This window comes from Euphorbia lathyris, chromosome 7 (genome assembly GCF_963576675.1).
Source record: "Euphorbia lathyris chromosome 7, ddEupLath1.1, whole genome shotgun sequence".
In the NCBI taxonomy this organism is placed as follows: Eukaryota; Viridiplantae; Streptophyta; class Magnoliopsida; order Malpighiales; family Euphorbiaceae; genus Euphorbia; species Euphorbia lathyris.
In genome coordinates, this window is record NC_088916.1 from 54,932,255 (window position 1) to 55,004,343 (window position 72,089).

Consider the following 72,089-nt stretch of genomic DNA (forward strand, 5'->3'; position numbering starts at 1 on the left):
TAAAGAATAACATAAATTAATCAACAAAAGATACCAAATATCACATTTGGTCCCTTAAGTCTTAACCTTCACGTATTCGTGACGAAAAAACTAACGATTCTTTATTACTATTCAAAACCATTTATATTCTAATTAAAATTAAATAGAGATAAATTATAAGAGATAAATTACAAAAAGAAAAAGAAAAAAATTCTGAATTTTAGACTTGATATTGTAAGAGTTAAATTCTAGATCCTAACCTTAAACTCTAATTTCCAAATTCCAAAGTTTAATTATAAATTCTAAATCTTGAAGCTCTCAATAAATCCTAAATTCTAAATTTCAAATCCTAAATTTTAACTTTTAAACCTCAAACTCTAATTCCATATTCAATTTTTAAATTCTAAATCTTAGTATATTTGTGGATCGAATGATTTTTTTTATTAGTTCTTGGTTAAAATAAATTATAAGTATGTTCTACTCTGTTATTTTCACTAATTGATCTGCTGCCTTCCTCCATCAAATAGAAAGGATTTATTTTGTATGAATTGAATGTTCATATTTATTTTATTTGTTTTTTTGGATCGAATGAGAACTGCATCATAAAGAAATGTTCTTGCCAAAATATATATTGGATAATCTCTGGCAGATATGCCAAATGTAATATCATAAATTGCCTATTCTATAATAGTGAAATTAATGTTGAAGCAAGAAAGAAGAAAAACTTAAAAGTATGTATGCAATGCATGAACACTTAAACTAAACAAATAAAATAATAATTCAATTCTATGTGACCCTCAATTTTGCACTTTCTTTTCAAAACCGGACTTAGAAGATTTTGAACTTTGCGCTGTAATAACATAAAAGCCTCTTATAAAAAGTAAATGATCTCAAAATGACCATTAACAATCTCAAAATCGGAAATCTAAGAATTAAAGTTGTTTAGAATCACATTTTCTAATGAAACCACATTTTTTATTTCTAAATCACCATTTTCGGGCTTTCTCTTTGTTACAGCAATAGTTAGATGTAGGTAGTTGTTGGCATTTAAGGAAGTAGTTGGGAATAAAGTAGTTGGGAATTAATTACTTAGTTTGTATATAAATACGTGTAATACTTTGAGTTAAATCATAAGAATATATTCTCTCAAATAACCTTGTGTGATAACATGGTGTCAGAGCCAAACAATTTGGCTTGGTAAATTTGTTCTCGGTTGCGTTTCTGAGAACGGGTTAACGGTGGCTAGGGTTGAAGGTCGAAACTTTCAACACCTCCGTTTATCTCACCGCCCCCTCCAACAGTCTCCCCTGCCGCCGATCTGTCGGGTCGTATATCTCTGGTCGCCTGAAACGCCGCGCGTTGGCCCCACGCGCCACCCCACTCGCCGGCGCGTGAGAGCGCATGCCTGTTTATTTCGGCGCCGTTTTTCTACTGCCAGTCTCGCCTCTGCATTTCCAGCCTGTCTGTCTGGTCGGTTTCCCCTGGTGATAATTCCGGTCAGCCTCCTTCTTTGTGGTAACTCCGGCTTGTGTTTGGTTTGACGCATATTTCTGATCTGGTTTGTTTCTTCAATTGAGGTTGACAATATTCTGATCCTCTTTGGTCTATTTTATCTTTATCTTGGTTTTTTGTTAAAATAACAGTAGTGCATTTACTGTTCATTGAAATTTTGTGTTAATTGTCATTTGCTTGGATTGACAATGGCTGAGGAAAATGATAAGAAAGTCATGACTGAAACTACTGTTGGTACCACTCGAATTACGGATAGAAAATTGACTGGAGTTAAGGATTACACTCAGTGGAAACGTACTATTACTCGGTACATTAATAGTGTTGATTTGGGGGATCATTTGAGTAATAATCCTCCACCTAAAGATGAGCAGGGAAGTAGAAAGAAATGGATGATGGTAGACTATAAGCTTTTTAATCTGATTCAGAATACTTTAGACTCCACTATTGATGATATTGTGACTCATTGTGATACTGTCAAAGAAATGTGGGAATACTTAGAGTCTATGTATGCTAGTAAACAAGACTTGACTCATATTCATAACTTGTTGTCTTCATATTATCGTCCTCAGAGAAAGGGTCGCACCTTTTTTCAGTATTATAATAAATGTAAGCAGATATGTGAGGAGAAGCGAACTCGATTTCCTATGACAACGGATGTTAAGAAGATGCAAGAGGATGATGATCGTATATTTGTTCTTGGATTTCTGGAGGGTCTTGGTCCTGAATTTGAGATAGCACGCAGCCAGATATTGACCAGTGGGACACTTCCCTCCTTCGCTAACCTCTATGGTCGACTTCTTCCCGTGTGTAAAGATATTGAAAAGACGTCTGATGTGGTGTCTCAAGAGACAATGGCTCTGGTGAGCAATGCGACGCATGGAGTTCAAAGTGGCCCTCAGAATTCCACTAGTCACCGTATCTCTCAAAACTCTCAGTTATGCCATCATTGCGGTAAAGAAGGACATATTAAGAAGAACTGTTGGAAGCTACATGGTCGGCCTCAGAAAAGTAACCATCGGAAGTTTGCTCACATTGTTGCTGGTGATGGTATCCTACCGTCCCCTCAATCTTCGTCTTCTACTCCTACTGTCACTATTTCTGTTGATAAATACGCTCGACTTCAGCAGCTGTCTCTTGATCATGGTGCATCCCAGTCTGCTACTACTGCTTTGGCTGATACATGTAATCGGGCTGCTTGTCTCTCCACCTCATCCCGCAGTTGGATTATTGATTCTGGTGCTACCGATCACATGACTGGTAACACAGGTATCCTTTCTTCTTTTGATACTAATGCTAATCTGCCATCCGTTACTTTAGCTAATGGAGCCACCGCTTCTGTAAATGGTCATGGAACAGCTCATCCTACCTCTAAAATCTCATTATCCTCTGTTTTATGTCTTTCTCAATTCCCTTTTAATCTGTTATCTGTTAGTCAACTCACCAAAACCCTTAATTGATGTGTTGTTTTCTTTCCAAATTATTGCCTTTTTCAGGATCTTGGGACGAAACAGAATATTGGTAGAGGGAAACTGGTGAATGGTTTGTATGTTCTTGACTCCACTGAAGCGGTGCCCAGACCAATTGCCTGTACTAGCTCCTCTCTGTTGCAACTTCATTATCAGTTTGGTCATCCATCTCTTCCTGTCTTGCAGAAAATGTGTCCGAGTCTTCCGAAGAACTCTACTTTGGAGTGTGAAGCATGTCAGTTTGCTAAGCATCATCGAGTCTCATATTCTCCTCGAATACATAAACGTGTTGAGTCTGTTTTTGATTTAGTTCACACTGATGTGTGGGGTCCTTGTCCTATTGTTTCTAAACTTGGTTATCGTTATTTTGTGACCTTTGTGGATGATTTTTCTCGAGTTACATGGCTTTATCCTTTGAAGTATCGTTCCGATTTATTTACTGTTTTTTGTACTTTTCATGCTGAGATTAAAACTCAATTTAACAAAAATATCTGTACTTTGAGAAGTGACAATGCCAAAGAATACTTATCTAGTACTTTTCAGTCGTACCTTTTACAGCATGGTATTATTCATCAAACGTCATGTGTTGTTACACCACAACAGAATGGTGTTGTTGAAAGAAAAAATCGCCATTTACTTGAAGTCACCCGGGCTATTATGTTCCAAATGCAAGTCCCAAAAGTTTTTTGGGCAGATGCTGTTTCCACTGCTTGTTACCTCATCAATCGTATGCCTTCCGTTGTTCTTCAGGGTCAGATTCCATACTCTATCCTGTTTCCTTCTCAATCTTTATTTTCTCTTACCCCTCGTATTTTTGGGTGTACTTGTTTTGTACACGATATTCGTCCTCAAGTCTCTAAACTTGACCCCAAATCTCTCAAATGCGTCTTTTTTGGATATTCTCGCAGTCAGAAAGGGTACCGTTGTTACTCTCCATCTTTGGGGTGCTATCTTGTTTCAGCCGATGTCACGTTCTTTGAGAATACACCTTTCTTCCATCCATCTTCCCCTTCACCCTCTTTTCCTGCTGATACAACTGATGATGATTTTTTGATCTATACTGTAAGTGAACAAGTTGTCCCTCGTCCTCCAATTCGTCACGTTTATTCTAGGCGTGTGCGGCATGCGGTTACGGCACCTGCTCCAGAACCAGACACCAATGATCCTCCACCATCATCTGTTTCGGCTCCAGATCCTCCACCTTCATCTGAACCCAGTCTTGATCTTCCTATTGCCCTTCGAAAAGGTACAAGGTCTTGCACTTACCCTATCTCCTCTTTTGTCTCTTATAATGCCTTATCACCCCCTTCCAAGTGTTTTGTAGCTACCTTAGATTCCATTGCAATTCCAAAATCCATTTCAGAGGCTATGGATCATCCTGATTGGCTAGAGGCAATGAAAGAAGAGCTGAAGGCACTTGAACAAAATCACACTTGGGACCTGGTGGACTTACCAAAAGATAGGAAGCAAATTGGTGCTCGGTGGATCTGGACTGTCAAGATGAATCCTGATGGTACTGTTGCTCGGATGAAGGCTCGCTTGGTTGCTAAAGGCTATGCTCAGACTTATGGTATTGATTATTTCGATACTTTCTCCCCTGTTGCCAAACTCACTTCTGTCCGTCTGTTCATTTCTTTAGCTGCCACTTACAATTGGGAGCTTCATCAACTGGACGTTAAAAATGCTTTCTTGCATGGTGACCTGAATGAAGAGGTTTATATGGAGCAACCTCCTGGCTTTGTTGCTCAGGGGGAGTCTGGGAACGTGTGCAGATTAAGGAAGTCTCTGTATGGTTTGAAGCAATCTCCCCGTGCATGGTTTGGTAAATTCAGTGCCGCTGTAATGGAATTCAGCCTACATAGAAGTGCATATGATCCCTCTATTTTCTACTTCAGTTCTAGTTCTGGATGCATTCTTCTGGTTGTGTATGTTGATGATATCATAATTACAGGAAGTGTTATTGCTCAGATTAAGAAGTTGAAGGAGTTCCTTGGTACTTGCTTCCAGACAAAGGATCTTGGTCCTTTGAAATACTTCTTGGGAATAGAAGTATCTCGCAGTAGGAAAGGAATTTGTTTAAATCAGAGAAAATATTGTTTAGATATGTTGAAAGATGCAGGTCTAATTGAGGGAAAGACTTGTGATGCTCCAATGGTGCCCAATGTGAAGTTGAAGTCCGATGATGGTGACTTACTCAAAGAACCTGAGAAATACAGGAGATTGGTTGGCAAACTAAATTATCTCACAATTACTCGTCCTGACATTTCATTTCCTGTAAGTGTGGTAAGTCAATTCATGTCCTCACCTAGGACAGCGCATTGGGATGTTGTTACTCATATCCTGAGGTATCTAAAGGGAGCTCCTGGACGAGGCTTGTTATATCAAAATCATGGACATCACATTGCAGAAGGCTTTACCGATGCAGACTATGCTGGAGATTTGTCAGACAGACACTCTACTACTGGATACTGTGTATTTGTTGGGGGAAATCTTGTTTCGTGGAAGAGTAAGAAACAAAGTGTAGTTTCTAGATCCAGTGCAGAATCTGAATACCGAGCTATGGCACAGGCTACGTGTGAACTTGTGTGGTTACGTCGTCTACTTGGAGAAATTGGGTTTGACCAGATAAAACCAATGAAGTTATATTGTGATAATAAAGCAGCTATCTATATTGCAAATAACTATGTGTTTAATGAAAGAACAAAGCATATAGAAGTTGACTGTCATTTTACTCGAGAGAAGTTGGAAGATGGTACAATCACAACTCCACATGTCAAAACCGGAAGTCAATTAGCAGATGTGTTCACCAAGGCTTTATCAGGAACTCGAGTCAATTATATTTGTAGCAAGCTGGGCATGATAAATATCTATGCTCCAGCTTGAGGGGGAGTGTTACAGCAATAGTTAGATGTAGGTAGTTGTTGGCATTTAAGGAAGTAGTTGGGAATAAAGTAGTTGAGAATTAATTACTTAGTTTGTATATAAATACTTGTAATACTTTGAGTTAAATCATAAGAATATATTCTCTCAAATAACCTTGTGTGATAACACTCTTTAAACACTCACTTTCTCTTTCCTAGTTAACAACACATAAATAACTTATATATTAGTTTAGAATCACATTTCCCTAAGCTCTATAATGGAGAGTTGCCTGTTATTAAAGTGGTAAAAGATTAAGGGATTTATATATTAGTTTAGTAGCTTTTATGTCCGATTTTGAAGTCATAAAAAAATAATTCAAACTTGAAGAGCCATGGGTATAAAAGCCCCTTATTTTTATTGACACATTACTATTGGTCGTTTAAAAAAAAGTATAGTTACTTTGTTTTAAATAAAGTAACCATGGAATAACCCTTACTTTTGATAGAATTGTATAATTTTCACTTAGCTGCATTTCATTTTTGTGCTATAATTTTTCATTATTGAAGCATGATATGAGTAATTGGAAATTGTATTATGTCCCCTTATTACTTTTTTTTTCAGAAAATGTTCCCTTTAATTTTCATGGTATTCTATTGAGTTTGTGATATTAGAAAATGCAAATCTTGATTATTTAAACTCCACTTGGATGTTTAAGTGTAAGTAAGGTCTTTTGTATTGTTCTTAATTTTAGTTGTGTGCAGGTTGTGAAAAGAGAAAAGGTTAATTTTTAATCAATGGAAGATACATGGGCAATTAAGTTTTTAAATTTCATAACTGGTGCAAATCAATTATTGTTTGAAGGATTAACACATGACAGTAACAGAAAATGGTGTTTCAATCAGTGTTTGGTCCCTGTAAGATGCCCATAAACGAAGTTCTTCTAAGTCATCCATTCCTTTTAATTCATCTTCAGTACTGCAGTTTCCTCTCTCAAGAAAATTCTTTCATTCATCTGCGTATTACATACTATATATGAAGTAAAAAGCATGCATCAATCATAACTTAGCATAGTAATTGTTAAGAAATAGAAACTAAACCTGGAAATATTTTTTGCAAGTAAAAGAGGACTGAAACACCATTTTCTGTTACCCGTTATTAAAACAGAAACTTAGACTAGGAGCTCACATGTTAATCCTTCAAACAATAATTGATTTGCACCAGTTATGAAATTTAAAAACTTAATTTCTCATGTATCTTCCACTGATTCAACACTAACTTTTTCTCTTTTCACAACTTGAACACAACTAAAACCGCGATAAGAACAATAGCAACGACCTTGCATTATGTATGCCCTTGTACACTTAAACATCCAAGTGGAACTTAAATCCTGAAGATTTTCATTTTCTATTATCACCAAACTCAATACAATACCATGAAAAGTTATAAGGAAATATAATACAATTTCCAATTATTTCGTATCATACTTCATTAAGGAAAATTGATATCACAAAAATGAAAAGCGGATAAGAGGAAATTATATAATTGGATAAAGGATAAAGCTTGTACAAGATTAATAGCCAAAAAGGAAAAATAATCGTTTCTTGAATTTTCAAAGGAATCATCCATCATGGCATTAGAAATTAAAATGTTCAAAAACGTACCTCTTGTTCTTTTCTCTTATGGCTATCAAGACCTGCTTATTTTTCTTTCCCTATGCAGGAGAACAAACTCCTTTTGTTTTTGACACCGTTCCTGCAGAAAGAGAATATTTAGTTTATAATTTCCTTAGAATCAAAGGTAACTACTTCATCTTAATGAAGTCAAATAATAAAGGCAAAGGAAATTGCTAATTCACCTGAATTCGTAAATCCAAATTCAAGAAACATGAAATATATTTAACAATTACACAATTCATTCAAACAGAATATGAATTACAAAATTAAAAGAAAATTGTTGCAGATTCATACCGTGTCAGTGACATCAGTGACATACAAGCCGCTCCTCTTCCTCTTCCTGTAGCAAAGATAGAAAGATGATTCAGGCGCCATATTCTTCTTCTGGGTACACCTCAATTTCAAATCACCCAAATCCTCAATTTCAGATTCAGTAATAGCACCAGGGAATTTCCTTATGAAAAGAATAGTAATTGACCTGGCATTGTTTTGAAAGAGAAAGGAAGGAGAAGACGAACAAATAGAAGGAATGGCGGAGGAGGAAAGACAGGACCTAGTTGCTGCAAAGGCAGCTTCAATAAAAGCCATTTCTTCCTCAGATATAATCTCGATCGGGATATCGGGCACGACACCACTACAAGAAAAAACGCTATCCCTGACAGCAAAATCCATTGGTGATAACCAAATTGTGTCAGTGATCATCACACGGAATTTGATGTGTTGGCGTTGACCTCATAGGTAAGCAGTTGAACAATTTTTTACCAACACAACTTATCACCGACACAATTTTCAATCGGTGTTTTATGTCGGAAATTCTGACTACCTTTAGTCTATGACTTCTGTCGGTGATGTATTTTTCGAAATATTTATTTAAATAATTCACAGACTGATATTGTGTCGAAATCACGAATTATTTTGGATAAATAATTTATTAGTCCCTACGTTTTTACCTAATAATACACTGTTTAGTACTCAACTTTTGTTCTATTTAATAGTTTAGTCCCTTAGAGAGGGACTAAACTCTTCAATGATTCAAATATGTGAAGGACTAAACTATTGAATAGACTAAAATTTAATGACTAAACAATGTATTATTAAAATACAAGGACTCAATAGTATGTTAGGTAAAAATGTAGGGACCAATAAATTATTTACCCTTTGGATTGAATGGAACTCTTTTATATGTATATATAAAATACAGAAACTAGGAAGTACATAGATATTAAAAGATATTCTAGTAAAGCAGCTGCTGGTTAAAGGCTAGTTAAATATTAACAATTTTGTCACACTCCTTCATTAACACATAGCATGTCCATAAAGTAAAGGCATACGCCATCATTATATGTGTCCAATATCTACAATCAATAGATTAACATGATTTCAACAAAGATGGTTTAATAAAGTCATGTAAAAATCACCAACAAAGAAATTCATGTGCATGTGAAAGCATGGAGAAGAAGTAACTAATACTTAAACTGAGAATTAAGAACCAGAAAAGGCTGCAACCAAAAAAAATATCTAAGCATCAATTGATATCTATTTTCACATTGAGTTCTAAAATATAGATATATGCAAGTCAATCTGCTTACCCAATATGGACAATCTAACTGAAAGGTCTTTCAAAGAATGGGCATGTGAATGATGAGAGTGGTCAGTGTCATGCTCATTGGAGTGCTCGCCACCTCGAAAGCATTTTTGACAACATATCTTCAGTTAACAACCAAATCAAAATAACATTTCGAAATGCTGCTGCATTTTAAATTACAGTTATGAACTGTTTGCTGAACCTTGCTTAAGAAAAATGTCAAATATATGCAATGTTATGTAATTTTCTTATTTGATCGGCCTTAAGCCCGAAAGACTATCAAGTTAGTCTCGGTTGCATCAGGACGGTCAAGGCTTAGTAAAAATCTCTTGTCAAGCCTGGGACATGAAAGTCCAGCTGTACAAACAAATCAGTGATCAAGTCTACCTTTAAGGGCTTCAACATAACTACAAATCCGAAAATAGCTGTTGGAAACAGCCTAATTAGGTGTGCTGCTATCTTTTCCCCTACTTCATTGATTATTGACAAGGATCTGGGAATTCATACTTGGGCTTTTGTTGTCACTGGCATCCAAAAAAGTCAATATATACACAATATATAGCTGTGTGAAAAGAGGGGCAATTGCCCTTCAATTTCAAGGCACTGGAGTTCATAAAACGCCCCAATGATGACCATGGAGGCATGAACAACTATATTAGGTTTTCTAATGTTACTAGAGTACGAATTGAGGTAAAAATTCAGGAAGCACTACTAAAAAAGAAATAACGGCAATTCATCAAAATCATACCAAAGGGGTGTGGTAATTGATGAAGAAAAACGTCCCCTAGCATAGCTCCAGCCTACGAATGGCCAAGAGAAACAAGATCAAAATGAATGAAACCATAAATCTCCACATATGAAAAGTCAATGGCATCCAAAAAAGTCAATATACATTGAGGATGTGCAAACATTGATAGTCATAAATGACACTTGGTGAAGAACTAAGCAGTTTCTGGTATTGACAGATGGAAATAACATAAGTAAGAAAATAGAAATAAGATTTAATACCTTTTTGGTATAATTAGATAACATCAATAAAGACATGGAGGCAGGCCAGCGTAGTTAAAATGTTGGTACAGTCAATTTGGTAGATAAAACTGGAATTGGACAAATCAGAAAACATAATTAAAATGGATTCCATCACTATACTATACAATAAGAAGATACTATACTATACATATACAATAAGAAGATCAGGAAAAAAAAAAAAGTTAATTTGTTTATACTGGACAGGGAAAGCATCACATACGCGAAGCAAACGTTCCTTCAATCAGGAATTTGTTTACATTCCAAAAATCAATTGCCTTTATTCATCCCCTTGCACACTTTAGATATCAATTTAATTTACATTTTAATTTACAATTATAGGTAAAACTAGGTAATTTGTTAATAGCCAATAAAGTTCAATCTACAAAAGCCCAAAAGTGCACAAAAAATGGTACAGAAACAGCATTTCCCTTACATTGTAATAGAAAATGAAGAGAAAATAACAGTTAACACAAGAATTTTCTTCTAATTCTTATTTACATTCATATACGACTCAAAGGCTAAACAGCTAAAAGCGCAACACAGAAACTATAAAGCTAGAGGGATTTAAATGATATATTTGCGTAAATTATATTCCTGACCGCTGAACTATAAGCTACTGATATTATTCTTGACATCAAATGGGTAGGCATATACCTTGTAAGACCATTTCCATCCTGAAAGATCTTTTATTCCTTCATTCAAACCTTTCAATGTAACAGGGCCAAGAAGTCCAGCATTCCATCTTTCAAAGTGGACACCAGCATTCTGATATCAACCCAAAACAGAACAGAAAACAAGTTCAGCAATCAAAGCTGAGAACTTTCTGCAAACAATGATAGTGGAAAAGCTATGTGTGGTAAACAACTAATGGGGAGACCAATTGCAACAGTCAAAAAAGAAATCAACTTAATTCATCCAGCGCCCTCCATTTGTGCATGTGTGTGCCTATATATGTATGTATAGAAAGAGAGAGAGAGAGACCTGTTCACCGGAAACAACTTGAACTGGGCCAATGTTTACCACACATACTTGCCCCTGTTCCTGAGATTTCAAAACTAGAATGAATCAATAGAGATTCAAACATACCTAGTTACAAAGCTTTGAACTACCTTTACTTGCAGTACCAGTTCATACTTAGTCTATGCAATAGCAATTCAACATCATATACCATTCCATAATTTGATTAAAAGAGAAACTCGTTAAATACTCGAGCAAAATTCCCAATCATAAAAAAAAAAAATAATAAAAAAAAAAATAACGCCACAACTATATGAAGAAAGGTTCAATCGTATATAATGAAAACCAAACCTTTTGAATCTGCTGCTATAGGAATCTGGTATCGAAGGAGTTATTGGTGTTGTGGTCGGCCTCCTTCGAGTTGCCAATCCTATTTACAGTATGGGTATTATTTACACAACCAGAGTTCTTTGAGGTCAGGCCGATGAAAGGGGGAGAGGACCAGAATAGAGAGAACAGTGCGTAGCAGAGGGTGGGGGAAAGGAGGAACAGGCATACCGACGCTGGTGTAATGGAAACCGACGTCCATGTTGGTGGAGGGAAGGAAGGAGGAGACCAAGATTGAGAGCAGAAGCTGGGCTCCAAAGTTGGATCGAGGAAGAGACAAAATTAGGGGTTAAAGGCTGAAAAAATATTAAAAGCCTTTTATATGGCAATTTACTTTTTCATTTTATTTCTTTTATTTTTAATCAATTAAGCTATTTTTAATAATAAGAGATAAAGTGTAAAAATACTCCAAAGGTTTACATATATGAACAAATTATTTCTAATGTTGGTAACCAATAGTAGTTTTACCTCTAATGTTGACCAAATTTGGTTATTCTGCAGCAATCGCATGAAAGTTGATTTTAAAAAACAGATTTCATATTTTTTGTAATTTAATAATAGAATTGGAGATTAATATTTTTAAATTTGGTGAAATATTTGATTTTTTATCCAACTCGTACAAAATACTGTATATTTTTTTTTAAGTTTTTCACGTTTAATTATATGTTTATGATTTGTTACTAATGAGTGATAAAATGACGCACATGTAAAGTGTAGATGACAAGATTCATGACCGAGAGAACAATTTGACGAATAATTTCTCCAATTGACCCAACTTGTCAACGTTAGGGTAAAATTGCTCTTCACTGCCAACGTTAAGGGTAAAATTGCACCATTTTAGATGTTAGAGGTAAAATTGCTCCTAGATGTAAACATTAGAGTTATTTTTGCACCTTATCCCTAATAATAATAAAATTCATAACCTTATCCCTAATAATAATAAAATTCATAATTAATTAATGTTAATTGAATAAAAAAATCTGTTAATATTTAATATTTTTTCTTCCAATTTTAATTGACATTAGTAATTACGAAAGTGCAAAAATATATTAAAGAAATATAAATTTGAAAAAAAAATGAACAAGCTAAATACATAAATTTTTAAAATTCATACTTATGGCACAATTTATGGCAATCTACTAGAGTGATTTCATCTATAGTCGATATATTTTTACCAAGGATTGGGAAATCTTGTAAATGAATTTCCTCAAGACGACTTCCTTGAGGAAAGGTAATAATGTGTGCCGCGACGGAGAACACTGAAATTTAGGGTTTAGGAAAAGTATAACGCCAACAATTTTGGGTTTATGGATTCTTTGTCTAACAAAAATTCCAATGCCAATATTAATTGGGTTTTTGGTTTGAATGACTAATTATGTTGGATTAGGCAGAAGTAGTTTAGAGGGCGAGCCTTGGCGCAACGGTAAACGTTGTGTGACCAAGAGGTCACGGGTTCAAGTCAGTTCATGCCTACCGAAGATCAGATTTGTTGATGTTTTAACCAAACCCTTATGTTCTCAGTAACTCCTTGCGGAGGGTTGGTAATGTTACACTTCTACTCAACATACCTTGTTATTAAGATAAATGTAACCTTATTTTAGTTATTGTTTTCTAGAACTCAAAGTCTATTAGGTTTCCTTTGTACATTCATATATATAAGGTTTTATCAATAACCCTCTCTCTTGTAAGGATTAATCATAATGTGATATACAGAAAACACAAATTAAGTCCAAAAATATGTAATTTTCTTACAGGTATAATTTATCATGTACATATTAGGTTGGTGTTCTAATTCTTGTCCAAATTTGCATTCATTTGTCAGAGTGGACCAAGTGAGCTGAAATGAGTCCATGCTTCCTGTTGTCAAAGGAGCATATAAACCTTACTAAGCTTTATGATTAGGAATGAATTATTAGGAGTGAATGAACATGATTATTACCTGTAGAATTTCAAAAACTTGTTCCGCAATGTACTTTTGATTTGAAGTAGCACCTTTTTGCTGCAGTTTATCTGGATGTAGACTAAGTAAGGCTTTCTGATATGATCTTTTCACTGCATTTCCTTCAATTATATCAACCAATGGAACAGGCTTCCACCCACTTTCAGACCAAAGAACCTGCATTGCATTACACGATTATGACACGATAACTTACTTTGACACCCCTAGTAAAAAGTAATTAACCCGGCCATCAAGCAGTTGGCTTACATATTGTAAAGTTGAGAGCAGAGAACGGATGTTTCCTTGCTTTCCCTGTGACCATTTTCTAACCTTAGCATCAATAGCCTGCAATATAACGTTTCGAATTAGCATTTCATCGACATTATCGATGAAAAGATAGGTACTTTCTTGTGTCAATTTCACATTACCCGGATTTCTTCTCGGCTATCGCCATCCTGTTGTAGTTCATCCTCATCTTGAGTTAATTCTTTAATCTGTCAATAAATCAAGTTTAAAATAGTGGTCAAAGAGTGAACAGAAAGCTTGCACCCCTCAAAACATTGAAAATAAAGTTTGATCATAAGTTTCTTTTTCCTAATTACTAGTCATACAATAGCTTGCTAATATTTCAATAAACATCACACTTTGTATTGATCTATCTTTGAAACATATCCTATATAAAATGGAAACATTTTCCATTTTGTAATAACTATTCTTTTTTACTCCAATGTTAGAATCTTCCATTTCAATAACATATTATCAGTTTGAGAATGCTTTAAGAAAAGAAATGGGACATTATATTCTTCTAATATCGACGTGATACCTGGATATTCTCGTGGAAAGAATCACGTAGATGTTCATCCCTTGCTTCTGAGCCCTTAGGAATTGATGCTGAAAATAACACCTCAAATGTGTCATGCTTTCATATCTTTGAACAGCAAATATTATCCTAAAACTAAGACACTTATACAGACGGAAAGACGCGATTTTGATGCGGTAACATAGTAAAGGAATCAAATTTGATGCAAGATTGCAAAAAGATCAATGTAATATATGATTATGATTCTTCACCAACTTTACTTCCAGCTATTAGAGTACACAAAAGAATGATTTGCCTCAACAATATCCAGCAATAAAAGACATATTCTGTTACTATAGATCCCATCATTCATTTAGTTATGCCTTATAGATAACCTGACTAAGATCCAAGCATACCTGCACTTGAAGCTGAGCTGTCTTTAAGTCCAGAAGAAGTACTCGTGGGCTTATAGCTGTCGGTCCTTACCTGAGAGCGGCGTTTCTCAGGCAGCTTAGGAAATGCATCTACCTGAACATTTGTAACATAGAATCATTACATAAATATTTCAGAAAACACAGCAAATAAGGAAGTATTTACTCATGCGCGACAAGATCGCATTACCATGATTGGAGTAGCCGGTGTACTGGTCTTCTGGACATCCTCATTTACTTTTGTCGTGGGAACACTTTCATCGTCCCGTGTCCTGAATTTGCCTCTCTCCCTCCATCTAGAGCTCAGACTTTGAGAAGTCTCATTAAATTTGGGCTGCTCTGAAGTTTCCTGATCAAACATCTTCACAAATTCTTTGATCTTTCCCTTAGCTCGAGGCTTTGCAGCACTATCTTGTGAAATCCTCGATGTTCCTTGGACATTTGCTTTATCCATTTCTACACTGTTCAATATAGTTCTTTCTTCATCTAGTTTGCTTACTTTTTCCCTAGCATCATTTACTGCTGCAGATTTTTTGGTGCTCTTCACACTACTTTCTTCTGATTCTTGCTTGGAAATTACCTTATCATTACCTGCACGAAAAAACACGTAATGCTCAATGGAAAAGCAACAACAGTGATCAAGAATTTGACTGCACTTCTTCATAACTATTACCTGACAACAGTGAACGTAGTGTTTTCGTCTGGCTCTTGGGAGCTTCTGCAGAAATTTGTCCCTTTTCTTCTTTATCTTTGACAATCTCTTGATGATTGCTTGGGATCTCAGACTCGGATTTATGAAGAATCGACTTCCTTTCAAACACTTTAATGTGATCAGGTTCAATCTTACAAGAATCAGCATCTGACGACACAGTAGCAGCGAATGTGCCAGAATCAATGTTAATATTGTGTGAAGTTCCTGTTGGAGATTCCTTAGCCATACCTTCACATGCTATCCGTCTAGAAGCACTTAAACTTCTTTCCAATTTAAACTTCTCCTTCATTTTTGAACTATACCCTCCTTTAAAAGATAGTGATAAGGGTACCCCTTTGCTTGCCCATTTGTAAATGGAAAAGTGAAACTGGTGGTTGACACTTGGAACTTGAGAATCAGTTGAATCCTTTTTCAAAATGCTGTCTTTGTTTATTTCTTCAGGTTTTGTTAAGCTTATTGATTCTTCCTGGGATGAAGAGGTATTGGAAGAAACATTATTTTTTGAGTCCTCCTGAACTTGGCTTGAAAATCTAGATAGAGGAGCTTGTGAAGTGAAACTATTTGAAATACTATCCTTATTTTTTAGATGGTTACGGATGTTGGATCCAGATGTTGGCATTTCTGCCCCATGAATCAGTTTGGCCGCAGGGAGACTGCACCAGTTCATACAAAGCCTTTAGGAATTGACAAAAGAGAATATATCTAAGCAATAAGTAAACAGTCTTGTGAGATTGAACTTCATTATGCAAAGAATCGGTGAACGGAGATCAATTTAAGAGTTTCCAATAATACCATGTAGATATTGTCGCTTTGTCCTATATTTAATTTATTATGATTTAAAGTTTTAAAACACATCTACTTGGAAATACACCTTACTAATATACCCCTGTAACTCCTAAATACGATGTGGGTTTCGAGAGTAAACAAATAGAAGCTGGTGGTCTTGTAACAATCCAGTTCTAAAGAGGTTGTGCCAGAGTGGAAGGCCTGACCAACGTGTACGATGTCTATATAGCATTGGACTACAGTTGGGTGAATCACAAAACTTATAGACTAGTGTAGTGCGTTGACAGACAAATAAGAGCAGAGTTGTCAATTTTTGATACAATACCTTTGATTTACAAACACAACCGTTTAACACGATTATGACACGACAATCCGTTTTAACAAGCTTAGATTTAAGCTATACGAAATTACAAAACAACGAAAAAGATATCAAATAATCCAATCGGGCATAACCTGTGAGATGAGTGATGAGCAAACCAAATACCTTAACTGTGCTGGTAGAGATGAACTGGCGAAAATTTCAGAAACTCTAGGTGGAAGAGGACGGGCAGGACTTGAAACTCTGGAGCCAGGATTGGAAGAAAATGGATCTCTATCAGTCTTCCTAGGTGATGAACTCAGAGATTCACTGCCTCCAAAAATATCACCAAAGAAGTCATTACTAGCATATCGCCTTCTGTTAACACTTTCCTCCCCAAAAACCGGCTTCTCACCTACACCAGACCACCTATGCCGACGTGAGATTATTTCGTCCTCACCTCTTAATGCATCGCCAAAGCTGCTTCTCATCTCCTGAGTAGAAGCCCGTCTTGGCGGACCACCAAACACATCGTTGAAATCAATATCTGGACTGTCTGGAGGAGAAATTGGATGCTCATTAACAGATCTTTGAGGGTCATAGCTCAAAAGAATGCTCTCTTTCTGAGAACAAGTGCCCATTTTGACAAAATACTCAATTCAAGACTAGTTTTCAAATACAAATTTGGCGGGGAATTTCTAGTTACTTGGAAACGGCAAAATAATTGCTCGGCATTGCTGCTTTGCTTGTTGAAGCATAATTTGCAGAAATTAAGGAATTTGAAGGGTCTTAGAGGAGACAGTACAAACAAGAGTGAAGAAGATTTTGGAAATGAAAAGACAGGGGACGAATGGGATCAAAGTTCGGTTTGGTCAAGTGGTAAAGAGAAGCCAAGAACTGTGGGGCTTGAGTTAAGGATAAGGTGAAAGAAAATTCCAAAAACAGCAGGAATCTTTGTCTCGATTAAGAATTCAGAAATTAATTTCTATTGGACACCATTAACTGAATTTTTGTGATAGACCTTCATTATTCTTGTTATAATCCTACACGTCCCATCAAGATATCTTGTTATGAACAAGATGTTAATTAATTGGAGTGGCTAGTAACATCTCAAGTTTCGCGAGTAATACAAACAAATTAATCGAGCTTTAAACTAACAAAAGACTCTAGCTTTAGAATCCGTTTGATTTAGTATTGAGAAACAATTGTTGATAGCTACTTCGTAAGGAAAATCAACTAACTTCTACCAACAACAACAAACAATTGTGCATACGAACAGTTGAACCAACCGGATTAAATTAATCATTGGCAAAAATTTCTATGATAAAAGCTTGGTAGAGATAGCTGGTACTGAATATACATAGATCACAAACAAGCCAATAAAATTAGAATGGAACTATTCAAAATACACAACAAGATCTCAAAGAATGAAAACAAGATGTCAAAACCTACCCGTATCATGTGCATTATAACAACAACTGAAAAGATAACAAATTTACCGCCAGAACCTAATTCTCCTGTAATTTTCTGTAGCTATGTTCCTACCAATCAGATCCATCAGGGAAAGCATCCAACGCGTCTTGCTTCCCATTAACGTAGAATTCGACAACTGCTTTCATTCTCGGAAGTTTATCCGGATGGTAATTTACATGAACAATTACAGGTTTCAGTTTCTTTAAATTAGCATCTTTCCTCACAGTCTTGAAAAGGACCTTGCTGTTCATAAACATGTAGAAATCCATAGTTCTCTTTGCAGCATGAAGCCCTTCATACCCAGGATGTGACGGGAAGAAGAGCTCCTCGTTGAAAACTGCTTGGTCCCACGAGTTTGGTTGTCGGGACAGACGATTGGCCACACGATCCAAAAGCTCAATAGCAGGAATTGTTGGCCTTAGATAGAAGAAACCGGAGTTGTAAACCCATATCCTCATTGTATGAGCATAACGAGCCCAACCCATGGCTGGTTCATCGAAAACATCGTTGAATCCATAAGCTGTCATATTGTTGTGACCATCCGTCATAGATTCAACATCTGAATCCCTATAAAGATGATCAAATGGGTTCTGTAAGTACACTATATCAATATCTGAAAGAAGAACACTGTATCCCAACTGCAAAAATTCCCTCAGAATACGGAACTTCAATCCAGACACTGCGTGATTGCCTCCTGTTCTTGCAACTGTATCAATGCCTTCATCGGGATCTCTCTTGTAAACAGGAACCTCATTCGATTTGCAGAAATCTACAATGTGGTCATCTAATGCTATAACCAGGTAATTGGGAATACCTACCTTCTTGATACTAGTGAACCAGACTTCCAACATGCTTTTCACATTTGAATTTGCAAGTGCAACTATAAGCTCTTTCCCAACAGCAATCTCCTCCAAGAGTTTCCCCAATCTCGGGTTCACAGACGGATCAGGAACAACAGTGGGGTTAGTTCTCAAACTCTTCACAGTACCAAAAGGCCCAGCTTTCTGCTGTTTACCTAGCACCAAAACCTGCTTCTGTGCATTATCTTTTCCTTGTTCAGCCAACTGCAACTTTTGATTCAGTTCCCTTGCTTGCTTCTTCAACTCAGAATTCTTCTCCGATAGTGCAATAATATCCGATTTAAGCATTTTAATTCTTTCTGCTGATTCACATGAAGATGAGCCAATCTAACAAATAAACAGTGGGAAACATTATAACAAATACAAAGAATCCTAATCTCCAACTTCAACAGACCATTGTAAAATTATTGACTCGCTCATACTGAAACTGAACCATAGCAAGCAGTTCAAAAGAATTTTCAATAATCTATAGCAGTTCTGAATTCCTCAAATCACCAGATGAATGCAAATTAAACAACTCAGATTAGCTAATTAAGGAGCACAAATAAAGAACTCCCTTTTCCTATTTCTGGGAGGTTTTAAGGAATACTAAATCAGTTGCAACACAAAGCAATTAAATTAAAACCTCAATTACATCACTCAAAAGAATCAAAATCAAATGCCTCAAATTCGCAAGTTCAACAACAAAAGAGTTCAATTAGACAGCACAAAAGCACGAATAGTCATAAAAGTGAGAGAGAGTGAAATATCTAACCTTAAGATTGGATTTTGCAATTCGAAGATTAGAGGCAGGGCGATCGGAGCTGAAGAAACCACGAGGATAAAGAAGAGCGCAGACGCAGCCAAGAAGAACACCGATGAAAATGGCTATCGCAATTCGAGATCCACGAGATGGTTGGCCTTTTTCTTTACGACCCAGAGTCGCCATGGCTACTCTTCTTTTCTTCTTATTTTTCCGTTATATAGCAGAGTGACAGACGAGAGTAAAATTTAGAAACTTTGTCCTTTGATAGCATCAATCAATGATCGATCGATCGATCGATCGATCTGTTTTGATCTTAAAATTAAATTATTTCCATAAACAGGAGTGGATATATCATAACCGTCCTTTTTCTGTATCCTATGGAGAGATTGAAGAGGAGTTTTTCTACGAAACCAAACATATGCTCGATAGTCTTCTTCGTGCATAGTAGTTGCTCTCTTTTTTAAGAAAATAAAAATGGAAAATCTTATAATATCACGTGCTTCGACTCGACTCGGTGTTTTTTACCAAATGTCAACTGTAACATTTCGGATTATCTGTCATACATTAAATGACGTCGGTATCAACGTATGCTTTTTACAAAGTGAATTACTATATCTAACCACTTATTCCTACCTCTAACTTTGGGAATAGACCGAGCTACCTTTTGCTCAAAAATTGAAAAAACACAAAACCTCTTAAAAATTCTATAGACTCTTCGATCAAATCCGGACTAGTTTTTGAACCAAAACATAGATCGTGACAGAGGCCGTAAAGGGAAAGCGAAAATGGTAAGATTTACGGTTTTTTATTTAAAGCTTCGAATTGATATCTGTGGGCGATTTTAAAAAAAAGCCGGAATCACAGTCGAGCGTATGAACATCACGCCCGATCGGCGGTTCCGGTGTATGAACATCACGTCCGACCAGTGGTGCGGGCGTGACAGCCAAACGCCCAAACCGTGATGTTCATACGCCCGACCTATGGTTTGGGCGTGATGTTCATACACCCGATGGGTTTTTAATTTTTTTTAAAAAAAAAAGTATAATTACATTTTCATTAAATTGTTAAATGTTTAGTATAATTTGATTATAATTTATATGTTAAATTTTTAGATTAATTTAATTTTTGTAGACAGAGCGGCCTACTATCGGAGGGAAATCCATCTCGTCATCTACTCGTCGTCTAGATATGGACAATGAGGAGGATACACCACGGCATACGAGACTGCGTGGTATTGATATATCTGGTCGTAGGCTGAGAGGGGCTGCGACGGAGCAGGTACGGAGGGGTTCGATTGTGGATCAGCCCGATATTCGTGGATCAAAGGGGGCGACAGATTATGATGACCGAGAACCTGATAGCGATTCTGTGGAGGACTACTTGGAGGTGGTAGCCCAGGTACTGCGACAGTCTGCAGCTGGTGGTGATGGCGAGGGTGAGGATGTCGATGAGCAGCCGACCCAGCGCAGAGGTGGTTGCTTTGCGAGTACATGTATTTTTAATTTGAGGCCTAGTATTATAAATTGTAGTATAGTATAATATTTTAGTATATTTTTAGTATAATTTTATAGTTTTAGTATAATTTTAGTATAATTTTATAATTTTAGTATAATTTTAGTATAATTTTATATTTCAGGGACCAGCAAACGTCCCAAAGCTAGTGAGGACCAGAGTTGGATTGTTAGTAGACCGGTGGATGGTGGCCCCATTGATGGTTCCGTGATTCCTAGTTTTCTAGGACATGTTGCCTCACGGATGCTGGGAGGAGAGCTTCGGTCGTTTCTGACATGCTACAACAGAGCATCAGCATGTCAGAATTTGGGGGTGTGGTTTTCTGGTTCGTCACACGATGTAAGAATAATTTAGTTTGTCAACATTTATTTTAATTTGTATTTTTAACTATAAACCTAAAAAACATTCAGTACAGCCGAATGATATGATCGAGAAGACTGGGTTGTCTCACCTTCCATCCACCATGTTTAGGAACCTCGACACTCCGCTGTTAACTGCGTTCGTGGAGCGGTGGCAGCCCGATATGAACTCCTTCCACATGCCGTTCGGAGAGATGACTATTCTACTGCACGATTTATGGCAGATTCTGTGTATCTCGATCGACGGTGCGATGGTGTTCGAGTCTCCCAGCACTGAGCGGCTGCATGCCATGTGCATGATGATGTTCGGGGTGAATCTGGATGACCTGCTGTCGCCGACCCGACATTACTGGAGTGGTGGAGGTGTATTTGTCGATGCTGTACACAGACTTACCAGCGATGGTAGGGATGACGCGACTCGGGCCACGGCGTGGATGTGGCTTATGCTCGGATCCACTTTGTTTGTTGACAAGAGTGGCGATAGGATTAGGCCGGCCCATCTTGCTAAGGTTCACGGCGGTGTAAGAGGGGCGGCTGGACTTTCATGGGGTCTGCTACACTTGCCACGTTATATCGGCAGTTGGGGATAGTGAGTAGAGGAGACTGTTCTGGTATATGCAGATGTTTGACCCTACTATAGGCGTGGATATACGAGTATTTTCCGGTGTTCCAGTCGCATAGACTGCCTCACAGGATCCCAGCTGACCGTCCCCGTGCATGCAGATGGAAGGTCGGGGTACCAGGCAAGACGACCACCCGACTAGATACCATACGTGGACAGCTGGACCGTATGACGTCAGCCGAGGTATTTTATAAAATTTTAGAATTAATTATAGTATTATAAAATTTTATAAAATTTTAGTATTAATTTAAATTATGGGTAAATTCCAAAAAAAACCCTGTGGTTTGATGTTGTTCCAAAAAAACCCTTGTGGTTTGTTATTACAAAAAAAAAGGACTGTGGTTTGCGCCGTTACCCGAAAAACGGAAATGGGCTTAACACCGTTAATTTGCTGACGTGGCACAAGGGTAGAGTTGGAAATTCGAATTTTTTTTTATTTTTTATTTTTTCTCTCTCCTCTTCTTCTCCTTCCTTCTCCCTCTCCTTCTCCTTCTCCTTCTCCTCCTCCTTCTTCTTCTTCTTCTTCTCCTCCTCCTTCTTCTTCTTCCTTCTTCTTCTTCTCTTCTTCTTCTTCTTCTTCTTCTTCTTCTTCTTCTTCCTTCTTCTTCTACCTTTTTTTTCTTTTTTTTTTAAGTTTCGAAATTTTTTCCAGATTTCAGGAGAAATCTTCGGTCCGTAATTCATACAAAGAACCACTTTACAAATATACCTCTATAATAATTAAAAAAAATGAAAACAAAACCTACGTGTCCACCAAAAAGAGTTGAAAACAAAGAATTATAAAATCAAAGTCTGGGAATGATCCTAATACATCCACTGAATTATAAAATTGAACTGGAAACAAAGAATAAGAAGGAAAAAAGAAATTAACCAAATAAATCAAAGTCTGGGAATGATCCTAAAGCTTCAATTCTTCCCACCGGAAAAAATAAACTTGAAATCGATAAAAGAAAAGCGATGATCAAGAACATGAAGGCCATTAATTTGGATAGGATTTCACATACCGTCAATAAGAAAAATGTAGAGAGATTGTAAGCACCGGAGAATTTTCAAAAAATAAGAAATTGACAGAGAATGAGAATTTAGGCGGAAAAGATTATGGTATATTATTGGCTTTTTTCTTTTGTTTATTAATTATGTTGGTTTTGTAAGGCATATTGATAAAAAAATGTTTAGGTTTTTGGCAAGTAGTATATTTCTAAAGTTTTTTTTTATTTGTTTCCTTTTGATTTCTGTCTGGAAAATTTCCAGATTTCTGGAAATTTTCCAGAACTGGAAAATTTCCAGAAATCTGGAAATTTCCAAAACTTAAAAAAAAAAGAAAAAAAAGGTAGAAGAAGAAGGAGGAGGAGGAAGAAGAAGAAGGAGAAGGAGGAAGGAGAAGAAGAGGAGAGAGAAAAAATAAAAAATAAAAAAAATCGAATTTCCAACTCTACCCCTGTGCCATGTCAGCAAATTAACACCGTTAAGCCCATTTCCGTTTTTCGGGTAACGGCGCAAACCACAGTCCTTTTTTTTTGTAATAACAAACCACAAGGGTTTTTTTGGAACAACATCAAACCACAGGGGTTTTTTTGGAATTTACCCTTTAATTATTATTTATAGTATATTATTATTTATTATTGAGTATTATTTTATTGCAGGTGACGTGGTTGCCTTATGGTCCTGTAGCCGATGATGATCAGCTTCGAGTGTCCTACGCCGGTTGGATACGATGTAGATACATTGTCGAGCCGTATATGCCGGATCGAGCGTTGCGACAGGTCGGATATACTCAGCCTATCCCAGCTGAGCGTATTAGACCTGATAAAGTAGTACGATCATGGAAGTCTTTATCGTACAGGCTCACGCATTCCTCTGTCACAGTTGAGGATACCTGGCGGAGATTTCCATCGGCTCGGGGCATTGATCGGAGGAGATGCTGACCAGTTGGATACGATCTCACTGCCTGTGATGCTGCTTACATGGATTGGTACATGCGATATTCGCATCCTCATCTCCTTCATGCACCACAGGATGGACCGGTCCAGTATGCTCGCGCCAACAGCGAATTTATAAGTTTATTATTATTTAATATTAGTTTACATGTGTTTATTTTTTAATATTTTTTTTTTTGCAGTGGGTTAGCTGGTTGTGACGTATCACCCAACGAGCGGCTACCTACCGATCTGAAGAGGAGGCTCCACTCATTAGGAGGGAGATAGATGAGTTTATGGACGTGTGGCGTCGGGCGAACTAAATTATTTTATTAGAACTTATTACATTTTAACACTTTTAATATTATATGTACTCTTTTATGTTTATTAATTTATTTTAATGTTTATCTTGTTATATTTTATTTGTTAAAGGGTAATCTGAGTTAAAATGCCGTAATTTTTATTTCTAAAAGGTTAATTCGAGTTAAATCAACAACTATAATTTTTGGGGAGGTAATCACCCGGGCGTGAGGTAATCACGCCTCACCACATCGCCTCACCGTGGGGCGTGATTACCTCACGTCTCACCATGTGGTGAGGCGTGATTACCTCACGCCCGCGTGTCGGGAGAGTAAATGTTCCCCATTTTCCACCTCAAAGTCTTAAAAGGTATTTCCGTCCTTTAACGGGGCTAGAGGTGGAAAATTGAGGCTATGTTTAACAACACCCTTTATAAATTATGTTAAAAACTATAATCTCGAAATTAATTATTTACCCAACGCTTGAGATAATATTCTACCCTTTCAATTTAAAATTTACATTTTACTAATGATAAATCTAGAGGTGGAAAATGTTACATGTCTTAGATTGTGAAATTAAATTAAACTAAATGAGGCTATCAATTGAGAGGTGGTGAGCTCCTGTGGAATCAAAATGATTGCTCCGACCGGCATAAAATAATTAGTGAAGGGTGTTTCCTGGTTGGTTAATGATGCTGGTGGAAGAAGTAGCGATGGAATGTGGCCAATGATAATAGATTCGCCGATCAGTCAATTAGTGATTCTAAAATTAGGAAATAACAATAATGGGGAAGTGAATTCTGGTAATCAGTGAGTAATTAGTGAGATTTACTAATATGATAGTTAACGTTGAAAGTGGGGGGAATTTTGAAAATGTTAAGGAGGGTGAAAAAAGAAAGTCATCTGATTCTGTTTCCACTGATGGGATGGTTATTGTTGATTCTAAACGCAGAAGAATGGAGGACAATAATGAAGGGGGGTAGTTTTGGAAGTTTCAATAGAAAATGCAGTGAGCTCAAAAAACGGATCACGTGCGGATTCTGCTAGACAAGCCCACCCATCATCATGAGTATCATAGCTTGGAACTGTCATGGGTTAGACAATCCACGCTCACTTCGGGTTCTCTTAGATCTTGTCCGGGTCAACAAACTAAGTATAATTTTTCTCTCAAAGTCTCTTTTAACTTCCTGTCGTTTAGATGCAATTAAAATGAAGTTGAGCTATGCTGGTAGATTGTGTGTGGACTGTGTTGGTAGAAGTGGGGGTATGACCCTTATTTGGCTTGAAAAGGGAGTGGTGGATATTAGGGATTTCAGCCGTGATTTTATTGATTTAGAGATACACCTTTGTGTGAGTCAAACATAGAGATTTACATGCTACTATGTTTTCCCGAAAGATCAAAGCGGATTGATTCTTGGAATCTTCTTCGTCTTCTAACCTCCTTTGGTGTTGTATGGACGACTGTCTTGTTGAAACTGATGCAGAAGAGTGGTTTTAGATCTTAATCAACCTCCTTCAGGTCTTATTACGATGTTATTCTTGATAATTGTAATAGATTGATTCATTCGTTTAATGACATCAGTATCATTTTTACTAGTAGTTCTACGAATAGCGTTGCCCATGAATTTGCAAGGACATCCTATTCTATGTCAGAATTGATGGAGTGACATACTAGTCCTCTAAATTTTATTGTTCAAACCTTATATTCTGATTCTATTTAATGCATGGTATTTTCTTTTCAAAAAATAAAAAATAAAAAATAAAAATAAAGAGAAAAGTACAAAAATAAACCATGTGATTTGGATTATTTTCAAATATAAACTGTGTGATTTAAAAGTTGGTAAACATGTACTTTGAGATTGATTTTGTCAGCTAACACAGTTCAAACTGATTAACGGTGTTAAAAAAATCAAATGATAGTCAAAGTCAAATGACAATGAGTTATTTTTATTTTTATATTTATTTATTTTATAAATTAACTCATTTATTATCTAATTATCATAAACAAACCTCAAAATAAAAAATAAAAATCAAACTCACCAGCTCTTTCATCTCTCTTAATCTCTTAAGTCTAAATTTAGATGACTTATCAACTTATCAACAACAACAAACAAATAAACCAAACCAGCTTTACTAATTCCAAATATTAATATGATTTTATTCTTCATCCTATAATTCTATTAAGTCTAAAATAAATCTAAATTTAACCATGATCAGGTCAAAACTACTGACTAAATTTCATATTCAGTCATGAACTACAAATGAAGACTACCTTCTATGCTTACTTTGTTTTTTATAAAGTAAATTTTATTTTGTTTTTCCATCAAATGTGGAAAAAACAAAATAAAACTTATTTTGTTTAAACTCTACCATGAAGACTAATCTTGAACCCACAACTCAGCACGCATCATAGTTTCTCATAATTGGAATACTTTAAAGGTTTTGACAAAAGATAATAATAAAAATAATTGGCTGCTGTAATGAGTTGGTAATGCATTATCGGTCAACTTTGGATACTAAAATATTGCTACTTGCATTCATATGTCTATCTTTGTAGCGCCATTAAATCTTAGATTAAAACAAGTAAACATTATAATAATAAACTATATTATGAGTTGTTTTAACCAGTTATAATTCAAGTAAATAAGATAAGATACCAAAACAGGTTTATGGGTTTTTTTTGGAAGTATTGATTTAGGCTTAAGTACGAAATAACACCAATATAGGCTTAACGTTTAAAAAATGTATAAATTTAGGTCTAGGTAACGGATTAGACTCGTTATTCCTATTATTCCGTTAAGTTCCGAATTCTCCCTCCACGTGCAATTGACAGAACTTAACGGAGTAATATCAATGATATGTCTCGTTCCGTTATCGAGACCTAAATTGATACCATTTTTTAAACGTTAACCCTATATTGGTGCTATTTTATACATGGAACCTAAATTGATACTTCCCCAAAAACCATAGATCTATTTTGGTACCTTATCCCTAATTAAATAAACAGAGTTTGGATCCTCGGGAACCAAGTGAAAAACATTCTACATTTTAGCACTAGACAAGAGGTTCATTTGCTCTTTAAATGAAATTTGATACAATATAAGCTGGCAAAAGCCAATTTTTTTAGTCTTGCCTAAATTTCTTAAATAAGCCTCTTTACTTTTTATCTCCTCAGTTAGCCCATATATTAATAAAGAACTAATTAATCTTCCATAAAAAAATCAAAAACTAATTAATCAGTCAAGCCTATTTCCTAATCTTCGTTAATGAGCTAAACAAAAACTAACAAGATTACATCTGATGCGAATGGCGGTCCACCTGGTAATGAGAAATGGAAAAAATGTCCCAGACATATTTGTTACTCACGAAATAGATTATCCAAAAATTACTAGTATATTGATTAACTAAGAAAAATTTGGGCAAGTACAAGGACCAAATATTGGCTTTTCCAATTCTGCTCTTCAACTTAGCAATTATGGTAAAATAAGTTCATAATGACAAATCAATTTCGTATACCAACACGTGTCATCTTGGACTAATTTGATCACACAGTCTTGATCACATGCACCTTAATGAGCATGTAGAATTTGCTCATTCACCGTTAGATCTAGGCTTATTAGAATCCTAAGATAGAAATTCAAAGCATCATGAGGCTTAGATTTAATAAGCCTATATCTAACGGTGAATGAGCAAATTCACTTGCTCATTAAGGTGCATATGAAAATTCCTATTTGATCACAAATACTAAGTTGAACTGCCAAACTGATTCCTCGTTCTGAACCAAAGCGTATTACAAGTAAAGATTAGGGGCTAAAATTGACTCTTTTATCCATTTAGTACCAAAATGAAATTCAGTGGTAATGGAGAAGTAGAACCGAATCAAATATTTAATCATAATACCACAAAACTAATTTATTTCATTCCAACTATCCCGGAACTGGGGATTAGAGGACTCGTAAGCCCGTTTGTCTCGTACAGCAAAACAAGGAATAATATATGTGGCAATTGATATGTACATAAGCTATATTTGACTATGGGGAAAAAAAAAAAGCATTCTTTCTGAATGTTCAAGCTCATACCTTACAGAACAGGAAACCTCCGACGTCGACACCATCCAAATTGTTCTTCCTACCAACAAAACTGTCCCCGAGATAATCAAGAAGATTGGCGTTCCTGCATAATTTGAAAGTATACATTACTATATGTTGCCACAGCATTTGATTCATTTACTAATAACAAGCCAAAAAAGTATGTCCGTTTTCAACACTTCAACCAATGTTTGATGTAATCACAAAATATACTCCATAAACAAAGGGCGAATAATTGGAGATGCATCAGGAAACCAAAAAAAAAAATTCCTGCAATGAATAACAAGTCTATACATATATGGTTGCATGAGACAGGAACAGAGAAAGGGAAAGGGAGTCATACATCATCAGAGCTTGAAATATATGAAACAACAACAGTGATGTCGTCAAGCTTTCCACCATAGTAGCGAAACCCAGCATCTTGAGCAGCAGTGGAAAAGGGGGTTTGCCGGTCTTTATCTTGGGCTCTTTGTCGTGCCAGTGCTGCTATTTTTTGAGCTGTCACCTGAGGCCCTAAGCCAGCTCTTGTGGCATGAACCACTACTGCAGTAATCTCATTGTTGTACAAATTGTCAAAAAGTCCATCAGTCCCAGCCACTATAACATCACCAGGTGCAACAGCAATTCTGAAAACCTGAACCAAAACAGTTTCACTCGTTACATAACTATAGAAAATATAAGTTTTTCGAATTGAAACTCGTATATTTTATTAGAAGAATTTTGGGAGATTTCTAAGGCCAAACACAAACAAAATCACAGTTGTGACTGTCAGATATTAATATAAGATCTATGATGGGGCCTTAACTATCAGTTTTAGCTTTTAGTTCACTTGGTTCTTTGACATGGTATCAAAACCTCTTGGACCAAACGGTCAAGAGTTCGAGTCCGGGCAACCTCATTAATTTGTAGAATTAAAAACACATGGTGGGATGGGCATGTATTGTACACGCCTGCAAGCCCAATGGGCATTTGCGTGTGGGGGTGTGTCAGAAATTGATATAAGATCTATGATTGGGCCTTAACTATCAGCTTGAGCTTTTAGTTAAATTGGTTCCTTGACAATGACATCCAATGAATGTTCGGGAAAAATATGCTGACATCAATTATAAAAATCAAAATTTACAAGTGCTATTTCATATAAAACGTGTTCCTAAAAAAAATCTCATTACACGTATAGAGAAGACAGGGAGAAAAAAACAACCTGACCAGAGCTGGGTAGATCACCATTTTCTCCATTCTCAAGTTGATAGGTGAAATTAAAACCATGCTGCTGCACAGGGGAGCGGAATACAGTGCATCCATCTCGCACCACTATGAAACCACTGTCCCCTAAATTGATTGCATGTAGTCCCTAATAAAATCAACAACAAAAATTTGCCATAAATAATATATAATATGTTCTTGATTCAAGAACCTGAGCCATCAAAGTTCCACAATGACGAAATATCAAGTTTGGATGTTGGTGATCCTCAAAAATAGAAAAGTACAAATTCATCATGCTATACGCTCGGGAAAAAATGTTATTTAATCCTGGGTAAGAACTAAGTAATCGTGTTCGATGAAAATCACAGATCATATGACTCAAACAACAGAAAACACAGCAAACACTAGAATGAAGAAGATGATAGAGAGTTTTATTAATCCGTAAAGATGAGAAAAGAAAATAAGGAAATAGCACTGATTTCAGTACTCCAGAGATTGTCTCCCTCTCCTAGTTCCAGAATAATAGCTTAACAAAATTGGAGTATAACTAACAACTCTCTGATCCCAAAGCATAACAGAAAATGCCAGCTCATTCCCCCTTTCAACATGTCACTCCTTGTCCCCTTGAATAAAGGTTCCATATCTTCAGCCCATCGGTTAATTGGCTAAAATAGACCTACTCTTATTCCCACTATGATTACCCTCTGTATCAATGTCACTATGCAAGTGTACTGATCGTGACAGTAACTGTAAATTAACGGTTTCATAGGTTAATTAACTATTTGGGGAATTTAAATAAAGCAGTTCCGATTCACCAGGTAATGAAAGGAATTTTTCACAATATTAACGAGTGCGCGGAAAAATTATGTGGCAAACATGAAACGGAATGCATTAATCATAATTGTTAAAGGCGCACTAAGACACTAAAGGGTCCTGGAGCCTAGGCTCAAGGTGCGCGCCTGAGGAAGACGAGGCGCAGATATATATATATATATATATATATACACACTCTATTACTGGTTAAAGCATAAACCAAAAAAAAACAGGTTGTCTTCATTAACTTGTAGTCTTGGTACATTAGTTTAGAGGAATATAAGAAAAGGTTTGCATTAGTTCAGCCTGAATTTTGGCATGACCAGGTTGTCTACACTAACTTGTAGTCTTCGTACAAAAGTTTAAAATATAAATACATTAACATATTAATAGATTTACAAGGTTGTAGACATGAGCAGACCATAATGCAGATATATTATTTCTATATTTACATCTCTTGATATTCTTATTTAGATCAAGTTTATTTAAATTAGACTAGTGGTTGAGATTAATCAACCATGTGATTTACACAAAACAGTTAAAAAAAAAAAAAAAAAACTAGTGAAAACAGTATGTGTTAGGAGCACATTGACTTAAGCTCCTAAGCCCAAGCGAGGGCACAAGGTGAGAGCCTTTTAAACTGCGCCTCGCCTTGTGCAATCACAGCTCACTACCTTGAGCCTTGTGTAAGGCGCGCCTTTAACAGGCATTAATGATGGTGAAACCTGATTATACAAAATAGGAGGCAAAATAATGGCCTCTCCAAGCCTAGTTGCAATCAATAAATCATATAGAACAATAACCTAATAGATCTATTATCTGAAACTGACAGTAAATTATGCTGCAGAGCCTCCATGTTACCTATTCTGACCTGATAACAACACAGATACTCCCAAGAGCTATTTCATTGTGGTAACAACAGGGAATAGAGATACAAAATGAAAATGGCATACCTCATCAGAGAGTACTACTATACATGCTGTCGAGGAACCTTGAGCTCTTGTGCTAGAGTGAGCTTTCTCCAAGACCCTAGCTGGATCAATTGAACCCTTAGGCTCATCTTCAATTGCAGCAACTGAATGAGACATGAGTTCACGAGAATATAGCCCTGCATCAACACCAAGATCTGCCCAACCACCCACACCATCAGCTACACCTATTGCTTGTTTATCTGTACAAATAAAATGAGCATCCTCTCCCCCAGTTTCTTCTTTGTCGGGATGGGGCAGGTAGCAAGATCCTGATACCAGCTTCAATATTTTCCCAGCAGAACTCTTCCTACAGTTAATTTTAAGTTAGCTCAACAAAATAAGAGCTAAACAAAAAGCCCAGCAATGTTAATCCACACCATGAACACCTTTTGGGTGATTAAAATTATTTCAACTGCCTCTCTCTAAGAAAGTGAACAGATGCAATTTAACAACCTATATTCAGAACCAAGCCTAGAAAACATAAAAAGAAGAATCGAATAGGAGAATGAGGGAATAATTGAAGAACTTACTGTTCTGAAGAAACAGTAGAAGTTTCAAGCTGTTCCTCAGGGGAAGAATTCTCGAAGGTTACATCAGGGGCAGTTCCAGCAGACAAACATGCAGGAGATGAACTGTGGAAATACCTAGATCCTGTCTCTATGTATGGATTAAAATCACACCACTTCTTCATGACATTATAGAGAAAATATCCATGAATTGGAGAATTGGTTGATTGCTCTCGGTTCTTGAAGCTCATACTGATGTTTCTGCAACTCTGGGAACTTCTACTGCCATAATGTAAGCTGACTTTGTTGGCCGAAATTGGATGATGCCCACCCCTTGAAGTTAGATTCTCAAGAAAACATTCACCAATTACAGTACTAGATGCGGAAGCAGCCATAAGTTTTTTCTGCAACTTCCCACTGCCTGTTATTTCACTGGTACCACAAAGGGCTCGATCAATATGATACCCACAAACCTGAAAAGAAGGGCCTGAAACAGAGGGCACAGAAAATGTGCGAGAAAGTGCTCCAACCACAGAGATATTTCTTCTACGGTTAACCAGCAATGGGTCAGACTGGGCAGCAAAAGCAGTTCCAGGTCTTAAAAATGCTTGTACGTCTGCAAGGGATAGAATTTGTACAGAATGGAATAACCTGTAACTGCCAATCCGTGACTTGAGTTGCTTCACAATAATTTCAGCTGAATTTTGGAGCCCAGCCTCTTGGCCTAAGACTGACTGACGAATGTCATTCTGAACTGCGGTTCTTACTCTTGAAAAATATGTAGATGGCATCTTACCCTTCAAAGCATAAAACTGATTTCCGAACCCGTCTATTATGGAGAATAGAATTGCTATACTCTAAATAAAATCTCATAACTTCCAGCACATCTATGAGTTAAGTAGCTCTAATGCAATTCCTTTTCACCCAAAAACCTACATGACAGAAAAAGCAAGCAGACTATAAGCATAAACTACTGGTTCTGCATCTGCAAACAAAAAACTAAAATACCTACTGGGATAGCCTATTGTTTTCATGAAAGGCAGTCGACGAAATATAATGAAAAAATTGCAGCTAAAACAATTATGTATACAAGACTCTGAGCTCCTATTAATTTGACAACTGAAATCAAAAGGGTTACTGAATTTCAATCCAAAGAATATAATCAAACCTACTAGCACCACAACCACAAAATTTGTAAAAAATAAGCAGCAATTAAAAAGCCCCCAAAAAGGGGGGAAACCGAATAGGAAGATAGCAAAGAAAAAAGTAATGACAATCACACCTCCGTGGGATGGCAGGAAGAATGAACCGTGGAATCTTATCCTCCACTATCGCATAGACGAATGTAAAGAAGCTCGCAGAGGCGACGAATTGAAGGAGTTACGTAAAGTACACGAGGATTCCTACTTCCTTTATTCAGCTATTTCAGATATCGCTTGACATTTGAAGATGACAGAATCCAGAAAGTTCGGACACGAGCCCAAATATTTTGGAGAATAACAAAATTATGAAAACCCTAACGCCGCAGAAACCGAATGTGACGCTTTGGTACAAGGAGGGTTAATTAAAGAAACTTTAAGTTTACTAATCTTTTTCCTTTTTCTTTCTTTTTAGAAGAAGTTTACTAATCCTATTTTATTCAAGAAAGGCGAATATTAAATTACTCCATTTGGTTAAAATTAAAATCAGCTATTGTTCCTAAAACAAAATGGGCATAAGAAAAAAAAAAAAGGTCATTTGAGGGTTGAGGTGAATTCTTTTTATCTTTTAATTATTTTATACATTTTAAATTTATATTTGAAAGGGGCCAAACTCTATTAATTTGGAGGATTTGCAGATGGCTTCGGAGGAAAAATACTCGCTAGTATTGGAAAGGGTCTGTCTATTAACTAAGTGAGCAGATATGTTCGCTAAACGAGAGATAAATAAATTTTAAAATTGGGATGCATTCGGATAATATTTCTACAATCCTGAATTAGAATGTCAAACTTAGAGAGATCAATCGAAGATGAATGAATCCCATTCACGACCAACTTCGCATTCGTTTCAAATTCAACCGGTCTAAAATTCTGGTTTGCCAACCACGGCATGCTTGTGTGTACCGCGAGTGCTTCAATAATTTTTAGCTCCTTCATTCCTTGGATTAAACTGCTACTACATAACAGAAAATCTCCGACCTCATTCCGGACCACGGCTCCGATTCGACATTGCTCCTCCTTAGCGAACAACGAGCCATCAGTATTACATTTGACATACCCGGAAATATGTGGTTGTCAGGGAGTTGTTGCTACCGCAGACCGTCTCGAACCACTGCTTACCAGTGCCCTCCAATCCTGATACGCCTCGTTCGTCATCCGCCAACTCTGTCATGTAGTCCTCCATTCAGTCTGCCACACCACCCTATTATGTTGAGCCTAGATGGCGTGAATGGCACACAAAGAAGAACCATGGCCTTGCTTGCCATCAATGCTAATTCCTGCAGCAACTAGGCCTCGAAATCATTTTCTCCAAGTTACGGTCGGTCTAATCCCGCCTCATACCATAACTCACTTGCAAAACAACATTTTGTAAACAAATGTGTGTCGGTCTCCTCCCCATTAGCACAGAACAGGCATACCACAGGAACTTGAACACGTCTCTGCACCAGACGTCATCTCATTGGCAAACAGCCTGCGCAAACTCACCAGATGAACATTTTCAGTTAAGGTGGTAATGCCAAGTTCCACATCTTCCTCCAACCATCATTACTCAAGCCCCTGTCCATAACCCTGAGCCCACCCGACATCCCAACTTCACACTATATATTCCATCCTTTGTCCGTTGCTAGATCCACTCAGCCTCACAAGGCTTGTATGGTAGAATAATATCAAGGATTGCACTAGCTAATCCCTCACCAAAATACCCATAGATTTTATTAGAATCCCATCCTCTCGTTTCCTCTAACACAAGTCAGATATCATCATCTCAGCCATGCCAGGAACCACAATAGAATTACTGCAAAAACCATTAAGTTTAGGCACCCAAGGATCATCCCAAACCCGAATTGACTTCCCATCACTCCCAACCGCATGATATTAAGACCTCTCCAAACCACACTAGGATTATTGCCTAATTTTGAGAAAAGTATAGACTCATTTGGAAAATATTTTGCTTTGAAAATCTTACTCACCAAAATATTTGAAGACCTGATCAATTTTCATCCCTCCTTCCCTAATAAAGCCAAATTAAATATGTGTAAATCTTTAAATCGCATGCCCCTTACCTCTTTCCCTTGACACAACTTTGACCAATCAAACCAATGAAGTCCCATTTTCCCCTCCGATTTCAAACCCCGCCAAAATGAATTCATCAATTTTTGTAAATCATCACAAATAGAATGAGATAAAAGAAACGTACTCATACAGAACATTGGTAATTCTTGTGCCACCGACTTAAGGAACACTTCCTTACCTGCTTGTGACAAGAATCAAAATCCCCAATTCCCAAATTTTTTTCCTCATTCTTTCCATTAAAAATAAAAAGATACATCATTTGAATCTCCCAATGAGGGATGGGAGCCCAAAATACCGTCCCTTGTCCAATGGATTATTAACCTGCAAAATGTCCTTGATTTCGTCCCTGAGCCCTTCCCTGACATTTGCATTGAAAAAGATTCATGATTTATTTAAATTGACCGCTTGTCCCGATGTTTGTTCATAATTAGACATGCTTTGAACCACTTTCTTCATCTCTCCAGTGGATGCACCAAAGAATAAAAGGCTATCATCTGCAAAAAAAAAAAAAGGGTTACTGATGGTGCCCTTCTACAAACCCGACATCCAAAAATTAAGTTCGTATCCTTAACCAACTGAATTAAACGAGATAACACCTCTACATAAAGAATGAACAGGTATGGTGATAAAGGATGTCCTTGCCTCAACTCTCTCATGGGTATAATCGTATCAGTCAACTTGCCATTTAAGGATACTCTATATTTAACAGTGGTTATACGAAGCACTATCCACCTGACCCACTTCACACTAAATCCCATATGGTTCAATATTACCTCTATAAATTGTCAATCAACCTTATCATAGACCTTACTGATATCAATCTTTAAGGCCACACTCCCTACCTCCCCTCTAACTTTTCGTTTCATAAAATGAATAGTTTCAAAGTCTACATACACACTATCAATTATCGACCTACCAAGGACAAATGCTGATTGGGTATCACTGATAATATCTAGTAAGTTATACCCTTTAAGCGGTTAGCTAAAACTTTAGTGAACAACTTGTACAACATATTGCACAATGAGATTGGAGATATGGTCAGAACCAGTCTGTCTTCAAAGCTTTGTAGGCCTTCTAAGTGATGATATTTGTGGAGCTACTCGTATTAATTTAATACCCTTCGAACGATGAATTTCACAATGATCATATTGATCACAAGGGCACCTCATGAGCTTGTTTTGTGGTGTTTTTCAAACTGCTAAACAAAAACTCAAAATTAGACTCTTGGAGCTGATTCTTATCTTCAAACAATCCTTTTCTCTTTGTTGTATGGTCTCCTAGTGGCCCTCATGCAACCACATTAATGACACCGCCTAAGGAGCACGATCCTTGGTTAGTGACCTCTTTCATTTGCAACCTTTTCTCCCAAGCGTTGTTGCTCTGAATTATTATTTGGAGCTAGACAGTCTTCTACACTAGTCCTTTTTTTTATCAAGGAGTTGAGTTTTTTGCCATCCCACTCGACAAAATCTTTACCCTGTTGCATTAAATTTGGCAATGTTTTAGACTATCATGTTGTTAATTCATGGGACAGAACTGTGCTCTAGTAGTTTGTCGTCATAACATAGACGACATCATCCATGCTAAGGTTATGGATCTGGATTGCTACTGTTAGGAAACACTCCACCTTTTCCCTAAGTGTTTCTCTAGGTTATTGAACAAACTAGTTGAGATCCTGGATAATTTTGCTTTTAGGAATGGAAGTAATAAAATGATAAGCAAATTCATTTGCCATCTAATTGAAAGTCTGAATTAATCTGATGGGCAGCTGGTCATACCGATAGGTTGCTACTTCATTGAGGGTGGTTGGGAAGAGGTGGCACAAAATTACATTAGTGGCCATAGTAGTTTCTAACGCCCTTCTCAAGTTCTTGACATGGGTTGTTGGATCTTTAGTTCCATTGTAATTAAGAAGGGGTATTTGAACCATTGAGGCATCAGTTCCCACATGATGTCGGCACATAGTAGGGAACTAACTAGTATCTATGACCTTTGTCATTTGAATATCCATGTTTGTGCCCTAAGAGCACTTCTCAGCTCTATATAAATAAGATTTGCCATTGATTCTTTTTTCACAACCTCATAACTATCTTCGCTATCAGAGGATGTGTCTTGATGTTTTATTTGTCAATCCCTATAAGATCTTGGTACATTTGTTTTCCTTCCTTGTTGATGTCGTTCTCGAGCTCCAAATCTGGCATTACTTTTTAATGCTTTATTCTTGTTGCGTGGGGATTTTGATTCGACCGTGTGTCTTTAGGGTTTGCATTACATACTGGGGATCTTGATGCATCTCGACAGTTTTGCGATCTATGTTGGTCCGGAGGAAACTCAGATCTTATGTCCTACCTCCTTTGGTATAATAAGTAGTTAGATCTAGCCTCATCTTTCCATTGCAGACACAGAGGGAGTGATATTCCCCATAAGAGTTCTTCCAACCGCTCTTTCTCTAGGATGAAGAGAGCAACCAATAGTGATTGTTCCAGCCTCTACGAGAAGTTTGATGTTTTTCTTTATCCCTCTCCCGTATTCCCCCCTCTGGTATTTTAGGGACATATTTCTCCTTCGATGATAGCTATGGACAAAGTGCTGCAAAGTAGAACATGCAATAGAGTCCTGTCTTTTAGCCAATTTAATAGCTTATTCAGCATCGTCTAATTTTTCTTGCAATTCTGACATCGACACATCGTTTCGTTAGTGGCATGGTACAACGTGCTAATGTTGTAAAGTAGTTGTTTGGTTATGCAATCCATGAATTCTTTACTAGAAGGCTCAAGGGATCATAAGCATTTTTTGATGCGTTTATCGAGGTCAATGTGATCTAGAGGAGACCCAATGGATTTCCATTAGCATCGACTAGTGTTCCGGGTTCCTGGACACCTTGTAAGGATGACATATCTACTGATTTTTCTTGATGAGATATGGTCATTTATTTGATTCGATCCACGCTCACCGCACCAATTTGATACGATAGAATATATATGATAGTGTTTCGACGTTTGAGAGAACTTCTCTGATGTCTAAAGTAAGACAAAAAAAAAAAATCAAAGTGAGGCTGTTGATCGACGACTCACTCTAATATTTAAGTTGATAGAGTTTAAATTGAGAACACTAAGCAATCGAGAATTCATTGCAATTAGCGTAGGTATGTACCTTGATTATAGGTGTGCGGATGTTTTCACAATCATACCCAACTTTTTCTAGAATAAAATCCGTATGAGTATAATAAAGCCAATAAATTACTACTTTTTGCCTAAAAAGAGCTCAATTTATCTTATGAATTAATTGATATAAAAAAGAACATTATACTCGAAGCATATGATGAAATGTCACAAAAAGGAGCAAAAACACATTTTACTGGTAAATTGCAGTATATACCCACACAATTAACAATGCATAAAGTTTAGAATAATTAGCCTACCAAGTGTATAAATAATTTTATCTTGCTATACCTATACTTCTATTTTATCTTTATTCTAACATATTCGAGTACCTTTAATGATCTCATAAAGTTAGAAAGAAAAGAAAAAAAATTGAGAGCAATGACAATTATTGTAAATTGAGTTGAAAAGGGAAGAGATTCCAATTTAGCTATTATTATTATGTATAAAATGATAATAATAATAATAATAATACATAATACAATTATTATGTATAAAATAATTGTTGGGCTTTGGAGACTAATAGATAGGTCCAATTTAAGCGATAGGCCCAACTTCAGTGATCCAACTGGGCGATTAGGGTTTTTTGAGGAGTATAAATATAGCCTCTTTCTTTGTAATCCGTTTCTAAAAAATTATAGTGAAATATCCTGGCTTGGTAGTGCCCCCAGACGTAGTCATTCAAATTGAGTGGCGAACTGGGTAAATAATTCTTGTGTGTTTGTTTATGTTTCGTTTATCGTAACTGCATTAGTTCCTAACAATAATAAATTATTATATATAAAATAATAATAATAATTTAGCTATAAAATAATAATACAATTTTAGTTTCAAAGTTTGTAACTTGAGGTAATTAAAAGCTATACTAACATAAATTGACACATTAAATGATTGGGTAACTCATTTACACTTATACATTTATACGCCATGCTTCCACTGTAATTTATGAGTGTAGATAGGTTAATGACACTTATTAATATACAAATTATTTTATAAATGCAATCAAAATATGTAGTATATTGTCTAAAATAATAATATAAAATAATTTAATATAAAAAATATATAGATATCATGGCTTTAAGAACTGAACAAGACCGACCAGTTCAACCAGAACCGGTTATGATTCCGGATCGGAGGTGGTTAAGTTTTTTAATACTTGAAAACCATCTAAATCGATCGGTTGAACCGTGAACCAAATGACCTAGTACTGGTTGAGCGGTTTGCTCCGATCAGATTTCATGCACATTTACTTTAAAAAAATGTAAATTTGATGAAGGTGGGATTCAAACACTAGACCTTTAGATTATAAATAAACATACCTACAACTACACCATTAATTCAATTATGATTGTTATTAACTATTTAAAAATGGAATAAGTAAAATATTATTATTAATTATTTTTATTTTATATTTAGATAAATATTGTAAAAAATTATTTTATCTCCTTAATATTAATAAATTTTAATTAACATTTAAACTTTAAGGGTTAAAAAATAACTATTTAGTTTTATAAGTCTACATCTTTTTAAAATTTTATAAATAAATTTTAATAAATTTTAAAAAAATTCATATTAAATTTATTAATTTGATATCTCAAAATGTCATAATATTAAAGAAATATTATTATTAGTATAACTTTTATTAATATTATATTATGTTATAATGTTAAATGTTAAATGTTTTCACATAATTTTTTTTTAACACCGGTTGAACCTCTAACCTCTGACCTTCTGTATTTTCCGATTCTTTAACCGGTCCGGTTTTGACAACCATGATATATATATATATATATATATATATATATATATATATATATATTATTGAAAATGTGCAAACAATAACATTTCAACATTTTAGTATCATTGAAACGATTATTCATCAGTAATATAATTCACCAAAAACTATAAAATAATGTCATTAAAGTCTTAAATCATATCATGAAAATAAGTAGAGAACGTAATTAAATAGATTACCCAAAAGTCAACAACAATGTAACAATTCTCAAAAGTGAAATATAATAAAATAAGAAAAATAAAACAAAATAAAAAATCATCGCCTAGGCGCTATACAGACGGTCAAAAAACTCGCAGGATTAATCAAAGAAAATCAGAATGGATGACTGTTTAAATGGTTTAGGCAGTTATTTTCTTGAACCATAGATATATCACATGACCCTTGAACTTGGCAATAGAAATCCATCGGTCTATGAAATGGTTAGACTGATATATTAGGGGGTGTTTGGCAGCTCATTTTCATGCTCCTGTTTTCCTTTTCGATTCAAAGGGGGGAGTTTTAGGTGTTTGGTTAGTAACTTCCCGTTTACCTTTTACATCTGAAAAGCAGTATTAGGTGTTTGGTTAATGACCTCTTGTTTGCCTTTAACACCTGAAAAGCAGCCTTTTACAAAAACAGAGAATCTCTGCTTTTTGGAAAAGCAGTTTTTTCCAACAGCAAACAGCAAACCGTAACAGCAAACAACAAATAGAAACAGCAAACAGCAACAACAAACAGTAGGTAAAACAAATGGACCCTTAGTCCTCTAGAATTGTTTAGAGTGATATACTTTTTAATTTGTTAAAATCTCCTTTTGTTTTATCACTTGGATTTAGGAAGCTAATAAAAAATTTGAAATAAATTTAGAGGCTAACAAGAAATCAACCGGTTTTATTTTATTTTATTTTTTTTTGAGGTTGAGGAGGAACAGTTTGATGTTAAATCCAAAACTCTGTTCTCTTTTTGGATACCTTCTACATTTATTTTAGGGGGAAAGTTCAAATAAAACCCCTGTGGTTTCACTAATTTTCAGATAAAAGACTGTGATTTACTTTTTATCAAAACGAGGACTGAGGTTTCGCACTTTTAATAATGCTATTAAAATTATCTTTAACGACTTGAAAATGAAATTTTTCAAGAATTAAAGTTGTTCAATGTCATATTTTCTATGGAACTACATTTTCGATTTTAGAAAATCATCTTTTTTGGAACTTTCTCTTTCTAAACATCAACTTTCTCTCTCTTTACCAAACATTATCTAAATAATCTCGAAATAAAAAAGTTGAAGAATTAAAGTTGCTTAAAATATTAGTAGCTCTTAAAATATGTCATTTTTGAAGTTGTAAAGGGTGATTTTCAATCGAAAAAATCCTTATTTTGCTAAAGTTGAAAACCTCAGTCATCGTTTTGACAAAAAGTAAACCACAGTCCTTTATCTGAAAATTAGTGAAACCACAGGGGTTTTATTTGAACTTTACCCTTTATTTTATTGATCTATGGTATATCAATTTGAGTTCAATATACAATTTTTTTTGGATGGAATATGGTAAAAGATTGTCATACATATAGAAATTTGGTCTTAGCTCGTTATAAAAATATTATAAAAGGATAAAATTGCCTAATACTTATAAATAATATGGTTAATTTCAAAAAGAAATTCATGAAGTTATATTGATTCGCAAATAAACAATTGTGAGTTTTTTTATTGTCAAAACTAAAGGGTAAATTACACCCATGACCACTGAACTATACTTATTTTCACATTGTGGCCACTGAACTTCAATTATTTCCGATATGGCCATTGAACTTTATACTTTGTTACACCAGTGGCCGCTGTTACCGTTGACCACCATTTTTCCACCTTTGACTCTCATTTTAACTGGATGTCTCTCTCCTTCTCCCTTCCTCAATTATTTTATGACCATTTTACCCTTATTTATATATATATACTCTTCTACTTCCAACCTCATCACCATTTATTATTACTTAACACCTAATTTAGCATCCAAATACATATTTTTATATATATCTCAAGAAAACTCTATTTTAACCTTTTTGTATTGGCTTAATATATTTTATTTTAATTAAAAACTATATTAAAAAACAAGAGGAATAAAAAAACACAAACATAAAAATAAAAAAAAAGACATTTTTTTAAGGCTGGGCCTATGAAAAACCCAATTTCCGGCCATTATCTTATCCCACTTCTTCTTTTGTTCTTATCGGCAACCGTCTCTACCTAACAAGAATCCTTCTCACCTGTCGATTTTCTTTCATCTCTCTTGGTCGGCGGACGAACATTTTTATGGAAAAAAATTCGAAGTGGACAGATTAATTAACAGGAAGAAAAGGAAAAAAGTGAGTGGAAGGAGGGAGACACGAAGGATGAGGAGAGGAAAAAAGGGTTGCGGAGCGGAGTTGTCACTGCCGGCCTAACAGAGGAGAGGCGTTGTTCTTGTCGCCTCACGAACTGACCGGAGAAGGAAATACAGACCACTGGATTTGAACTCCGGTCACCGCTTCTCACTCCCCTTGCTGGACACCGTTGTGACCATAGTTCGCCGGAAACCGCATCTTTGTCGCCAAATCAGAAACTGATTTTCTGAAACTGATTTCTGAAACTCGTTTATAAAAATGGGTAAAATGTGTTTGATGACCTGGGAGAGGGGTTGAAGATGAAGGGTAAAATGGAAATTTTAGGATTCGGAATGGTGAAAGGAGAGAGTCAGCCGGTCAAAAGGGGAGTCAATGATTGAAAAACGCTGGTCAACGGTCACAGTGGCCACCGGTGTTAAAATGTGTAAAGTTCAATGGCCATACTGGGAAGAAATGAAGTTCAGTGGCCACAATGTTAAAATGGGTAAAATTCAGTGGCCATGAGTGTAATTTACCCCAAAACTAAGATTGTGCTTGTCGTCTTTTATAAAATCAATGACTTTTAGATTGACACTACTAATATCATCATTAATAACCTCAACATAAAAAAAATTCAAGAATTTGATAATATCTAAGCAACTTTTATTCTTCAACTTTTTAGTATTGAAGTCATTTATGATTTTTTTTGGTGGGAAGAGATAAAGTTCATGTTTAAATAGAGAAAGCTTCAAAAAATGATAATTTTGGAAAATAAAAAACGTGGTTCTATAGTCAATGTGATACTAAACAATTTTAATTCTTGAATTTTTATTTTGAGATCGTTAACAACCAAATTTTCATTTTGCAAATGACGACAAACACGGTCCTCATTTTAACAACAAAAATACTATCGTCATTCATCTGCAAATCAATATAATTACAGAGTTTTTTTAAAATTAACCCTAAATAAATAATACATTGACTTATAACCATTGTTATCAGAACCGGACCAGACATTAAACCGAATTGATAGCTGGATCACAGGTCACTTGGTCGGATCGGATGGTTTGGATTAACCGAACCGAATGTCGTAATAAATAAATAAATATATATAATTAATTTTAAATTATTTTTATAAATTATATATATCCAAAACAAATTATAAACAACTTTTGGTTTGTTATTTTTTTATCAGCTTGAAGCTTAAATATATAACGCATAAATAAAGTTTAGAATAACTTGAAATATATCGACGTATTCTATGCCATGAGATCTTTTTAATGATATATTATAAACTCAAAACGAACAAATGATGAATGAGAAATTGACACTCAAAGTGAACCACTTGAAATAGTTTGGAAGAAAATAAAAGAAAATTAACCATTCTCATCCCACGTAGAAAAGAAATGAGAATCTTAACTAGTTTATAAGTAAATAGCATTTACAAGTCTTTAACCAATTAATAGGGGAAAAGGCTCTTTCACGTGTAGGGATGCAGTCGAAGCATTATCGGGTTAAGGAGCATCCGCATGACGTGAATGCTGCACCGAAATAAAGTCCCTTAAACCGACCACTTATAATGTGTATTTTTTCCTAGTTGCTCAAATTTTTTACCTCGTTTTAAAAATTTGTTCAAAAATTTATTTCCAGCTTAAAGACTCGCCGGTTTTTTTAGCTCATTTAAAAGAAAAAATTAAAAATTTGTTAAAGACCTGGGGTTACATCGGTTCACAGCCGAACCATTGGGTCCCGAGTCACTCCTGTTATTTGAGTGTTCAAATATCCGGAAGGGCTCAATGCGGTTGCCTAGATTCTCGATTCGACCGATCAAACCGGCCGGTCTGGTCCAAGCCTGATAACCTTGCTTATTACAACTAACTAAATGTAGAATATTTGACGGAAAAGGACGACTGGTCATTTTAAAGAAAGATTTAAAGAACAAAGTTTAATTCGAAGGCCTGGCTCTCCTTTATGAGCTGCAATAGATACAGGATCTGCAACTAAAGAACGTGGTATTCAAAATCGATTCCAAGATAGTAGCCGAGAGTATCTATAAGGTATCGCAAGACATTTCAGAATTTGTAGCTCTTATCCAGGAGTGTTGAGCCTTAATTTCAAACATCACCGATATTCGGGTGATTTTTAGTCCTAGATTAGCGAATAGAGGCGCTCATACTTTATCTAGGAGGGTTCTTTCCAATGCTAATCCATTTATTATTCTTTCTATTCCTGATTTTCTTGAGTCTGTAATTGATTCGGACAATTGTCCTATTTGTTGGTCCTGTGTAACGTGACAATATTAGTTCCAAGGGGGGGGTTAGGAACTATTTAAAATTTTCACGTATGGCTGACTGTTAATTTTTAACTTAGACTTTCTCGAAGTCTTTTAGCACTGTGAAACTGAGTAAGTTTTAGACACAAGCTTAGTCAACAGATTATTAGTCAACAGATTCTTTAAGTTACTTAACTTAGTTTAGGTCAGCACGACCAAGAAATGTAAGACAGCTTTAGTCAGATGCTGACTAGAACTGTTTTACTTGTGAGTTGGGAATTAACACTTGAGGTCAGCTTCCAACTCAGCACCAAGATTACTCAGTGTCAGCTTTTACAATTTATATCCTGAGCAATTTGATCAGACAACACATATATAGATATATTGAGAGAGAGTTAGAAATTACTCAGCACGACTTATCCTGGTTCGGCCTCTCCGCCTACGTCCAGTCCCCAGAGTCCCTCCGGGCTTTTTCAATCCAATACTGAGCTCTTTAAAGGTAGAGCACAAACCGTTTACAAGGCAGTTGAATATGCAAGAGTACATTCCTCTATTCGTCTACTCAACTCCTACTAAGTGCTATAACCAAACACCTAGATTTCTCTACCACTGAGTACTTAAAACCGAGTACTCAGCACCACTCTCTCAATTTACAATTGATACAGAACTTGTTCTTTCTAGATGAAGAACACTTTAGATGATTACAAAATCAATCTAGCTTTTACACAGAAATGGAAGTTTGGTGTAAGATATTTTTCTTGTTTGAATGTGCTTTGTATCTTTTCTCTTTTTCTCTTATATTTTTCTTGGAAAAATCGGCTATGATCCAAGCATGAACTTGTCCTTATATAGTTGAGATCTGAAGGCGCAATCATTTGAATCCGGAATTATCCGTTGGATTCAAACGACTCTTTCTTGCGACATTGTTCTGGTCAGCTCCAGATTTGTAGGCCAATCCTGTCATCTGAATTTTGCAGGCGCCAGGCTTGTCTTCTTCCTACAGGTGTGTCTTCTAGTGCCAGTTCGTCTTTTAGCTAACGGACAGTTGACCCATGCGTCTCGAAATCGACTTTGTGTGTAATTTCAAGGTTTCTATTATTGGTGCAGACAGTTGTCGGATCTTGTCTTCTAGCGAACGGATCATTCATGCTGTCCTGACGAACACTCGGCCTGACTTTATTGACGTTGCTTTTGTTCTTTGTTTCTGAGTTACTCTTACTCAGCTTCCGTGGTCAGCTTCGTCTGCAAGCTTTAGTTTAGAGAAGGACTTCTCTTCTTTGATACTGAGTTGCGTTTCACTCAGTTTCTTTGGTCAGCTTCATCTTTAAATATTTGTTCTGAAGATGCCTTTTCTTCTGTTATGCTGAGTTGCACTCCACTCAGCTTGTGCTGTGTTCTCATGCTGACTTCGCCCTGTCTTACTTTTTGATTCTGTTTTCATTTATACTTATACTCAACATTGAACAAACATATTAGTACAATTAAATCAAAGCACTTAAATTTAATTGCCCCTTAATCATGGATTAACTTAAATAATTTTGTCAAATCAAAATCAGGTGGAAAGGTGTTTCAACAAACTCCCCCATTTTGATGTTGGAAAAATATTTAATTAATGGAACTCAGTTTTGAAGTTCCCCATGATTGAGTTATTTTTCATTCTTCTGAAGTTACTCCCCCGTAAGGGTTGCATCTATTGACTTAAATTAACTCTAAACCTTCTAAGATTTAATTGAGTAAAATTAAGACATGCTTATACTGACTAAGTTCAATTCTAGACCTTCCAAGATCTAATTCAGATGAGCCTAGGTCAGTATTCAGAAGAGTTCAAAATTTTGGAACATGTTTTTACTCAGTTTGATACATGGATAGTTTAGGTATCAGAGTTTATGGAGGATTATATCAGAGCTTATTAATCATGTATCAGAGCAAATGAAAGGATGTATCAAAGCAAATGTGTATTGAGTATATTCCATTTTAATTTTGTTTGTTTGTTCAATTAAGACAGATCAACACATAGCACAATAGGTAAGTAAGCATCACATAAGATTTGTCAATTTCAATAAAGGATGCATGGATATATATAGATGGTCAGCATTAACAAAACATAACACGCCAGATAAAACTACAAGTCAAAAGCTACAACTAGCCAATCTATTTCTTTCTGTTGACTTGAGCTTGGTGAGCAGGATTTACTTTGCCTTTCCCCTTGGCGGTTCTTTGTTGCTGACTGCCGGATGCTTCCCCCATTTGCTGAGTTCCATCAGCTTGTTCTTTCTCCCCCATTTTGCCAGCATCAGATGAAGGGGGAAGAAATGTCTCGCGGAGAGCAGCACGAGTGAGTTTTACGGAGTATGCTCGGAGTTGACTCGTACTCTCTCGAAGACCGTCGGAGACAGCCATGCCATCGCCCATCGTGGCAGTAGAGATCCTAATATTAGCACTTAGCATGCTCAGTAGATACTCCTGTGACTTCCCGATCCAAGTGATGGATTCTGTCAGCTTGGCATATGATTGATGGTACATTTTGAGCAGAGCCGAATCATAGAACTGACGTTGGGCATTTGTATAGCGGACATGGTTAAGGATGGCTTGAGAATACTGCAGTATCTCATTAGTCTTGACTTGGTCAGTATCCATTTCTTCTTTAATCAAGTTGAGTAGGCGAACAACTTTGCTAATTTGCTCAATGGAACACTGGGAGGAGGAGGAGACTAATTCACGAGTCCCGGTCAGTTCAGAACTTAGCTGGGTAAAGAGTTGATGAACCTCAGCAGAGGTTGCATAGAGTGAGTTCGCAGCTGACAAAGTGTTGAGTTGGCCCTAGAGGGAGTTCATATGACTGACCATTGTCAGCTGGAGTTCAGCCAGCTTTACTATAGATTCTTGCTTGGGTTGTTGAGATTGAAAGGATGTCATGACACTCAGTAGATCCTTAAGACCCTTGATTTCAGATAGAAGCTGAGTGACAGAAGAAACGTGTTGAGGCTCAATATGGACAGACCCAACAGCATCGGCATGAGATTGGTTAATGTCCTGAAGTAGTGATTGAGCTGAGTCGATGATTCTTCTCCCAGACTCAGTTGCATGCAAGTAAGCGTAAGTCCTATCAGGATGATGCTCAGCGGTCGGAATTGGAATAGCACCGGATGGAGGAGGAGTTTGGTGCTGTCCAGAATGAGATGTGCCAGCATGGTCAGCGGCTAGACTTTGATTCAGATTACCAGCAGGAACTGACTGGTTTTCATTCTGCCTTGAAGGATTTGGAAGAGATGGATCGGCAGAGATAGTGGCCTGTTCAGAGTCAGTTTGAAGTTGAGTTGAAGGTGAAGGTAGATCAATGCTGACCTGAGCAGGATTTTCTTTTGCTAACTCTTGATTTTGAACAGCTTGGACTTCGAGCTCTTGCTCGGCAGGAATTGGATTCTCAGGAGTCTTGGCTTGTTCCTCATCTTGAGAAACAGTGGCTTGCTTTTCCATGAGTTGGTCCAAATTTGGTTCAATGGCATTGTTGAAGAACTGGAATTGGAGTGTGGTAAGGGCAGAGATTGGTTCCCTTAGCAGAGAATCGTCCAGAAGATCAATGATTGGAGACTTTTGAGCTCTTCGCTTGAGTCGTTTTCCTGTGCTGACTTTTGGAGGAGAAGGATCAGTAGGAATGGATTCAAGTGACTCAGAGGAGGAGTTCAGCCGAAGGTCTTCCACAACTATGTCTTTCTCTATGAACTCAGCATCAACTGTCTTACTCGGCACAGTTGGATTCTCAACCTGCTCAGCTTCAACTTCTTTACATAGCTCAACGTCATCTGTCCTTTCATCATTAAATTGACCTCCAAGATCACCCAATTCTTCTTCTTGATCAGCAGGAGTTTTCTCAAGATCAATCTCTTGACTTTTCACAAAGTGTGAATCCTTAGAGATTACACAGTCAAGCGGCAGTGCATCGATTGGGGTAAGTCCAGAGGATTTCTTCTTCTTCTTTCTCAGAGGCTGCTCAGGAGTATCTTCAACTTGCCTTTTCAATTTTTCTGCTGACTTAGATGTCTCTTGACCTGGCTCAGCATCACCTTTCCTTGCACTGGACACAATTCTTAGCTTTTTAGGAGCTGTGTTCATCTCCTTTGCTGACTGGTCAGCTTTCCTCTTCTTGTCCTGCCTTGTGCGATCAGCAGGCTCCTTGCTTACAACTACTTTCTTTCCTTTCTTGGTCGGCACATCCTGTGCTTCTTCCTCAGCATGAACTTCTTCCACATTCTCCTCAATAACCCCCTTTCCTTTCTTAGACTTGAGGGGTTGGTTGTGTGCTAACCTAAACAGCAGTGCTGCTGTGATCTCAGTATCCCATGACTCAGTTTCACCGACCGTGCTTACCTGATGGTCTTCAAGGATTCTCGTGATGAGGGAGCCCAACCTGAGTTTCCCAGTACTCCGTTGTAATGCACCGACGAGAAAGATGGGCATATTGAGTGGTCGATAGGTCAGCATGTGCCAGATAAAATTTTGCTCGAAATTTGATGCTGATGAAGCGGAGTTTACCTTAGGAAATATGAAGTTGGTCAGGATGTAATGAGCCATTTTTTGATTCTGACCCATACACGTGCTGGCAATTTCTCCCTTGTGGTCCTTCGGTTTACAAAATTCAACGGGGTAGTCAAGTTTGGCGTTTGTGGTTCTGAATTCTTTACCTTTGTTTGGCATCTTTAGCAAAGTTGCTAGATAAGATGGGGTTATCGTGATGTCTTTGCATTTGACCTTGGTGACTAGATGGTTAGAATTGTCCTTATCCACTTTGAGGTTCGAATAGAATTCCCTTACTAACCGAGGGTAAGTTTTACCAGAAATAGAAAAGAATTATGACCACCCGTTTTTGGAGATCCACTCACAGAACGATTGCTCAGCAGTTAGCTTGGGGAGAACCACCGGCAATGAAGTACCTCACAGTTCTTTATGCAGTTGTAAACCTGAACAAATTCCTTAGGTTGCTTGTCTTTCTTTTCTTTCTTCTTTTTCGAAGGGGTTGCCTGGTTAGCTTGAGGGTTCTTGCTCGGGGTGTTGACCCTAGATTGGTCATGCTGACCATGATCTTGAGACTCACTGTAGGTCTCTACATATTCCTGCTGAGCGGGAGATGGAGGATTTTCATCTGAGCCATTTTGGTCGTAATCGGCACCGGAGATGTTTTGAGAATCAGACATGATTTCCTCAAGAGTTTTTAGAGAGGTTTTGGGATTTAAGAGAGAGAGAGAGAGAGAGATAGAATGCCAGAAATTTTGAGTGTAAAGAGATACAAGTGGGAATTCGTCCACTACTTATAGAAATACCGAGTTGATCTGATACGTTGGAGTAGCCGTTTTACCTCGAGATGATCAATCGACAATAATTCTGGCATTTATGACACAATCGGCGCATGTGTTTTCTAATTATTGCGCCTACGTCATTGATAAGTGTCCAATTCAACGTTCAAATGTCCACTTTAATGCTAGGTTATTTAATTAATTTGATGTTATTTTGGGTATTATTGCTTGTTTTGGTTTGATTTGCCTCCACAGGACTCAAATGATTAAAAGGAGCAGAATTGGACTTAATTGAAGAAACTTTGGACCAGAAAGGAATTTGGAGCTGAATTAAAGGAGCTGAAGCGAGAATGGAGTTAGTCTTGCCCAAGACTAAGGACCTCCGAATCTGCTGATGTCCAGAATTGACCAGGACTCTCCTTTATTCTATCAAGAATGAACCTGGACAGTTGGATGACTAAGCATGCACGAAATTAGGAGATATGACAAATTAGAAAAGATTTGTGATTAGGAAAAAGATTATTTTGTTAGCTAATTTTTAGGAGAGGCTTTTCTCTACAAAAAGCCTCATTTACGTTCTTAGAATAGGTTCTTTTTAGGCTTTATTTTCTGAGTATCATTTTTGTTCTCTTTTTGAAACAGAAACATGTGTTCTTCCATGGCTATTCGTAGCTAAACTTCTATATTCGGTTAAGGGTTAATCCAAAGGAGGTTTTTCTTCATTATCGTGAGATTGTTGTGCTTTAATTATTCTTATTAATCTACCATTTATTTGTTCATTACATTTAGGGATTTATTCTCGATTGATTATTCAATCTTCGAATGATAACTGCAGGTCGTTCTTTGAATTGGATTGTCATACGGCTGAATTGGTAAAGTTAGAGTTTTACCTAAATGAACCAATCATAGTAGCAATCGATAATATAAATTGAGTTAGTTTTGTATTTGAAAGAATAGATTCAGATTTGACAACCTGAGATTGTCTTTCATGTGACATTAATACAAAATTAATTAGGTTTATTTGAGTCGAATGAACAAGTAATTTAGTTTCTGAATCGTCTACGCTGAGTGTCGGTTGGCTAAGGTCGGGTTTTTCTAATTCATCAGGCTGTCAATAGATTAAATCTTGACCGCTAAGGCAGGATTATTTATTGATTAGGAACTGGTTATACGCGCGTGCTTGACCAGTTTAATATTAAGGAAGAATACTCCAAACCGATCCGGTATGTGTATAAGAGTCTATTTTATCTGTCTGTGATCGATACTGAGTGAATTACCTACCTGCGAACCCCCTTGATCGGATTTCTCCAAAACGTTGTTTACAAATCGTATTTACTCTTGTTAATTTTATTTTATTTGAAATTCTCAATTGGTTAAATCTCACAAATCAAAACCCCCTGTTTATTTACTTTGTTTATTTATCAAGTCATTATTGTTTTGAGTCAGTAATATTCCCTTGGGTTCGACCTTTGCTTACCCTTGTTACAAATCCATAATTCGGTCAAGTAAAGTATTATTTATTTTTGGTGGATTCGACACCCATCAAATTTTGGCGCCGTTGCCGGGGAATATTCTAACTTGATTTAAAGCAATTTATGACCAGGTCTGAAAATTTGGAACAACTTCTTTTTGAATCAGAAATAGAAAAAACAGCAAGGAAACTCCGAAAAGAAGCAAAGCTGCAGAAACTTCAAGGTGTTGAAACTTCAAGTTCTAGTGAAGAAGAAGAAATTTTCAGTGAAGAAAGTGAACAATCTGAAGAGGAGACGATGGCAGCCAGAACTTTAAGACAACTTCATGCACCTCAGGCTGATCAACAACCCTTATGCATCACATACCCAGTCCTAAATGCGGCTTTTGAACTTAAATTCGGACTGATTCATTATTTGCCTAAGTTTCATGGAATGGAAAGTGAAAATCCACATAATCATCTCAAAGAATTTCATGCAGTCTGCTCAGGTATGAGTCCCCAAGGAATAACTGAGGAACAAGTGAAATTACGAGCCTTTCCATTTTCTTTGCAGGATGCAGCTAAAGACTGGTTTCTCAACCTACCTTCTGGATCCATCACAACATGGATGGGTATGGCACAAGCATTCCTGGAAAAGTATTTTCCAGCTTCTCGAGCAGCAATGATTCGAAGGGAGATTAGTGGAATAAGGCAAAAAGATATTGAGACACTCCATGACTATTGGGAGAGGTTCAAAAGGTTATGTGCAAGCTGTCCCCAACATGGTATAACTGAACATTCTCTTATTCAATATTTTTATGAGGGAATGTTAGGAATGGAAAGAAAAATGGTAGATGCTGCAAGTGGGGGAAGCCTCATTGATAAAACACCATCTGCTGCTAAAGAATTGATCCAAAGCATGGCAGCAACTTCCCAACAATTTGGTAAACAACAAGATGCTCCACGAAAAGCGTATGAGGTAGGTACTTCTTCCATTGAAGAAAAATTAAATACTTTGACATCTCTTGTACAAAATTTGGTTGTAGGGAAGGTTGCTCAAGTGAAAACATGTGGGATATGCTCAGTTATCGGACATGCCTCAGATGAATGTCCCACATTGCACGAAGGTACACTGGAGCAGATTAATGCCGTCTTTGGATATCAAGGGCAGCCCCCACAGAAGTATGATCCATACCTCAGCTACAAGCAGCAAAATAATGTGCTTCAACCGAATGCAACCCAACAATATCAGCAAAGACCTCAACAATATAGACATGTTCAAACAGATCCAAATTCAGGTATGTTGTCAAATTCTAATGATCAGTTTGTAATGTCTAATCTGATGAAATTTCAGGAAGAACAAGGCAAGGTCAATGCCAATTTTCAAGCCACCTTACAAAATTTAGAGAAGCAAATGAGTCAGATAGCTACCACTCTGAGTGCAATACAGTCCCAGGGGAAGTTACCTTCACAAACTGATCTGAGACAGAATGTGAGTGCAATCTCGCTTTGCAGCGGAAAAACATTAGTCTTGCCCAAGACTAAGTCTATTTCCGAATCAGAACAGCATGTGTCAGAGAAATCTGCAAGTAAAGATCAGGTATATGAAAATGAGACAGAAGGTTCAGTTGGTAAGTCATCTGGAGAAAAAGCCACAAATCAAGACACACCTTTGGTAATTAGACCATCTTTCCCTAGTCGTTTGGCCAAATCAAAGAAAGAAAAGGAGGAGAAAGACATCTTTGAGACATTCCGCAAGGTGGAGGTAAATATTCCTTTGCTTAATGCTATAAAACAGATACCCCGATATGCAAAATTTCTCAAAGAATTATGTGCTAATAAAACCAAGAAAGTTGGATATGAAAAGATAACAATGTGTGAGAATGTATCTGCTGTCCTACAAGGAAAAATGCCCCAAAAGTGCAAGGACAGAGGTATGTTTGCTATTTCTTGTCAAATTGGAAATACTAGCATTAAGAGGGCAATGTGTGATTTAGGAGCGTCCATAAATGTCATGCCTAAATCAATTTATTCATCTTTAAATGCTGGTCCTTTAGAAGAAACAGGAGTAGCAATCCAACTTGCTAACCGATCTATTATTTACCCTGAAGGGTTGTTGGAAGATGTTTTGGTGCAGGTTGATGGATTAATTTTTCCAGCCGACTTCTTTGTTATCGACATGGAAGATGATGATCATTCCTCAAAGGCATCAGAAATCTTGTTAGGGAGACCATTCCTAACAACTGCTCAGACAAAGATAGATGTTCACAAAGGAACACTGACTATGGAATTCGATGGTAAAATAGTTCAATTTAATGTTTATGATGCCATGAAATTTCCTAACGAAGTGCATTCCGTTTGTGGTATAGATGTTGTCGAACCAATAACACAACATGATTCTGAGTTTTATAGGGAAGATGAATTACAGGTGGTTGTTGAAAAGAGCATCGAAATTGAAAGTGTTAGGAAGCCACAAGTACATGAGCTTGAAGAGTTGAAAAATGAAGCTTGCGAAAGCTCGAGAATCAATAAGCTGAAGACCAAGAAATTTCATGATGACATAATTGTCCAGAAACAATTTCAAATAGGACAGAAGGTATTACTACACCATTATCGATTGAGATTGTTTTCCAGGAAATTAAAGTCCAAATGGATAGGACCTTTCATGGTCATGAAGATTTACCCTCAAGGTGCTGTGGAAATTAAGAGCCTGGAGAATGGGAAAGTGCAAAAAGTAAATGGCCACAGACTCAAGCCATTTTACAAGAATTTCCCAATTGGAGTCTCTGGAGAAGTTGAATATCTTGACCCAGGAGACTAGCTTTAGAGTTCAAGAGTGTCTAGCCAAAGACGTTAACTAGCGGCGCTATTGGGAGGCAGCCCAAGTTGGTCTTGCTCAAGACCCAAGTTATCCTTCATTTTTTGTATTGTTTTTTATTTTGTTTATTTATTTATTTATTTTTTCCAATAACTAAATTAACTACCATCATCTTCTACAATGGAGTCATGAATCTAATTTTCAGGTGTTGAAGAAAGGAAAAAATGGAGAACTAGGTTTAAATGGTGAAATAAGGGGGTCAAATGGACCCTAAGGGAAGCCTGATGTGCTGAGAAATAAAAAGAGGGGGTGAATCACAATTTAACCATGATATTTATCCCTTTATTTTTATTTTTACAATTCTCACTCTTTCACCTCATTTACTCAAAGAAAAAAAAAACTGAAGCCCTAACTCCATCTCTTTCACACTTCGACTGCCACCTTCATTGCTTTGCCCTCAAAACCACCACAGACATAGGTGGAACCTGTTTGATGCTGAAATTCCTAGGAATTGATGGTCAGACCTACTATTGGTGAGTTCTCAACCGTTTTAGACGCATCTCACCAAGGCAGCACCACCGTTGACGTCGACAGCCTCCTCCTCTGAAATCCTCCTCAAAACAGGGCAGTAAGCACACTTTTCTTTGTAATTTCATTTTTCTCTTATCTGCTGCCCTTCTCCCCTGATTGTTTGAATTCCGCATTGAGGACAATGCGAGGAGAAAAGTGGGGGAGGGATCTTTGCTATAGAAGTGCTGGATTTTATGGTTAATTGGCTGATTAATTTGTTGAAGGGCTTCTGGCTGGCTGTTTTGAAAATTTACTGCTGCTCAAATTTCCTTATTTTACTGCTGCAATTTTCTGGGTTTAATTTTATGAAATGTGTGCTAAATTAGTGTGAGGTGTCCACCTCAAGTGAAAAAAAAATCTCAGAAAATATGCTCAAGTCTAGTGTGGGGTGTCCACCCTTTGTTTTGTCCCTAGAAATAACAATGCTAGCTCTCAGTTTTGCACTCGGTTGAAACTAGGTTGCCAACTTAGTATTGAAACCTCTAAGTATTGTTTTGAGTAAAGCTTTCAATTTCAAAAGGTCAGGGTTGCACAATTATCTTGAGCATGCATATGAACCACTTGATTAATTTCCCATTACATGACAGACGTTTTGAATGAAACAACACCAATTTACCCCAATTTTTGGAAAGTTTTTGAGCCTAAATGCAAGAACAAAAACATTACACTTTGTTCTGTTCTTTCTGAGTGTTATCCAATTCTAGTTTGGAATTCTAGAACTTGCCATGTTATGCATTTCGAGACCACACTGATGTATTCAAGCATTAAAAATGATAAGGGCAGTAGGTTTCTTTTCTTAGCCATTTCAAAGAAAATTCGAACCCTTAGTCTTGCTCAAGACTAACAAAAATAACAGTACCAGCCCTTAGTTAGCCACATTTGAGCCTTTTTCCATTCTTGACACACCTTTGTTTGAATCCCTTGGCCAGGGACATGCTAGCCATCAGAGTCTATACATTCTTTCATTTATCTTAGTGTTTAGTTGTTGCTTTGAGCAATTTCCATATTCAAATTAACCACAAGTTCATCAAAGTATGAGGATTCAACTGAATGATCCTTAAGATATATATATATATATATGGTTGTGCTTCAAAGGTGTCTAAATGGACATTAGCTTGAAGAGTAGTAGCTTTCTTATTCTAGTCTGAAGTATGATCTTTAGTAAAAAAAAAAGAAAAAAAAGCCTCAAAGAAAAAAAAAGAGAAAAAGAAAAAATCAGAGGCAGGAGAAAAAAAAAAAGCAAAAAGAACAAAATAAATTTTTGTTTAGTTTGTTCATTTCAGTTTGTTTATAGTTGATTAAGTCTGTCTCATTCATTCATTCTGAAGTCTGAGAATTGTAAGTAATTTGTATATAATTGTGTTTTGGTTTTCATTTTTGGCCATTTCCATTTTCATCAATTACCCTTCTCCTTCATTTCCTTTCCAAACCTTACCCCCAGCCAACGTTACACCCTGTTTTAAGTCCCTTTGATTTAGTGTCTTGAATTCATACTAAGTGGTGGAGATTTGATATATTGGCCAGCTTATGGTAATTTCATTCTAGGTTGCGACTTGAGTGATTTCTTGAAATTAATTATAGCCCAAACACTTGAGTGCAATGAGTGGCTTCCGTGAGGGTGTTGTTGATTTTAATTCATACCTTATGTATATGGTCAAAAGCTCAATTCCTGAGATTTTTCAAGTGGTTACATTGTATGTTTAAACATGAATAATTCTTGGCTTTGAGAGTTGATGGTTGATAATCTTTACATTATGAGGGGGGGTCGAGAAAGGTTGGTAAACACGAAATCATAAGAGTAAAGAGCTGATGACATGATCTGATATGCTTGGGGACAAGCATTGGGTAAGTGTGGGGTATTTGATAAGTGTCCAATTCAACGCTCAAATGTCCACTTTAATGCTAGGTTATTTAATTAATTTGATGTTATTTTGGGTATTATTGCTTGTTTTGGTTTGATTTGCCTCCACAGGACTCAAATGATTAAAAGGAGCAGAATTGGACTTAATTGAAGAAACTTTGGACCAGAAAGGAATTTGGAGCTGAATTAAAGGAGCTGAAGCGAGAATGGAGTTAGTCTTGCCCACGACTAAGGACCTCCGAATCTGCTGATGTCCAGAATTGACCAGGACTCTCCTTTATTCTATCAAGAATGAACCTGGACAGTTGGATGACTAAGCATGCACGAAATTAGGAGATATGACAAATTAGAAAAGATTTGTGATTAGGAAAAAGATTATTTTGTTAGCTAATTTTTAGGAGAGGCTTTTCTCTACAAAAAGCCTCATTTACGTTCTTAGAATAGGTTCTTTTTAGGCTTTATTTTCTGAGTATCATTTTTGTTCTCTTTTTGAAACAGAAACATGTGTTCTTCCATGGCTATTCGTAGCTAAACTTCTATATTCGGTTAAGGGTTAATCCAAAGGAGGTTTTTCTTCATTATCGTGAGATTGTTGTGCTTTAATTATTCTTATTAATCTACCGTTTATTTGTTCATTGCATTTAGGGATTTATTCTCGATTGATTATTCAATCTTCGAATGATAACTGCAGGTCGTTCTTTGAATTGGATTGTCATACGGCTGAATTGGTAAAGTTAGAGTTTTACCTAAATGAACCAATCATAGTAGCAATCGATAATATAAATTGAGTTAGTTTTGTATTTGAAAGAATAGATTCAGATTTGACAACCTGAGATTGTCTTTCATGTGACATTAATACAAAATTAATTAGGTTTATTTGAGTCGAATGAACAAGTAATTTAGTTTCTGAATCGTCTACGCTGAGTGTCGGTTGGCTAAGGTCGGGTTTTTCTAATTCATCAGGCTGTCAATAGATTAAATCTTGACCACTAAGGCAGGATTATTTATTGATTAGGAACTGGTTATACGCGCGTGCTTGACCAGTTTAATATTAAGGAAGAATACTCCAAACCGATCCAGTATGTGTATAAGAGTCTATTTTATCTGTCTGTGATCGATACTGAGTGAATTACCTACCTGCGAACCCCCTTGATCGGATTTCTCCAAAACGTTGTTTACAAATCGTATTTACTCTTGTTAATTTTATTTTATTTGAAATTCTCAATTGGTTAAATCTCACAAATCAAAACCCCCTGTTTATTTACTTTGTTTATTTATCAAGTCATTATTGTTTTGAGTCAGTAATATTCCCTTGGGTTCGACCTTTGCTTACCCTTGTTACAAATCCATAATTCGGTCAAGTAAAGTATTATTTATTTTTGGTGGATTCGACACCCATCAGTCATCCTAGGTGGCTATTAATGCGCGTGCTAGCATTTATTGTGCATAAGAGTTTTACTCAGTTTCGATAAGCCTAAACATTTGAGATTCTAGGAAGTCAGTTTTACGTAGAATGAATGTTCGCGTGCTTAGTAACTCAGCTTGTGTTAATTGTTGGGGTTTAGTGTGTCCTATAGACAATTGTTCTAGGATATAAACTTAATGTAAATGAAGTGTTCTTTACATCATTTGTTTTAATAAGATATGGTTTCATATATATAAAGGCAACCTCTTTTAAGAACTAAATAAGTCTAATAAAAGAAAATCCCTAAGTTTGTTTAAAGTGATTATAAAGTATTCATACAAGCATGAAGTGAGATGAAACTTTATAATAAACTAATAAACTTAAAACCACCCCAAGTCAAGTAATATGTTTAGAAATAGGATTGACATATCACTATTGAGACTTGCATGTAACAATGTCTTCTGTTGAGACAAAGAGCTGATCTCATAAGCTTCAGATATGCAGATATCTGGACAGTTATATGGATCCAATGAAAGGGAGTTCATTAGGATTGGGGACCCGACTTGAGATAACAGGATGGGTAGATTTATCCTTGTCACCTATTCATCTCATTGGTATTAATAGGTATAAGTAATCCTCAGACTCAAAGGAATGTTAATTAGTGATTCTGGATTATGGAATGTGATGCTTTGATCCTATTGTAACACGATCCATAACAGAGATGACTCTGGGGTGTGAACGGCAGACGTTGGGTATCACAGGAAGTAATTGCAGGATAGTTATATATTGGATTGAGCATTTGTCACTCTCGATAAATGGGAGATACGTCCAAGGATCGCTTGTGGAAGACTTGACTCTAAATCCTTGCAAGGTGATAGCTTAAGACTTGAAATACAGATTTCACTTAACCTATCTAATTGGAGTCAACTCGACCTGTACAAGTAAAACGAACGTCTCGCTATATGTGACTTGACATTGCCCATAGTCATAAGATTCAGTTCAAGGATGTAGTTGATAAAGGATCGAATTATACTGTAACTAATACGGAAAGGTCAACGACAGAATCAACATGTCTTCTTATAGCTCTGGGGGAATGTTTCGGATTTGCTAATCACATTTCGCGTACTCATTCTGTTATGCAAAGATTAAATATAATTCTGAGAAAATTAATTTAATAGTTGCATACGGCTAGAAGCAATAAGAACCTAATGGGTCACACATAAGACTTGAAGCCCAAAAGAGAAACAGATGTTAATTAATTGATGGAAGCCCAACTGAGTCCACTAAGGCCCAGTAAGCAAAAGGGGGGGGGGGGGGCGATTTTTATGTATAAATTACATAAAGAAATTAATTTGATTTTAAGCAATCCTAATTAGATTATGATTGTGAATTAAATTAATTAAAGGATAAACAAGTTAGGAGGTTTAATGAGATTAAATTGCTCCTATTATTATCCTAAAAGGTTATTATTATTATCTTTATATTTAGATATAATTATAGATAATAAATAAGAATTATATTCTGAATTAAATTCTTATTCAGTAACCTAATTCTATCTAACTAGGGTTTAGATACAAGAGAGTATATATACCCCCTATGTGTAAATTTTGGCTAACACTGTGTCTACCGAAGAGAAGAATTTCGACCCCCTTGTTGAGGACGAGATTATTCACCGCTTCCTTCCGTTTCAATTGATTATCAATCTCTTTCTCTATTCCTTGATCTTGTGTTGATTAATTAGAGGCAATCTATTCTTGATTGCTTTCATACGGTTGAATTCTAACTTGGTTTTGAATTGTGTTTTTGTCTTGTGCTCGGGAACTCGAAGTAAGAGTTGTGGGCACTTCGATTGCAATGGTAGATAGAACATCAAAAGGTATTTCCTTCTATCATTCTTTATATGAAATAACGATTAACGGATCTTGGGTTAATGGAAAAAGGTTAAAATTTTATATTTCCGCTGCCAAACGTTTGCCTATTTTCCTTCAGTGGTATCAGAGCCTGCGTTAAATCCGTTATTTCATATATGAAAATTAAGAAGTTTTTCAATCAGATTGAATGAATATTTATAGTTAGGTTAATTAACGAAACTGTTTTCATTAATTCTAAAGATAAATAAGTTTTAATTAATTGTTAATTAAAATAGATTATGCATATGTTCCTAATTATTTTGGTTGATAATCATTATGACAAAACTATTAGTTTTATAGTTAGATTGATAAAAGTTAGTTTTATTAAATCTAAAGATAAAACGGAAAATCTTTAATAAGTTTTCTTATTTTCTGAAAATCGTTTTAAAACCTATATATATATATATATATATATATACATATTAAAAAAAAGGACAGCAGTTCGCGCAACCCGACTGTCGTCATGCGATTGCTGCCTCGCAACAGCAATCGCATGACGTCTGGCCGCTGCTGCAGCGAGGCAACGGCGGACCAGACGCGTGGCTGCTGCCAAACGGTAGCAGCCACGTGTTCGAGGCCCGGCCCGGAACATGTATATTTTAAAACTGTTTTAAAATATGGTTTTTAAATATAGTTATATATATATATGGTTCATAAATTAATAGTTTTCTGTTTTGATTATCGAATAAAAGAATTTATTTAAAAGTTTGTTTTACCTATTTGTAAATCAAAAGTATTAAATGAATTAAAATCAAAATAATTGGGACATGCATAAATAAAGTTTTGTATAGTTGTATTAATCTAAAAGGTTAATATAGAAGATACGAAACTGTTAGAATTAAAATTGGATGAAAGTTAATTTAATGTGTTAATGTGATTAACCTAAATATTACATAAGTATTTTATGTAATCAATCAATTAAATTTATTTAATTGAGTCTATGTATGTTTGGAGTTATGGACATATTTGGACCATCTATTTAGTCTTTTGGTATTTTTGAAATAGGGCATGCGAGTCCTGCCTTTCTACTATCTATTGTAATTTCTCCTCTCATCTAATTCCCTTCAAGTTAATTGAAGTTTTCTTTAGTAGTATAGAAATTAATATGTAATTTCAAGGCGCCATGGAGAAGACGAAGGACCTAAAGAGAAATATGTAATAGTTAGTATTTCCCTAGGTTTGGCCTTTTATTCCGTCTCTGGCTCGACGGAATAATTTATACAATATGTCCATAACACCAATGTATGTGTCTGATGTATGCTAAAGCAAATCAAGACTAAGTTAGATTATGAGACTTAAAATAAAAATCCCTCACTAATTAAAAGTTAAGTAAATAAGCAAGTTATTAAAATCGGTTGCCCCTCCCTAATATTATAATTCAGCTGGCAGTACTGGGGGCCTTTGGGTTGTTGAGCAAACTCAAGCTCGGGGTCTTATGGTAATACCTGAATTATCGAAAATCGTTCTTTCATGAATATGGGGTAATACTTAAATTGGATTATGATAATTGGATGGGCAAACCCATGTTATCATAAACTAATGGGCAATATGGTTGGGATTAATATGAATAGCATATTAGTTACTAATGTGGTTGGTAACCCAATAACCTAGGAATCGCATTAAAGATGTGATTGATTACATGAATCTACCTAACAAATGAGACTAGCTTGTTGAGCAAACTCAAGGTGAAATCTCAGGAGTTAGGATCCTAGCTCACTAAAGGATTTGTGAAATTCTTCGAATTAATATGGAGGGCTACTAATTTGGCAAAATAGTGGGAGCAATCTAAAATAAACTAAAAGACCTATAATTTTAGATTGATGTATTTTAAAGCAAATGAATGACATACGTTTACTCTTTCTCACTCCCAGGTTAAATTAAAACACTCCTAAAATCATGACTAAAACCAATCTGCAAAATATACTTACCGATAATAAGTTGAACGGTTCAAACTTCACCGACTGGTATCGCAACCTCAAAATCTTTTTGAAGTTCGATAAGATAGGGTATGTACTTGATACACCGATACCCCCTTACCCGGCGGATGATGCTCCCTACCAAGAATTTTATGCTTACCTGAAGCATAAGGCTGATGACGATCACACGGGATGCATCATACTTGCATCAATGACACCGGAATTGAAAAGGCAACATGAGGAGCTGGATGCCTATTCCATAGTCGCGCACCTGAAAGAGTTGTTTGGGAATCAAACTCGGTGCGAACGCTACGAGATAACAAAGCAGTTATATAGATGCAGGATGCAGGAGGGCACATCTGTAATGGCACATTGTGTCAAGATGATTGGCCTTATAACCAAGTTTTCTAGTATTGGAGATGTGATGGATCATGAACTAAGTGTAGACTTACTTCTTCAATCCCTCCCCGAGAGTTATTCACAGTTCATCATGAACTACCAGGTGAATGGCTTGCAAACCTCTCTTAAAGAGCTTGCAAATATGCTCGAGACAGTCGAGCCCAATATGAAAGAAAACAAAGGAATACCGGCCCTTGCTATTGAAGGATCACAGAAGAGGAAAGGGAACCCTCCCAATCCTAACTATCCTAAGAAGGGCAAGGGAGACATGCTCACCGAAATAAAGGGGAAGGAAGTGAAGAAGCCCAAAGGAGAGTGCCACTTTTGTGGTGAAGATGGGCATTGGAAAAGAAACTGTTTGGTGTACCTAGCTACCCTCAAGAAGGGAAAAGTCGGGACTTCAACATCTGGTATGTTTTATATTGAAATAAATACAATTTCACAGTCTGAATCTTGGGTATTAGATACCGGATGTGGATCTCATATTTGTATGAATATTCAAGGACTCAGACGGACTAAGGAATTGAAGAAAGGAAGCATAAACTTGCGAGTGGGAAATGGAGCAAGAGTTGCCGCCCTCGCTGTTGGAGATTATGCTTTAAGTTTGCCCTCTGGGCTTGTAATAGAATTAGGGAACTGTTTGTATGTTCCAGAAATGTCCAGAAACATTATTTCTATTAGCCGTCTTGTTGATGACGGTTTTCATATTTCAATAAAAGACAAACATTGTGAGTTTTATAGAGATGGGATTTTCTATTTTTTAGGAATATCACAAAATGTGATTTATGTGCTAGATGACAAAATTTCTGTATTCGCAATTGATACCAAAAGACATAAGCTAGATAATTCGACTTACTTGTGTCATTGTCGTTTAGGCCATATAAACAAAAGACGCATGCTTAAGCTACATCAAGATGGGCTTATAGATTCAATTGATTCTGAATCATTGGAAACATGCGAAGCATGTTTAAAAGGTAAAATGACAAAGACACCCTTTAGCAATAAAGGTGAGCGTGTATCAGACACTCTAGGATTAATACATTCAGATGTATGCGGTCCTATGTCAGTCCAAGCAAGAGGAGGATTCAGATACTTCATAAGCTTTATAGACGACCATACCAGATATGGTTATGTTTACTTGATGAAGCACAAGTCCGAAACTTTTGAGAAATTCAAATGCTTCAAGAATAAAGTAGAAAACCAATTAGGAAAGAAAATAAAGATACTTCGATCCGATCGAGGTGGCGAATATCTTTCAGATGATTTTCTAAATTATCTAACTGAGTGTGGGATATGCTCACAATGGACACCTCCCTATACACCACAACACAATGGTGTATCCGAAAGGAGGAACCATACCCTACTAGATATGGTACGATCTATGATGAGCATAGCATTACTTCCAAAGACATTCTGGGGCTATGCCTTAGAAACTGCCATCTTCACCCTAAATTGAGTACCAACTAAATCCGCTAGTTCCACACCATATGAATTGTTCGTTGGTAGGAAACCCACATTCTCATTCATGAGAGTATGGGGTTGTTCAGCATTTGTCAAATGCGTAGCGTCAGACAAGCTAGATTCTAAATCTGATAAATGTTTCTTCATTGGATATCCTAAGGAAACTGTAGGGTATTACTTCTATCATCCAGATGATCAGAAAGTAATGAAAGAGTTTCTTGAAGAAACAGAAAAGGGAAGCATGATTGAACTTGATGAAGTTCAAGAAGAAGAAACACCGACTGAAACAACAGAGGCGGTTGAGGAACCCGAAGCAGTCCCATTAGATGAGACTCAAGTGCCACCTATTCATAGATCACAAAAAGTTCGTGAACTCCCAATTAGATATGGTTTTCTAGTGGGAGATGATGATGAGGTTCCCGTGTTAGACGACGAACCCGAAAACTACAAAGAGGCTCTTACCAGTCCAGATTCTAAATCATGGCTCGAGGCCATGGATTCTGAAATGGATTCCATGTACACCAACCAAGTGTGGACTTTGGTTGATCCACCCGAAGGGATAAAACCCATTGGGTGCAGGTGGATCTTCAAAAAGAAGACTAACATGGATGGAAAGGTTAACACCTACAAAGCTAGGTTAATAGCGAAAGGATATCGTCAAAAACAAGGAATTGATTATGACGAAACTTTCTCTCCTGTGGCTATGTCCAAATCAATCAGAATAATGCTCGCTATTGCCGCTCACTTCGATTACGAGATTTGGCAAATGGATGTGAAAACAGCTTTCCTAAATGGAAGCCTGCTTGAGGATGTATATATGATGCAGCCTGAAGGTTTCATATCAAAGGATGCAAAAAAGGTTTGCAAACTACAGAGATCCATTTATGGACTCAAGAAAGCATCTAGAAGCTGGAACAAGCGTTTTGACGAAACCGTAAAACAATTTGGTTTCGAAAAATATTGTGAAGAAGCTTGCATTTACAAGAAAGCAAGTGGGAGCTCAGTTGCATTTCTAATATTATATGTGGACGATATATTATTAATGGGAAATGATATAGCTCTGCTATAGTCGGTAAAAGTTTGGTTATCAGGTAACTTCTCCATGAAAGACCTTGGTGAAGCAGCTTATATACTTGGTATAAAGATCTACAGAGATAGATCAAGAAGACTGCTTGGTCTTTCACAGGCTACATACATTGAAAAGGTGCTAAAGCGGTTTAGCATGCTTGAATCGAAACGAGGTAACTTACCTATGGTACATGGAGTAAAGTTAAGCAATCATCAATGTCCTAAAACCGAAGATGATAAGAAACGCATGGCTATAATCCCGTACGCCAGCGCAATCGGTTCGATTATGTATGCTATGCTATGCACTAAACTTGACGCAGCGTTCGCGTTAAGTATAACGAGTCGTTATCAAGGTAATCCGGGAGACGAGCATTGGAATGCCGTCAAGAACATTCTTAAGTACTTGAGAAGGACTAAAGACATGTTCCTAGTGTACGGAGAAGGGGATCTGAAAATAGAAGGATTTTCAGACGCCAGTCATCTCACAGATGAGAACGATTTTAGATCCCAATCAGGATACCTGTTTATCTTGAATGGGGGCGCGGTCAGTTGGAAGAGTTCCAAGCAGGGAAGCGTAGCTTTCTCTACGACCGAGTCAGAGTACATCGCTACTGCAGAAGCAGCAAAGGAAGCAGTTTGGATTAAGAAGTTCATTACTGAACTTGGTGTGGTGTCTGACATTGTAAATCCCATTACACTGTACTATGATAACAATGGAGCCATTGCACAAGCAAAGGAACCACGGTCTCATAATGCATCCAAGCATTACCTGAAGCGATACCACATTGTAAGAGAGATTGTGGCAAGAGGAGATGTGAGAATAGAAAGAGTACCTACTGAGGACAACGTTGCAGATCCGTTGACAAAGCCCTTAGCCTAGAAAGTACATGATCGTCATCTAAGTTCTACTGGGATAAGTTGTAGAAACAATTGGCTTTAGTCCAAGTGGGAGTATGTTGGGGTTTAGTGTCCTATAGATAATTGTTCTAGGATATAAACTTAATGTAAATGAAATGTTCTTTACATCATTTGTTTTAATAAGATATGGTTTCATAACTATATAAAGGCAACCTCTTTTAAGAACTAAATAAGTCTAATAAAAGAAAATCCCTAAGTTTGTTTAAAGTGATTATAAAGTGTTCATACAAGCATGAAGTGAGATGAAACTTTATAATAAACTAATAAACTTAAAACCACCCCAAGTCAAGTAATATGTTTAGAAATAGGATTGACATATCACTGTTGAGACTTGCATGTAACAATTTCTTCTGTCGAGACAGAGAGCTGATCTCACAAGCTTCAGATATGCAGATATCTGGACAGTTACATGGATCCAATGAAAGGGAGTTCATTAGGATTGGGGACCCGACTTGAGATAACAGGATGGTTAGATTTATCCTTGTCACCTGTTCATCTCATTGGTATTAACAGGTATAAGTAATCCTCAGACTCAAAGGAATGTTAATTAGTGATTCTGGATTATGGAATGTGATGCTTTGATCCTGTTGTAACACGATCCATAACAGAGATGACTCTGGGGTGTGAACGGCAGACGTTGGGTATCACAGGAAGTAATTGCAAGATAGTTATATATTGGATTGAGCATTTGTCACTCCCGATAAATGGGAGATACGTCCAAGGATCGCTTGTGGAAGACTTGACTCTAAATCCTTGCAAGGTGATAGCTTAAGACTTGAAATACAGATTTCACTTAACCTATCTAATTGGAGTCAACTCGGCCTATACAAGTAAAACGAACGTCTCGCTATATGTGACTTGACATTGCCCATAGTCATAAGATTCAGTTCAAGGATGTAGTTGATAAAGGATCGAATTATACTGTAACTAATACGGAAATGTCAATGACAGAATCAACCTGTCTTCTTATAGCTCTGGGGGAATGTTTCGGATTTGCTAATCACATTTCGCGTACTCATTCCGTTATGCAAAGATTAAATATAATTCTGAGAAAATTAATTTAATAGTTGCATACGGCTAGAAGCAATAAGAACCTAATGGGTCATGTTGAAACACCTTTCCACATGATTTTGATTTGACAAAATTATTTAAGTAAAATTAAATATATTCTAAACACACTAAGTTTAAATGCTTTGACTTATTACACTAATGTCTTTGTTCAATGTTGAGTTAAATTATTTATAAGACATAAAGACTAAATGGCTTAAAGCCCAATACAGAAGTCAAAGCCCAAGTCAAACAGATCAAGACCACTCGGCCCGCGTGTGCAAAACGCTGTCATTATAAACAAAACGCAGCTCAGCGAGAGAAGGATCTAGAAGACCTTCGTTGAACAACTTCGGAATGAAACTGCTGAGTTGAATCGACAAAGAGTACAAGACAGCAGCTGAGCAAGAACAACTTCCAGACAAAGTGTTTCCACTTTGGGTAAAGTTCAGAAGACACAGGACGCTGTCTAGTTGACCTTACCATAAATGGAGAGACATTCTGCCGAACTGACTAAAAGCTGACCGAGGACAGAAGATACTCAAATCTGATTGGCCGAGAGCTCTGAGCAAGACTGAGTGACAACGACAGGAAGCCGTTTCCCTCCAACGGTTATTTCGAAATTCGAAATGACTGATGCCTTAGACGTCTCTATAAATAGAGCCCTTCAGTTGCTTCATTCCATACAGAACTTTATAAAGCCATTACGCTGACCAAAGTTGTACTCAAAGTTTTGTGAGTAAAAGCAAAGCAAATACTTACACCAAATTATATATCTTTCGTGTAAAAGTCTAGAGTGATTATTCAATCATCTAAGGTGTCTTAGCAATTGTTGTTTAGGACAAATCTTTATCATTTTTAGAGATTAGAAAGGAGAGGTTGAGTACTCGGTTATAGTACTCAGCGAGAGATTAGGAGTGAGTAGAGGTATAGAGGAAGGTACTCTTGTTATACTCATCTTCTAAGTTGTAAAAGGTTTGATGCTCTACCGTTAAAGAGCTCAGTAGAGAATTCGAAAGCTCGGAACGTGTTCCAGGGACAAGACGTAGGCTCAGAGGCCGAACTTGGATAAATCTGCTGAGTAACATCTTTCTAACCTTAAACTCCTTAATATATATATTGCTTGCTTAAACAAAACTGACCAAGTAAAGAGGTCACACTGAGTTGTATACATTGAGTATCTGAGTTCAGGAATAGACTCAAGTGCTATCTCCTGACTCAAAGAAAGAAGCTGACTTAGTCACCAGTTGACTAAGCTAGTGTCTTAATTTACTCAGCGCGCTGTGTTATCCTTTTTCAAAGAAAAAGAAGTCAGCCTTAACGTAATAAAATCTTAAATAGTTCCTACCCCCCCCCCCCTGGAACTAACTTGCTACGTTATAAGGGACCAACAAGTGGTATCAGAGCTTAAAAGCTCACTGAGAAAGGTTTAACTACCTTGAGCTGATCCCCACTATGGCTGAAAACAGCACTCGGTTTCTCCCAGGAAACCAGACAACTCAGATCTTACCTGAGGGGCTGTCCATTACTCGGCCTCCCCTATTCTTCGGGTCTAACTACACCTTCTGGAAGAATAGGATGAAAAACTTTATTCAGGCAACAAATATGAGTGCATGGCTTTCAATAGTCCAAGGCCCATTTGTTCCTGTTGAGGTTGTGGCTGGCCAAAAAGTTGTCAAAGCTGAGGCCAAATGGACAGAGGATGATCTCAAGAAGCTACAAAATCACGCTTCGGCTATAAACATGCTTCACTGTGTGCTTGATGCTACAAAATATAATAAGATATCAGGTTGTGAGTCAGCGCAAGAGATCTGGAAGAAGCTGGAGGTCACCTACGAAGGAACCAACAAAGTAAAAGAGTCTAAGGTGAACCAGCAGATGAGACTATACGAGCTGTTCGAGATGAATGATGATGAGGGAATCTCTGACATGAATGCAAGGTTTACAAACATCATCAACGAGCTCAAGAGACTTGGGAAGATCTTCACTGAGGAAGAACAAGTCAAGAAGATTCTTAGGAGTCTTCCTAAAAACTGGCAAGAAAAGAAGACTGCTGTTGAGGAAGCTCAAGACTTAACCACCTACAAATATGATGAACTCATCGGCTCACTACTGACCCATGAGATCTCAATGAAGAATTTCGAGGTGAAGGAAAAGTCTGAAGACAAGAAGCAAAAATCTCTTGTCATGAAAGCTGACTCCACTGATGGGAGCTCAACAGATGATGAGGAGATGGCTATGTTCACCAAGAAGATGAAAAGGCTGTTCAGAAAGAATGAAAAATATTCTAAGAAGCCTTACAGAAAGTTTGATAAGTATAAAGCTGAGTCCAGCGACAGCAAATACAAGAAGGACAACTCAAAGCCCATTACATGCTTTGAATGTCATCAAACTGGCCATATCAAGTCAAGCTGCCCCACGCTGAGGAAAGAAAGGAAGAACGGCAAAAAGGCAATGGTGGCAACATGGAGCGACAGTGATGAGTCTTCATCATCAGAAGCTGATGCCACTGAGTCAGCAAAGATCTGTTTTATGGCTAACGAACTTGCTGAGCCGTGCATCTCTGAGCATGCTGACCCCTCCATCGCATCTGATGACGAGGAGCAATCAAATGAGGTAATATCACTACCCCAGCTGAGAAATGAAATGGTTAATGCCCTGAGTGATCTCTACACACTTGTCAAAAAGTGTAATAAGAAAGTTAGAGCACTCAACAGGCGCTGTGACGAGGTTGAAGAGGTCAAGCTGAGTGACCTCAGATTCCTTCTTCAGGACAACTCAACTTTGCATGATAACATGGAGATCATACATAAGTCTGTCTCTGAAGTCCAATCAGATTCTAAGAAACTGAGAAAGGACGTCACAACTATCCAGAACCAACTAAAGGTTCCAAACAAAAGAAATATTCCTCTAAATACTCAGTACCGAGGTACTGGTCAGAAGAGATGGAATCCTCAGCGGAAAGTCCAGTGTAACTTCTGTGGGAAGAAAGGACACACCACAAAGGTGTGCTGGCATGCTCAGCACTGGGGTACTGACCAGTTAGTGAGAAATCCTAAATGGAAGGTCAGCTGTGACTTCTGTGGAAAGAATTTCCATACTATTCAAGTATGTCGCCATAAAATAAAATATGATGCTTTACCTGTTGAACCTAACAAGCAAGGACCCAAAAAGAATTGGGTACCTAAGAGTAACTAGTTACATTGCAGGTAAGCCTGAGATGTGCTGAGAAGTAAAAGATGTGGTATATTGACAGCGCATGCTCGAGGCATATGACTGGTGATGAAACTCAGTTCATCACATTTGAGTGTAAACGAGGAGGAAGCGTAAGTTTTGGAGACAACAAAAAGGGTAAGATAGTAGGGTCAGGAACCGTTGGAGGTAATCCTACTATTGAGTCAGTCTCCCTAGTCAGCGGACTCAAATATAACTTACTCAGCGTAGCTCAGCTATGTGATAATGGGAGAAAAGTTATATTTGATAACACTGGATGTAAAATATTCAAGGGTAAGACTAATGAGTTAATTTTAACTGCCCATCGCATTGATAATGTCTTTATGCTGAACTTAGAGAAAAAGTTTTCAAAAACTGTATGGTTAGTGTCAAAGGAAGAAAATTCCTGGCTATGGCACAGGAGACTTGGTCATGTAAGCATGGACCTCCTGGCCAAATTAGCAAGAAAGCAATTGGTTGAGGGACTGCCAGAGCTTAAATTTGAAAAAGATCAACTATGCCACGCTTGCCAAGCGGGAAAACAAACCAAACAATCTTTTCATAGTAAAAATATTGTCTCAACTAAGCGTCCGTTAGAGTTACTACACTTGGATCTCTTCGGTCCAGTCCAGCCGTTGAGTCTAGGTGGAAGAAGATTTTCCTTGGTCATTGTAGATGACTTTTCTCGGTACACTTGGATCATCTTGCTGAGTAGCAAGGATGAGACCTTTGAGACATTTTCAAATTTGGTTAGAAAACTTGAAAATGATAAAGACCTAAAGCTGGCTCCCATCCGAAGTGATAATGGTGGAGAATTCAAGAACCAACAGTTTGTTGAATTCTGTGAAGCCAGCGACATTGACCATAATTTTTCTGCTCCTAGGACGCCTCAACAAAATGGGGTTGTAGAAAGGAAGAACAGAACCTTGGTTGAAATAGCCAGGACAATGCTGAGTGAGCATAGGCTTCCAAAGTATTTTTGGGGAGAAGCTGTCAACACAGCGTGCTATATTCTTAATAGGGCTCTTGTTAGACCTATACTAAAGAAACCCTCCTACAAACTTTGGAAAGGACGAAAGCCCAACATTAGATACTTTCATGCCTTTGGCTGTAAATGTTTTATTTTAAACACCAAAGATAGCCTAGCTAAGTTTGACTCAAAAGCTGATGAAGCTATCTTTTTAGGCTACTCAACAAACAGCAAAGCATACAGAGTTTTCAATAAACGAACTCAAGTTTTAGAAGAGTCAGTACATGTTGAGTTCGACGAAACTAACCCTGCAGGAAGATATCGGCCGCTGACCGAGGATGATCCACACTCAGTACCCGCTGATCAAGATACGGCCGCTGAGTCATTCCCTCAAGGGCTGACCCAAGGTAAAAGTGAACCTCAAATTGTTTTCACTGACCAGTCTACACCTGCAGAGATTGTTGAAACACAAACAGCACAAGACATCAATCTACCAAAGGAGATAAGGATACCAAGAGGACACTCAGAGAGTGCTATTCTTGATGCCGCTGAGAATACCCTGATGACAAGAAACCAACTCAGGAGATACCTCAGCAACGTAGCCTTCGTCTCAGTTCAGGAACCAAAGAACTTCGCTGATGCTGAGGAAGATGAATTCTGGATGAGCGCAATTCAAGAGGAACTTGATCAATTCAGAAGAAACAATGTATGGGAGTTAGTGCCACATCCAAGGAGTCAGAAGACCATTGGAACAAGATAGGTCTTCCGCAACAAGCTGGATGAACAAGGAAATGTAGTCAGGAACAAAGCAAGACTTATAGCTCAGGGCTACAGTCAGCAAGAAGGTATTGACTACGGTGAGACCTTTGCCCCAGTGGCAAGGCTAGAGGCTATTAGAATTTTATGCGCTTATGCAAGTTATATGAACTTTAAACTGTTTCAAATGGATGTTAAGAGTGCATTCCTTAATGGAGTTATAAACGAGGAAGTTTATGTTAATCAACCTCCAGGGTTTGAGGATCCTAAGTTCCCAAACCACGTCTATAAACTCAAAAAGGCTCTGTACGGCCTCAAGCAAGCACCACGTGCTTGGTATGAGAGGCTGACCAGTTTCCTGCTGACTAGAAATTATGTCAGAGGCAAAGCTGATACAACCTTATTCATTAAGAGAAAGGG

At 36.8% G+C, this 72,089-nt stretch overlaps 3 protein-coding genes, 1 long non-coding RNA gene and 1 pseudogene across 5 annotated transcripts; all 5 read right to left on the bottom strand.

Annotated features, from left to right (window-relative positions):
- Nucleotides 1–5,584: 5,584 nt before the first annotated feature.
- LOC136200408 (exonuclease V, chloroplastic-like) lies at nucleotides 5,585–8,173 on the bottom strand (annotated as a pseudogene).
- Nucleotides 8,174–8,801: 628 nt separating this feature from the next.
- Nucleotides 8,802–11,717, bottom strand: LOC136234863 (uncharacterized). The gene is made up of 7 exons (XR_010691503.1): nucleotides 11,415–11,717; nucleotides 11,088–11,147; nucleotides 10,761–10,871; nucleotides 10,086–10,174; nucleotides 9,826–9,877; nucleotides 9,082–9,174; nucleotides 8,802–8,847 (listed from the first exon to the last, which is right to left on the bottom strand). It is a non-coding gene; the product is annotated as an uncharacterized lncRNA (long non-coding RNA).
- A 1,389-nt stretch (nucleotides 11,718–13,106) lies between these two features.
- LOC136201378 (J domain-containing protein required for chloroplast accumulation response 1) lies at nucleotides 13,107–17,263 on the bottom strand. The gene is made up of 9 exons (XM_065992038.1): nucleotides 16,602–17,263; nucleotides 15,293–15,984; nucleotides 14,810–15,210; nucleotides 14,605–14,716; nucleotides 14,213–14,280; nucleotides 13,818–13,883; nucleotides 13,657–13,734; nucleotides 13,390–13,566; nucleotides 13,107–13,307 (listed from the first exon to the last, which is right to left on the bottom strand). Exons 1-9 carry the CDS (start codon nucleotides 17,054–17,056, stop codon nucleotides 13,269–13,271), a joined length of 2,088 nt encoding a protein of 695 aa, XP_065848110.1. The 5' UTR covers nucleotides 17,057–17,263; the 3' UTR covers nucleotides 13,107–13,268.
- Nucleotides 17,264–17,778: 515 nt separating this feature from the next.
- Nucleotides 17,779–19,936, bottom strand: LOC136200896 (arabinosyltransferase RRA3-like). The gene is made up of 2 exons (XM_065991401.1): nucleotides 19,503–19,936; nucleotides 17,779–19,075 (listed from the first exon to the last, which is right to left on the bottom strand). Exons 1-2 carry the CDS (start codon nucleotides 19,674–19,676, stop codon nucleotides 17,957–17,959), a joined length of 1,293 nt encoding a protein of 430 aa, XP_065847473.1. The 5' UTR covers nucleotides 19,677–19,936; the 3' UTR covers nucleotides 17,779–17,956.
- Nucleotides 19,937–28,095: 8,159 nt separating this feature from the next.
- LOC136235692 (probable protein phosphatase 2C 55) lies at nucleotides 28,096–33,353 on the bottom strand. Of its 2 annotated transcripts, none has more exons than XM_066025584.1 (6): nucleotides 33,065–33,353; nucleotides 31,807–32,714; nucleotides 31,259–31,583; nucleotides 29,491–29,640; nucleotides 28,633–28,923; nucleotides 28,096–28,374 (listed from the first exon to the last, which is right to left on the bottom strand). In XM_066025584.1, exons 2-6 carry the CDS (start codon nucleotides 32,571–32,573, stop codon nucleotides 28,357–28,359), a joined length of 1,551 nt encoding a protein of 516 aa, XP_065881656.1. In that variant the 5' UTR covers nucleotides 32,574–32,714; nucleotides 33,065–33,353; the 3' UTR covers nucleotides 28,096–28,356. The 2 variants fall into 2 exon arrangements, with proteins under 2 accessions (XP_065881656.1, XP_065881657.1); XM_066025585.1 differs by lacking the exon at nucleotides 33,065–33,353 and adding an exon at nucleotides 32,795–32,940.
- Between the last annotated feature and the right edge of the window lie 38,736 nt (nucleotides 33,354–72,089).

What these genes read in the sequence shown, in the direction of transcription:
- LOC136200896 (XM_065991401.1), bottom strand. Translation starts at nt 19,676, where the DNA reads ATGGCGACTCTGGGTCGTAAAGAAAAAGGCCAACCATCTCGTGGATCT. An exon ending in TTGCAAAATCCAATCTTAAG is followed by an intron (nt 19,076 to 19,502) that starts GTTAGATATTTC and finishes TTTATTTGTTAG; the next exon opens with ATTGGCTCATCTTCATGTGA.
- LOC136235692 (XM_066025584.1), bottom strand. Translation starts at nt 32,573, where the DNA reads ATGCCATCTACATATTTTTCAAGAGTAAGAACCGCAGTTCAGAATGAC. An exon ending in TCTACTGTTTCTTCAGAACA is followed by an intron (nt 31,584 to 31,806) that starts GTAAGTTCTTCA and finishes AATTAACTGTAG; the next exon opens with GAAGAGTTCTGCTGGGAAAA. An exon ending in TAGTAGTACTCTCTGATGAG is followed by an intron (nt 29,641 to 31,258) that starts GTATGCCATTTT and finishes TGATTTTATTAG; the next exon opens with GGACTACATGCAATCAATTT.
- LOC136201378 (XM_065992038.1), bottom strand. Translation starts at nt 17,056, where the DNA reads ATGGGCACTTGTTCTCAGAAAGAGAGCATTCTTTTGAGCTATGACCCT. An exon ending in CTTTCCACGAGAATATCCAG is followed by an intron (nt 13,884 to 14,212) that starts GTATCACGTCGA and finishes ATTTATTGACAG; the next exon opens with ATTAAAGAATTAACTCAAGA. An exon ending in TGCTCTCAACTTTACAATAT is followed by an intron (nt 13,567 to 13,656) that starts GTAAGCCAACTG and finishes AATGCAATGCAG; the next exon opens with GTTCTTTGGTCTGAAAGTGG.